Genomic DNA, 72089 nt, shown 5'->3' with positions numbered 1-72089 from the left:
TTCACGATCTGAGTTTGAGCAATCTCCACCACATCGGGACCCTCAGAGAAGAACTGACACTGGGATCCTCAGCAGCTCCTTTGCCCTACTCGCTGCCTTCTTGCTGTGTTCCACCGTTTGGGTCAGCTACAAATACCTGAAGGCCAGAACTCGCACAAGCCCAAGAACGGACAATGAGGTGGAACCAGCGGGTCCCCGGGACGTCGACCACTTGAAGGAGGAAGGAGTTAACACAGGCAGTTCTCACGGAATTGCAGGCCATATCCGGTGGCCTGCACGCGCATCGAGGAAATAGCTGACCGCGCGCTCCGAGTGCAAATGCCCGGAACCAGACTGGAGCACTCGAGGAGCGAGTGATCGCCACGGGCCGAGACAAAAACGCTGACCCGGCACCTTGGCAACAGCGCTGCAGGAAGACAAAGGCCTCGAGCTGCAGCTGGAAAGGAGTTTAAGATTAGTCGTAATTGGTACTCCAGAGCGATAGCTCTGTTTAAACATAAAAATAAAACCTATGCCCTAACGGACGTACGGTAAAATAACGAAACAAAAATAAATTAACAACGATTCTTATAATTTATATAAACCAATTATAACATCTCCCAAAACCCAGGATCCGGAGCGTCGAGATCTCATCGCCCCGGATTAAAAGGAGGGTAAGTTTATCGGAACACGGTTCCTTTCTTATAAATACATATATATGTATATCCGTGCACCATGATCACTTCAGAAGCTTTGGCAAAGACTATAGACAATGATCCACAATTTAACGTACGAATTCTATAATTGTTATCAAAAGCAACTCTACCAATAACTGTGCATGAATTAGAGTATCTATATATTGAGACCTTCCGTCTAGATTTTTCACCACTTGCCCACTGTAACAAGACCGAAAAGGCAATCATTATCTCTACCGTTCCAAAGGTCATTGTCCTTTCCCGTTAAGATAAGAATTTATTTTTGGGCAATGTTAATACCTTCCTAGTTAAAACCAAGAATTAATCTGTTAGGAATATCCATATACAAATTATTTCATATATATAATCATTTAGATATACTTTCCTCTTTTTATACATTTTACATTTTTATATATAATAATTAAATGTTAATTTTCAGCGGCGAGTATCAGCCTTGTAATTGTATGACAATTGCAAGTGCCCTCTGTGCGACGTTTGTAGTCGTGAATTTCAGCATTTTGCTGATGTGTGCACCTTCACAGGTGGTAAATTCGATACTCTCCGCTAACAAAAGTAATTGTCAATTAATTTAATTTCCATATGAATTAGCCGACGATATGTTACTCATCCACGGCGTACGCCGATATAAATATTACCCAATAAATTTGTAATGTAAAAGAATATCAAAACATGAAGTGCTAAAGCTTTATTAAGGGGGTGTGCTGACGCGAGAAGTGGAGTAGGTCAAGAACAATGACATATCTTTTGACGGAAAACCTTGACAATAGGGGATCGTACTGCGCGGCCCGCGACGATCCATTGGCACACGAATGTGTGAAGGGGATCCCAAATGGCCAAAACACAGCCCGATCGTATTGCGATCAAGCGACAGCTAAGCTTGTTGGGCAGTGTGGACTGATGATTGACGAACTTAATGACTAATATTATTTTCCAGGCACTTTTAATATTTATTCTCGTTATGTTGGAGATGACAGAGGCTTACCAAGATCCCACGACCCGAATACGACGTAGCTTATGCCGGCAAATGGTGCCAGAATATCGGACGCCTCTCCCTCGGCCCAAGTCCCTGTCAGGACTCGGGCACTAATATGCCCACGTAACAGAATTGTTGCCCAACGATAGGATTTTTCATATTCCTTAAGGAATTTTACCAGGGTCCACAGTCTCGGTACCTGCGGTATCGGAGTGGATATACCTAGGGATGGCATAACTTTAATCTTTATTTTCCATAAGTAATTTGACCATTTTATAGAGCAGGAAGATTAAATAATTTTAATTATGCGCATACTTGTTTATTTTTCTTTTAACTAGTAACTGTAAAGTCCCCAACTTTGTCGCAGAATAGAGGCCTGACTTTGAAAAGTCTTTAACCGTAGATATTCCCCGTTTTGTTCTTGGGCAAATTTACCAGAATTTCCTTAAATCAAGAACTATGAGTTATCCTTTTTATACCCGTTACTCGTAGAGTAAAAGGGTATACTAGATTCGTCGGAAAGTATGTAACAGGCAGAAGGAAGCGTTTCCGACCCCATAAAGTATATATATTCTTGATCAGGATCACTAGCCGAGTCGATCTAGCCATGTCCGTCTGTCCGTCTGTCCGGATGAACGCTGAGATCTCGGAAACTATGAGAGCTAGGCTATTGAGATTTGGCGTGCAGATTCCTGAGCTTCTTACGCAGCCCAAGTTTGTTTCAGTAGACTGCCACGCCCACTCTAACGCCCACAAACCGCCCAAAACTGTGGCTCCTACAGTTTTGATGGTAGATAGAAAATTTTAACTGAAATGTATTAGTCTTGTCAATACCTATCGATTGATCAAAAAAAATTTTGCTACGCCCACTCTAACGCCCACAAACCTCCAAAGAAAAAAGCTATGACGTCAGAGCCAGACAAATCGAAATGTTCTTACGCGTGTATGTGTGTGTATGTAAATAGTTGCCGGCCGAACTTAGCGGCAAAGAAAAAAGCCCTGCCGGCGCTTAGAGAGAGCAAAGTGCGCGGCAAAAACCTTTAAAGATCTGTACATCTTTATTTATCTCTTTCAAAGAATATGAATTAGCTTAATAAATACCTATAGATTGTCCCAAAAAAACTTTTCCGTTTTCAGTCCAATGCTTTCAAACCAAAGTAGTTACGACAAGCTTTGACACTAGAGCCAGAAAACGACATACATACATACATATGTATTTATGCATGTGTGTGGACGTAAAAAATTGCAATCTAATATCCGCGGCAAATAGAATTCTTTCAAACAAAGCTATTCAACCAAATATTTTGAAATACAGAATGTGCCTTAAAATTGTGTATGTTTAGCAAGCATACATAAATATAAATGTTTTTTGTCTATTTTATGTGTTGCTTTCTCATTCTTGGCGCTGGCTGAAACAAAACCAGAGCCGAGAAATGAGAGCAAGTAAGAGAGAAAACAAAGTGCGCGGCTAACTTGTTTTAAAGTTTGTTATCTGAGTAACGGGTATCTGATAGTCGAGGTACTCGACTATAGCGTTCTTCCTTGTTATAATACTATACTTACAAATACGTGCTGAACGACTATTTGTTGAAATTAGCGTAAATACAATTTATAGGTGCTTTCTGGCCGACGCCCCACGACGTACTAGGCATTTGTCAGGTCGTTTGGTTGGTTCAAGTCCAGAAAGAGAAGGAGCGCAAGCATTACGGCAACGCATTTAGCAGTTGCGGTGCGGGTCTACTGTTCGTTTGTCGATCCAGGACAGAATGGGGGTGGGAGAACTGACAGGAACCGCAAAGCCGATGCCCCACAACGTACTAGGCATTTGTCCGGTCGTTTGCTTGGTTCGAGTCTTTGCGGTTTCCCTTGAAATATTTGGGCGGTGGACGATCTTTAGTTTCTCTGGCCGACGCCCCACAACGAATTAGGCTAGTTGGTCAGGTCGTCGAGCCCGAGAATGATCGGTCAAATAACTTGTTTTCCGACGACTGGCGGGAGGGGGTTTTTGGACGGATCCTTTATCTAAACGAAGCCAGTTTCCGTTTGGAGCATTTATGCTGAATAGAAAGGGAAAGTAAGGGCATGTTAGCTTAGCGGAACCCCGTTGTGTAGAAGCGGCTAACACCCCTAGTTAGGGATATTTATTTTGTTTTATTTTTGGGGCCTAAATATCGGACGGTTCTTGACCGAAGAGAAACTTGAGAAGCAGTTTAAAAACTTTTTTATTGTCGACTTATTCAGCGGTTACGTCGCTGACCGGGTGCTTTAAAAGAATCACGTGAACTTTTTATATTAAACGAAAAAAAAAGGTGAAGACAAATTTTAGTGCGTGTATTAATCAGCACAAAGTGACAATTTATAAAAGAAAGCGGAGGCCTTTAAAGAAGGCCTAATCATGTAAATGCAGGGGGCCAAGAATAAGGTCCTATTCCAACCCAGCACCGGAAGAGTGACCCGAGCAACAACGCGCGGTCAAAATCACCAACCCCCGAGTGCGAGCGCGCCAAGGCTAGGAAATTCACCTGAAAGAGAGCCATGTGAGCTCACACAGAATCAGCCAGAACAGGTAGATACCCTGTCTGAAGAAAACACTCCCGAACAGTATACGGAAATGAAAGGAGCCGCCGGTGGCGAGAATCTACCCCTATGACCACCGAAGGGGAGATCAAGCATGCTTCCCCAATTTCAGAGGCACGAGGAGGACAACTTAGAGGCTGTCGAGCGGCGGGAACAAAGATTGATGGAGCTCTTGAGGCAGAGCAACGAAATGCAGCGTGGTATGAGCGCCCAGATAGAAGCTCTGAAATCACAAGTAACGGAGTTGCAGTCTCCGACATCCAGGATACCCGAACAGAAGGGACTGCTTTCGCCGCCCCGAACAGTTCCGAATCCAGCAGACAGCTTCTTGCGATATCAAGAGACTCCGCCTCTGGGACCGGTTACCCAGGACATGCTCAATAGCCAGATACACCGATTAAGAACACCCAGGCGGGTTGATACTCCGTCGCACAGGCAATCCAGAACAAGCGAGAGGGAGTCGAGTCACCAACTGCATCCAGAGATCGATCGGAACTCATAATTTCAGGGACCAAGACCAAAAGATGTCAGACTAGACAGGTGGAATCTAAAGTTCGATGGAAGCGGACGCGGCATGACAGTTGAGAATTTCCTGTTCCGCGTGGACCGATTGCAAGAATTGTATGACCTCACCCGTCAACAAGTCTTTCGTGAATTCCATCTTCTGTTGGCAGGTGCAGCCACGAAATGGTATTGGCAGTTAATGGAGGACAAGGCAGAAGATTACGATTTTGACTACTACTCATTGACCCAAGAAATGAGACGGGCATTTTCCACTACCGGAAGTGACCTTATGGCAAGGGCCACACGAAACCTTTAGCGATTATGTCTCGGACATGCATAACTTGCATTTCAAGCTCAAGCACAAAATCGGTGAAGATGAATTCGTTGAGCTCTTAAAGGACAACATGAACTCCCGGATGGGGGGATTGCTGCTAACATCCCCAATAACCTCATTAGCGGAGCTCAAAAGAGAGGGTCTCAGAGTTGATCGCTGGTTGAGAAACACTGGAAGAAACACGCGCAGCCGAGCGGCGGTCAACGAAATAGGGGAATTTCAGACGCAGTCACGGTGAAAGAATTTAACCGGCAGCGGAAAGACACACGAGTGCGTTATGAGGATGGACAAGGATTCCGAGGCCCATTACACTGTGTGTCATAAGTGTGGCAAAGGAGCAGACTTCAAATTCCACGATGCCACCTGCAGGTTCTGCGAGAAAGTCGGGACGGATGCAGATGCTAACCAAGCGGCTTTTGCGCGGAATCCGTCAGGCAAGACCGGGATAGCCGGGTGGACCAGGACCAACCCTTTCCGGTAAAAGCACCGAAGCCCAACCAAATCTCCCCCCATAAGAGCCTAGAACAACGAGAGAGGGAGTACGAACTTGCTCGTGAACGTATCTTGAATGGCTCGGAAGATGCAGACAGCGAGACACGAACAACACGGAAAATACTAAGATTATATGATGCCCGAGCAGACTATCGCCGGCTCAAGCAAAAGTTGGTGGACACGGTGGTGAGCGTGCCGAATGACAACCGTTTCTTTGCCAAAACGAAGGTCGATGGAGAAGAGATACTCGCCTTACTTGACACAGGCGCCAGTGCGAACTGTATTGGCAGAGGAGCGCACGCTTTCTTAAAAAACCGGACGAGGCCGATAAGGAAGCTAAGTGAAGAATGTGTACGCACAGCCAGCGGTGGTGAAACCCAAGTAACCGGAGCCATAACGTTACCCGTGGAATGGGAAGGAGAAACCAAGGACCTAGAGTTTTTGATAGTGCCATGTCTGACACAACGATTTTATTTTGGAACTCATTTTTGGGATACGTTCGGCCTCATATTCCTCAGTAAAGGTAGACGCGAGGTTGCCGCCGTTGAAACAACGCCGGATTTCGACCTTATGACTGGCGACCTAGACATGAACAATACGCTCAAGCCCGAGACCGCCTATACCCCACATCAGCTTACCCCAGAACAACATTGTAAGCTGCAGCAAGTGATAGACACATATCCCTCTTGTCGAGAAAAAGGATTAGGAAAGACGAGCTTAGAACAACATGTAATGGAAGTGACCAACGAGGACCTACCAATCAAGCAGCGACATTACCCGATATCCCCAGCCAAACAGAAGCTGGTGTATGCCGAGCTAGATCGCATGTTAGGTCTAGGCGTGATCGAAGAGAGCAATAGTAGCTGGAGTTCACCAGTAACACTGGTGCAAAAAGGGCCGAAAAATCGACTTTGCCTCGATGCGCGTAAAGTAAATTCCCGGACGATCAAAGATGCGTATCCACTACCACATATTGAGGGTCTGTTGAGTCGACTACAGGAAACGTATTACATTTCCGCAATTGACTTAAAAGATGCCTTTTGGCAAATACCTCTCGAAACCAAAAGTAGAGAGAAAACCGCGTTCCCGGCAGGCCACTGTAACAGTTTACAGTCTTGTGCAATGCCGCGCAGCGAATGCGCCGACTAATGGATAAAGTTATACCAGGGGCGCTACGCGAGAATGTATTTGTGTATCTGGAGGACTTACTGGTCTGTTCACCTACATTTGAAGCACACATGGATATGTTGAGCCAGGTCAGTGCCTGCTTACAGCGGGCAGAGCTAACGATAAATGTAGACAAGAGCAAGTTTTGCTACAGCCAGGCAAGATATTTAGGATATGTAGTTGGGGGAGGATGCATCCGAACGGATGACGCGAAAATACAATCGATCCAGGAATTTCCCCAGCCTAGCTCCGCCAAACAGATGCGGAGGTTCCTGGGAATGACAGGCTGGTACAGGAGGTTCATCCAAAACTACGCCCAGACAGCGGCACCGCTTCAGGACTGTTTGAAGAAAGACCGCATAAAGAAATTTGAATTGTAAGATGAGGCAATAAAGGCGTTTGAACTTTTAAAAACCAGCATGGCAACAGCACTGGTACTCGTCACCCCGGATTTTGAGAAACGATTTACCATCCAATGTGATGCCTCGACCACTGGAGTGGGGGGAGTTTTGTTCCAAACCGATGACGAGGGCGGAGAACATCCAATCGCCTATATGTCAGCCAAATTGAACAAAGCACATCGGAATTACAGCATAACCGAGTTGGAATGCTATGCCGCTATCCTCAGCATTACCAAATTCCGTGCCTACGTATATGGGATGCCCTTCAAAGTGATCACTGACCACGCTAGTCTAAAATGGCCAATGAGTCAGAAAGACTTATCAGGCAGGCTTGCGCGATGGAGTCTGAAGCTACAAGCGTTTGACATCACCATAGAACACAGGAAAGGGTCACTAAATTTAGCCCCAGATGCTCTCTCACGAGTTCATATGGACGAGCTACAGAAAACTGGGGCGGAAGAACTGGACATACACATCAACCTCGATTCGACAGCGTTCCAGTCATCGGATTATGTCAACCTAGTGCAGGCGGTGGACGAAAATTTAGGTAAAAGTCCAGACCTTCAAACATCAGAGGGCTATGTATATAAACGGATGGGATTCTGCCTAAACGACGCTGTGGATGAAGCCCGAGCATGGATGCTCTGGATTCCCGCCAAGCTGCGTCCTGATTTAGTCTGGAGAGCACATCATGCCATAACCGCAGGGCATGGGGGGTTGCACAAATCACTAGCCAAATTGAGACAGTTTTACTATTGGCCAGGCATGGCTGTAGATGTCCAAAAAGTAGTGAAGAAATGCGAGGTCTGTAAGATCACCAAGACCGCCAACAAAAAAGACCGACCACCCATGAGAGAACAGCGGGATACGGAGCGGGCTGGCCAAAGGTTGTTCATCGACTTTATGGGACCATACCCGAGGACCAAAGCTGGGAACTCGGTGATTTTTGTATGCCTAGACCATTTCTCTAAGTTTGTCTGGCTGCAGCCGATGAGACATGCAGTAGCTGCAGAAGTCATCAAATTCCTTGAGACCAAAATTTTCCATCAATTTGGAGTCCCCGAGTTTATACACTCAGACAACGGCAAATAATTTGTGTCTCAAATTTTTTACGAGCTAATGACCCGCTACGGTATTCGACACGTAAAGACTGGACTTTACTCCCCGCAAGTGAACGCGGCTGAGAGGGTAAACCGATCTGTACTCCAAATTTTGCGAGCAACAATTGCCACTAATCAGCGAAATTGGGATACCCAACTAAGTCGAATAGAGTGTGCCCTTGGGAATGGCCTACACGAGTCAATAGGCATGGAACCATATTACGCCATGTTCGGACCGGGGATGGCTACCCATGGAACAGCTTATCCGATTCTACGAAAACTGGGGGGAATACAGGCAGGAGATCCACAGATAAGTCTCCCAGACAAGATGAAACTTTTCCGACAAAAAGTGACCCAAGGATTAAACCGATCTCATGAACGCGCAAAAAAGGCATATAACACCCGTAGCAAGCTCGTAGAGTTTTCCGTAGGACAAGTTGTCTATAGGAAAAACTACAAGCAGAGTAACAAAGCTGACGGATATAATGCCAAGCTTGGCCCGAATCGTATTCGCTGTGTTGTACTCCAGCGTAAGGGCAAAGCGCTAAATGAGCTCGGCAATGCAGTTGGGAAAAGTGTCGGGGTATTCCATGCTAAACACCTGTATGTCGCCTAAACCTCTGAACGTAATCCGACGACTCCAAAAGGCGACAAACTCAGAACTGCGGGATTGCACTAACTGATAGAAGCTCCCGATCACATGATGGGTATAACAGTCATCAGAACTACCCCGGTTCTGCTATAAAAGCCACAACCAGGGACCGACCAGTCACCAGACATGATGCAGTCCTCAAACACTTACAACCAAGCCATTCGAGCTGCCCGCCGGCTTCGTCGGCTACAGGTTAGGTACGGGGACCAGGCATCATATCTGGCGCTCCTCGTCGAGTGGATGAACGGGCTTTGCCATAGCATCCACTTGAACGAGGACCATATCCAGCAATGCTGGATACACAGATACCAGACAGAAGAAGAAGAACTGGCAGCTGAACTCGAGCGAAAGACCCGGCACCGGAGTCCAGATAAGGAGGAGGACCAGAACCAGTTGCTCCGGGTCCAGGAGCAACTACAAAGGAGCCAAACACACATCGCCCGGATACAACGGGAATCATGGAAAATGAGCCGGCGCATGAACCGCGCGGTCAGAAGACTTTACCTTCGAAGCCCTCAACTTGGTATACTTGGAGATTGTTGTGTTTATCTTACCACAACTGACGAAAAACTAACCGTCGGAATCCATAGATGAAGGACCTCGTATTCCGAGCACGGTAGTGTTGGCGGATCCGGAGTACGGTCAACCCGGAAGCATAGATTACTTCTGGGAGCCAAGGAGTACTCTCGATTGATAAGACCCGGACTTATCGATTTGGGGGATGATCAGCCAACTCTACAAGAAACCTCTCTTGGGTGGATTGTGTCCGGCGCAGTGAGGCGACGAGTGCCAGCAGCCATAGCAGGAAAGGTCATGACAATAACCTACAAAAATGTTGGAAGCTAGATACGTTTAACACCGAGGTACCAGCAATGACAGTCCAAGGGAGGCTTTGTGAACAACATTTTCTATCAAACGTCGAATTCTGCCCGGATCAACGATTAATGGTAAGGCTGCCGTTCGCAGAAAATCCAACGGAACTAGGAAAAACATTAGCTTTGGCTCAACGGAGATTTTCCAGCATAGAACGTCGGTTAGAACGGGATCCAGCAGTGCTAGAAGGATACGTGAGTTTTATGGATGAGTATGAACGTTTGAATCACATGATGGAGTTACAGCCTTCCAGTGTACCAAGGAATCATTACTTCATTCCCTACCATTGCGTCATAGAACCAGACAGGTCCACCACAAAATTAAGAGTGGTCTTTGACGCTTTGGCGCCTAGCTCAACAGGAAGGAGCCTTAACAACATCCTAGGGTCGGGCCGACTGTTCAGAGTGATTTGCTATCAATTTTTTTACGGTTCGGGCTTACCGGTTCGTGTTCACAGCAGACGTGAAAAAAATGTATCGACAAATCTGGGTTCATCCTCAAGACAAGGGTTATCAACTCATAGTATGGCGACGAAACTCACTAGAAAAAATGCGTTACTTCCAAGAAGAAGATAAACTCCAAGGACGCGCGATGCCATACGACAAGGGACAGTCACAAAACGAGTTCTGTGCTCTGAATTAAAAAAAATATTTGATCCACTAGGGTTACTATGTCCTATAACGACAGCAGCAAAAATATTTATGCTGCGACTATGGCAAACATCGTTAGACTGGGAAGATACAATCCATTGGCAGGCGTTTCGAAATGATAGTCAGGTATTGGCTACCATTGAGCTCGCCTGGCATCCGCTTCCACAGGCAGACCCAGCAGCCATTCAACTGCATATATTTTCTGATGCGTCAGAATTCGCTTATGGGACGTCTGCTTATCTTCGTACGATCACATCCGCCGGTACACTAGTAAGTAGGCTGCTATGCGCAAAATCACAAGTGGCACCCTTGGCAAAACAAACATTGCCTAGACTAGAATTATGTGCAGCTGTGCTAGGAGCTGAGCTATCAGAAAGAATCAAAAGATATCTACGGATAAGGATCGATAACGTCCAATATTGGACGGACTCTACAATAGTGTTAGCATGGATATACGCAACAGCATCATCATTTCACACTTTCGTGGCAAACCGAATCAAATCCGGAGCAATGGGTTCATGTGGCCATCAGAAGACAACCCAGCAGACCTTGCGTCAAGAGGGTGTTCAGCAACACAGCTTAAACGAAACGAGTTGTGGTTTAATGGTCCGCCATTTCTGACAACGAACCAAGAAGCCTGGAAACAATAGACTAAGCATGTGCTGAGCACGAAGGACCCAGAACAATGGACTATAACCAATCACGTCCTGAGTCTAATCAAAATCGATGATTGGACCACGGAAATCAGTCACCACGGGTCATTTGACACGCTGGTAGGAATAACAGCCTGGATGTTGCGTTTTGGAAACAATTGTCGACCAGACAATCACAGAGAAGCAGGACCAATAACTCCGGAACAACGAGCAAAGGCATTACAACGAATAGTGCGACAGATACAAGGAATAGCATTCCAGCCCACTGTAGTACGCATGTATCATTGTAGCGAGTACCCTCTGTACCGACACCAACATTGTGTTACAGTGTACTTAAACTAATACAAAAGTGCCGGCCGCTAAACTTTTGCGGCCAGCCGAAATATGAATACGCCTCAGAGCCCAACTTATGGGAAGTGCTAGTGTCAGCATATTCCCATGGCCTGAGTGCAGACACATACAAGGCATGCATGTACAACTTCTCTCGCTATATATATGACGGCCGCTGCCAATGTTTGCAGGCAGCGCAGCCGCAAATAGCTAGCTATAATTTATTCATATCCACATCCATTTGTGTGAAAGAGTACGAGCGAAAATGTTTACGTGAAACAACGTGTGTCCCTAGTATGACAGAAACGAGATATTCTATCTAATGAGACGAGTACAAACAAAAGTGGAGACCAAAAAGAGGAAGAGCAAGCGCCCACTATTTAAATGAAAGCAATCACCGCCTGTGCGAGGACCAGCACCAGCGCCGCCTAAAACCACAGGCCAAGGACTACAAAAGGATAAGAAGTGTGGGAGGAATGGCTAATCCTCCTACACCTACGATGGAAAACAAACAAGTATAAACGACGACCTACACCACCGAACTTACACTGGAGAAGGAGAAGCCTGTGCAGCCAGCCGGCTCCGTTCGGCGCTCCAAGCCGGACCCTGGAGAAGTGAACCGACAGCGCTTCCAAGAGCGCACATCTTAAATTTTTTGTATTATATTTTTTAACTTATAATTAACAAGAATTGTACAGACCAGGCAGTTTCTAGCTGCGGGTCTTAATTTTTTTTACCTAGGTAGGAATACATGTAAAATTTTATACATATATATAAAAAAAAAAAAAAAATTTATTTAATTAATTAAATAAACATAAATCCCCAAGACCAAAAAAAAATAATAAGAGAAAAAGGAGAGGAGGTCAGAAGAACTTTCTGAATTTAAAAATAGAAGAATTAAATAGGCAGCTATATGCTGAAAAATCTACCCCAGTATCCTGGGATGAAAATGTAGAAATTAAGAATTAGATTTAGGGAATTAGATGCCTACAAAAATAAAAATGATATGAAGGAGGCTAGAAAACCAAAGTGCCCTGCAGATTGTAAAGGGCCTTTCGAAAATACAGCTTGCGAGTATACGTGTCATAAGAAAAATTAAAAGATATATAAATAAAAAGAAAATATATAAATATGAATGAACATTTTTTTAATGAAAAGTAACGCAATATTTAAAACAGATTTTGAATGCGTTATAGAAATAATACCCAAAATGGGTTTAATTGAAACTAAAACAGTGGACTGCACTGCAAACGCAATTAATAAAATCGAATCAGAAACTATTGATACCCATTTAACAAACATATTATTATCAATAATTGTTTTTATAATGAGTGCATACATTTTGTATAAAGCCTATATGTACCACAATAAGTGTGTATCAAAAAGAGCTATAAATAAAAGCCAGGCCAACGATCTGGATAAGATTTAAATTAATAGAGCACAAACAATTATTATAAAAATATGGTTCAAAATAAAAATTAAAATCCAATATTTGTAAATGTATGCAATGACATACCAAAATAAGAGAATTAAAATTTTGAAATAAAATAGAAAAAAAATATATTAACAAACAACATGAATACCACAGATTGCATAAGAATTATTCAAGCCAATCAACCAAATTTTGAGAATAGGGTATTAGCCATACTTAGAAACAGAGCAGAGCCTCTATCAATTTCAGATTTTGAAGAAGAATATATGAATAGGTACGACCTAGCTTTTTCCCCGCTTATTCATTGCAGCGGTACGCAAAAAGCAATAGTACTGCCTACAGTAAGAAAATGTAAAGTATTTTCGGAAGAAGACATACACTAGGACATATAAATGTGCTAAAAATTATGCGCAACTAATACACAAAAACAAAATAAATCCTTAGTACGGAATGGGAACAATTAACTCTCCACATACGAGAATTAAAGGACACATTTGACAAGTCATAGAAATGTATAAGCCAAAATAGGCCAATACATAAAGACACTATTAATAAACATGCTAAGATTCTTGTATATTCTTTCAATACTGCAAGAACTTTAGTACATGAAAATAGGGCAGCGATAAATAAAACGAATTGGTCAAAATTATCAAAATTACTGATCAAATTACGTACAAATCTAATAACTGTCAAAGATAGGTATAATTTAAATATATCGATACCGACAATTTTAAATACACCTTTGACAATAGATCAAGACATAGACCTTACAGAAAAGGAAGATTCCGATTCGAGCGAAGGAATCGAAATAAAAGAAAAAGATCTACATGATCTAACAATTTCTGCAGTTAAAACAGTAATAGAAGCAGAAGAAGAAGAAGGTATAGAATCAGATGTAAGCGTGCTAGACATAAAAGAAAACATAATGGCAGATCCAGCAGCCCAAAGGACATATAAGCTAATTTCCAAATAATTAAAACTTCAAAAATTGGATTAAGATGTCTTATTTATTCGAGATACAAATCGGAGCTGCCCTACTCTACATAGCGATCCCTATTTAAAGCTGTGGGTTGGGGCAGCGACGTTGGATTCGGCGGCAGCGGCGCTTGCGGCGGCGTTGGTAGCGTTGACAAAATTGCTTGGTTGCAGAATCTGCAGGGTCTGCAGAATTCGTATTCCGTACTTAGTTGCGGCTGACCGGATGCTCGTGTTTATGTTATTGAACTTTATGTTATTGAACTTTATGTTATTGAACTTTATGTTATTGAACTTGGGCTGCAACTTTGTGCTTGACAATGTTGCAATATTTTTGGAGAAAAATATGCGGAAATATTGCTGTTGTTAACTCTCCCTCCTCAAAATCCTTCTTGTCCTCAAGAGGAGTTAAAGATATGGAATGTTATTGAATTCAGGTATTATTGTTTTAGTGGTTGATACTCGGCTGAGGAACTTGTGAGATGGTTCCAAAGTCGCCTAGCTGGGACAACCGAGCGGGTCGCAGGTTGCGGATAGCGGACGACCTCTCTCGAGGTCAACTGTGAATAAGCTGGTGGGTTAAGTCAAACACGGTACCGTGGACGGAAACCCCAGTAAATAAACAGTCCCGGACAGCCAGCGGGTATTTTGCAACGAAGCAATACCGACGATGCGAGTTGTTCAGCCGCATCTAAATAGTTGCTTTACACAAACCCACTCCCAACACAACACCTACCCAACTCCCCTCCCAAACAACATCTCACTCCGGGCCGGACTACGGTGTAATACGGACCGTGCCAAGAGTCAGCCTGGCTGGGGACCCGGATCAAAAATAGCCCAGTCTCAAACGGTGTGCTCAGGGACATGGCGACCCCCTGTTCTTACTATCGCCTTACCCGGGCATCGCGGATCTCTGCCCGTGCGGACTTTTCCCCTTCTCCGCAACTCGTGGGACCTAATTATGGATCAAAAAACAGAAGAAAAAAAGACAAAAAACATAGAGACGGGTACTCTTAAAAAACCCATGGATAAGACGAACACTGGTTCCACCTTCCATACCAGCACGGCCCAGAAAGGGCCGCATCCCAAACTGGGGATGATGGATGGCAGAAAGCCAACCGCAAACGCCTCCGCGACGTGCGCATCTGCGCCGAAAGCAACGGTAGGCAATGCCAAGGCGCTCGGGCCACCCGCTGGTGCAAAATATACATACGCAGAAAGGCGGACTGCCGCCCAGACTCTGCGCTCACACACCAGGAGCACCGTTGCCACGCCTTCGCCTGAATGGCTAAAGAAGGTAGAGTGGGCAAGGAAGGTGCTCCCAAACTACGGGCAGGGAAAGCCCACTCAAGAGGCGACTCCGGCGAAAAGGCAGCGATCCCTCGAACTACCCGGGCCATCGGCGAAGAGATCAAAGACCCAGCCATCGGTCTCTTTCGCCGAAATCACGAAGAATCGTGTATTACTCGGCCTGATTGACAGGGGAAATCCGGAGGGCAGGATCCCCAGGAACAAGTGGAAGGCAGTGGAGTCCCACCTTTCCCTCATTTGCCTGCGCATGGTACGAGAGAAGCCAGGCACCTCGCCCTGCTGCATGGACGCGGGCTGGTACCAGGGCAGCGTCAAGGTGGTAGCATGCGACAGTCAGCGGTCGGCTGATATGTACAAAGAGGCGACAAGCAAGCTCGGCGAGGTTTACGTGCGATGTCCCCAGTAGACCCCGAGCCAGGATCTGGCTTCCAGCAGCGATCAAGACGCCGGAGGACATCCTCTTCATGTTGCAAGAATGCAACCCGCACCTCCCCACGAAGGACTGGAAAGTCGTCAAGGTGGAGGAGCATGAAGGGGATGTCAACCAGGCGGTTTTGGTCCTGAACAAGGAGTCAGTAGCTCCGATCGAGACTGCTCGTGGAGTGCTGAACTTCGGGTTCAGTGCGATACACATCAAAGTGTATAAGGGCGACTCCAACGCCGCTAGCAGCTCTGCCGGCAACCCAGCCGAGCAGGTGCTTGCTGAGGAGTTGGAGGCACCTGGTGGGCCGGAGGACGGCTACTCTACCGATTCGTCGCTGAGCAGAGAGATGCGTGCGCTCGGACCGGCAATCGAGGACGTGGACCTCAGCGACACAGAGGAGGCCGACGTCACTGTGGTGGAGGTTGAAGCTGTAGATGTCACTAAGACTTCTACAAATAAACCTTCACCACAGTAAAGCAGCGTCTGCTGCACTTCTGCTTCGCCTGACAGAAGGCGGAGCCGACCTAGTCCTCGTACAGGAACCTTGGGTGGTAGGAGGCAAGGTTGCTGGACTAGGAACAAAGGAATACAAGCTTATGCTTGACCCCAAAGAAGGTAAAATTCGAACCTGCATATTAGCCAAAAGGCATCTTAGTATATTTCTACTTCGCAATTACAGCAACGGAGACAACACCGCAGTAAGCCTGGAGCTGCAGAGTGGCTCTATAAGGGTTCTATCGGCCTATTTGGCCTTTGAGAAGGAAAACCCCCCAGATGCGCTGGTCAGAGGACTAGCAGAGGAATGCGAAAAGCTCAAGTACGGATTGGTAATAGGCTGTGACGCCAACGCCCATCACACCCAGTGGGGTTGCCCAAACAACAACGACAGAGGTGAGTCTCTTTTTGATTTTATTCTAAATTCGAACCTATTCCTATGCAATAGGGGCAATGCCCCTACTTTCATAACTAAAGCTTGCCAAACGATCATAGATCTAACTTTGGTATCAGATTCACTCGTAGGCGCAGTCAAAAACTGGGCAGTCTCTGACGAGCACTCCTTCTCGGACCATAGATTCATAGAAACCGTATTGTCCCTTGATTCGCCTCTGCCGGTCAGCTTCGCCAACCCCAGACGAGCAGACTGGCACAGGTACAAAGAAGTTCTGACAAATATCCTCCTCATGGAACCGTCAGAAAGCATCACAAACCCACATGAGCTGGACGAAACAGTATACAAGTTCACAGAGGCATGCAACACTGCCTTTAAAGTGGCATGCCCCACAGAGAAACCAAGAGGAAGGAAAAAACCCCCCTGGTGGACCCAACAACTATCTATCCTCAGAACCAACTGCAGATGCCTGTTTAACAGAGCAAAAGCGGGAAATGAGGACACCAATTGGCTGAACTACAAGTTTGAACTAGCCTCTTACAAAAAGGCCATTAGAAGAGCAAAACGAACGGCATGGCAGACCTATTACTCTGACATAGAAAAAACAACTAATGCCGCAAGGCTCAGGAAAATACTCTCTAAGACAGCCGCGCCTTTGGGCTATCTTCAAAAAGCAGATAGATCATGGTCAGACTCCAGTAAAGAGTCCTTGGACCTGCTCCTAGACGCTCACTTCCCGGGGAGCCAACAAGCAGGTCATCCACCTGAAAGAGGAACAGGAGAGGGAATCGAAATAGATCCACTCCTATCAGACCGCAACATGAAATGGTCCATTCATAGTTTCAAACCATACAAATCGCCGGGACCGGACGGGATAACACCGGCTCACATCCAGCAAGCAGGACAAATAGCCATAAACTGGTTGAAAAAAATCTTCCAATCCATCCTTGCGGTAGGAGAACTACCAACAGCATGGCAAGAAACAAAGGTGCTTTTCATTCCCAAGGCAGGGAAGGCCACTCACACCACAGCAAAGGATTTTAGGTCAATAAGCCTAACATCATTCCTGCTTAAGAGCTTTGAAAGAATGATAAGCCTACACATAAGGGCCACCGTAGACCCGACACAAATATCAGAAGCACAACACGCTTACACCAAAGGTAAGTCAACCGAATCGGCGCTACACTTGGTGGTAAACAGCATCGAGAAATCACTCAACATCAAGGAATACACACTGATCGCCTTCCTGGATATAGAGGGAGCCTTCAATAACGTGCTTCCCACCGCTATAACAGAATCTCTCACAGAACTAGGGGTTGAGCCGCCAATGGTGAGGCTAATCCATAAATTGCTGATAAGCAGAATGGTCACAGCCACACTAGGGACCTCAACCCAGACTAGACTAGTGAACAGAGGCACCCCGCAAGGAGGTGTACTATCACCCCTCTTGTGGAATATCGCAGTAAATAAACTACTGCGGATTCTGGAGGGAGGAGGTTGTAAGGTCGTGGCATACGCAGACGACGTCGCCATCATCTTTAATGGAAAATATCCACAAACACTTTGCGATCTTATGACCGCTAAACTTAAAATGCTATCGGAATGGACGATAGCGAACGGACTCGGGGTAAATCCCTCGAAAACAGAACTTGTTCTATTTACGAATAGGTACAAAATTCCTCAACTTAACCCACCCATTTTAAAGAATTGTAATCTCTCCTTTAGCGATCACGCCAGGTACTTGGGGTTAGTACTAGATAAACGCCTCAAATGGGGCTTAAACAACCAAGAGAGAACCAAAAAAGCGACCATTGCACTTTACTCCTGTAAAAAAGCAATCGGGCTAAGATGGGGCATGTCCCCAAGAATAGTTAACTGGATATACACAGCGGTAGTCAAGCCAATCCTACTGTACGGAGTGGCTCTGTGGTGGACCGCCTTACACAAACAATGCATACTGACTCCTCTAAACAAAGTACAGCGAATGGCGGCTTTGTGTATTAGTGGAGCCCTTCGAACCACCCCGAATGGAGCGCTGAATGCGATCTTGAACCTCCCTAGCCTGGACTTAGCAGGCATGGAAAGGGCCAAATCGGCAGCTATTCGACTGAGGGACACAGGGCAGTGGAAAGCTAAAATTCTCCAGCATGATAAATCGATTCCAAAAATCACGGATCTATGCAAATCTATTGAATATAGTCACACACCCTTTGAGGCCCTGATTCCTGATAGAGAGGAATGGGAACAGGGCCGACCGGGCACGACGGACGCAATCTGTTTCTATACAGATGGCTCCAAATTAGAAGGACAAGCCGGCGGAGGTGTATACTCCGAACAATTAGATATCAGGAAGTCATTCAGGCTCCCGAACCACTGTAGCGTCTTTCAGGCGGAGGTCCACGCTATAAAAGAAGCACTTACCTGTTTAGGGAACCTTAGCCTCCAGAGAGGACACCTAAACATATATAGTGACAGCCAAGCGGCTATTAAGTCGATCTACTCGACAAACACCAACTCTCGTACAATAGCAGACTGTCGCAGATCTCTCCACGAGATGGCAAATCAGTTTACTATCAGCCTAATATGGGTTCCGGGTCACCGGGACATCGTAGGCAACTGCATAGCGGACGAATTAGCCAGGCAGGGCACCACCAAGCCTCTCCTACCAGGAGAGGAAAGTGTCGGTATGCCCATGGCTACTTGCAAGCTAAACATAAAAAACCACTTCAACACACTAGCCAACACCCATTGGCAAAACGCACCACAGTGTCGCATCTCTCACCAGACATGGCCTGTGATAAACAACAAGAAAACCTCGGAGCTACTCAAGCTCAGCCGCACAGAGTGTGGCATGTTGATCCGAGCTCTTACAGGCCACTGGCTTGTTGGCGCGCATGCCGGCAAGCTAAAAGCCCCGCAAAATGATTTCTGCAGAAGCTGTAGGGATGAGGAAGAAGTGGAAACGGTAGAACACCTTCTCTGCTTCTGCCCAGCCCTATGCAGGCTCAGACTGAAACACTTAGGAAGCCCCTTCATCGACGATCTTACCGAAATATCGGAGATTAATCTCAAAAACATAAGTGCCTTTATTAAATCTTCCGGGTGGAAGACATGCTGATCAGCTTGACACAAGCTGAAACTACTAGAAACGGGACCCTAGAGAAGGAAGAAACGAGATCATGCGGTATCACAACGGACCCACTGAGGTCTAAGTGTGTCGGACTATAGTCCGACAGCCGCCCAAACCTAACCTAACCTAACCTAGTGGTTGATATGGTGTTGGTCTTGTTATTTAGAACTTTTGGAAGTGTTCCCTGAACTTGCAAAAATTACTTTTTCTTTTCTTTGGAAACAGGTTCTAAATGTGATTAAAACAAGAACAATGACACATGCTAAAGTGATAATTGTGATTCGGTTTAGGGTGCCTTTTAGGTTGAGAGTAGTGTTGTCTGCTATTACATTTCCGTCAAAGTCGTTGAGAAGTATTACGCCATCGTCTAGTTCTTCTATTGGCTCTATGTAGTCCGAGTTAATATAGTCACACATCGATTCCTTTCCCTGAACTAATTTAGAAATACATTTCGATTCTCTTAGGTCTATTGTGTTTTCTTGCTTACAAATTTTTATGAGGTTGTATGCCTTACAATTTTTGGGTAAGGCTAATATTTTATTGTTTGATACAAAAATTTCGTTAATATCTGAATGTATTGGTTCTTAATAACAGGTTTAATTACAACATTTTCGAAGTTGCATGGTTCAAGTTCAGGAATTTTGATCATCAAAAATTTCGTTAATATCTAAATGTACTACTGATTGGTTCTTAATAACAGGTTTAATTACAACATTTTCGTAGTTGCATGGTTCAAGTTCGGGAATTTTGATCATGTAAATAATAGTTGTTTTATTTTGTAAGACAGACACATCAACAAATTCTAACATTTCTTCAACGGAAAAGGAGGAGATATTATTTCTTTGGAATATCTTGTTTATTTCAATTAACTCGAATTCATTTAATAAAAGGGTATTTATTACATTAATTTTGGCCCATTGTATTGCGAATTTAATGTTTCCTATTTCTTCTTTTATTAGTCTAACTTGATTTTGAAAACTTGATGCAATTTCATTACTAAAACGATTGTCATTCTGAATAGTGTTTGCTAACATGTTCAAAATTGTGGTTAAGTTATTAATTCTGTCCTGAAGTTGGTTATTAGTTATTATTTGCTCATTGTTATTTATTGCTAGGTTGTTTAAACTTTCTTCTATCATTACTAAATCTTCATGATCTGGACTACCTGCGATGTATTTCCAGGCTGAGCCGATCAGATTTATTGATCTGGTTTGGCGTTTTTTTGGTTCTATTGTAAGTGTACTAAGTGCTGTGAGTGATTGTATTATTTCGTGTGTTAGAGTATGGTAGTGATAGCTATTTTTTAATCTGGTTTGTGTGTGTTCCCTTATTTGAAGTAATTCATTTTCGAGGTGGCTTAGATTAATTAAATGGATAAGTTTTATTGATGATATTTGTAGTTTCCCTATTCCTTTGTAGATTGTTATGGTACGAGCGTCAGTATAGTTTGTTATGTCGGTGGTCGCGGTTACCAATGGTAATAATATTGTTAGGAACAACATCCTGTAATAAAAAAAAATTTCCAGTAAACATCGGTTTTTTTTAGGGTTATGGGCCGATCCCTCACGAACGGACTAATAACCCCAAGCGGACAACATCTTTAGAGTTATGGGTAATGGGGTTTATTTTTTTTTTTTAATTTCGGACAAAGATGGACAAAAAATTTCCCTACGGAGTGTCGGACCTAATCTTCACTTTTGTGAACAATCCTTCCCGCTTCAGTAACTACGGTTGTATTTCTATTTTCTTTGACCATTTCTTTTTTAAAGCGTGGAGATAGTTTTGATCCTAATCTTGTATTTTGTTTAACAAAAATTTCTTGCCCTGGTAAATAAGTTTTTATTTCTTTTCTTTTTTTGTTGTGGTTTTCGAGGTCAATTTTTTGTTTTTGTTCGAGGTTTTCTATATTATCGCGTCTGCTTTTTTCATATTGTTCTGGATCAGTAGTAACGTTTCTTCCAAAAAATATTTCTAACGGTCGTTTTTTTGTAACGGAGTGGATTGTGTAATTATATTCGTAAACGGCTCTATTTAATAGTTCTTCAAAAGTATTGTAAATTTGTTTTGTCTTAATGCATCGCATTATTTCAGAAAGAGTGGAATGAAACCTTTCTATCTGACCGTTAACTGAACTTTTATAAGGTGGGGCTCTAAAAATGGTAATATTTAATTGATCTTTCATCATAAAATTAATGGTTGCTGAGTTAAAAGATTTTTCATTATCCATTACAACGTATTTCGGTACACCGTAGTAAAATAGAATATCGTGTAGCTGTTTCTTAATGTCTTCTGTTGATTTAGATTTGATAATTTTTGCCTGTGCTAATTTTGAAAATTCATCTATTGCGGTCAAAACAAATTTTCTTTCTGTGGAAAAAATGTCAATGTGAATTACATGTCCTGTGTATTCAGGAATTGGAGTTTCTGTAATTTTTGGGTTAGGTGGGTGTCTATCGTATTTTCCTTCTTTACACACTTTGCATTGTTTAACTAAATTTGTTACTTTTTGTTTCATTTTAGGAAAGTAATATTTTTCTGCAAGCTGAAATTTATTTTCTTCTGAATTTCTGTGGGCTCTGTTATGGGTTTCTTATATGATTTCTTCTTGGTCACTTTCGTTTGTTACGCCTTCTACTTTATTCTGTGTGAATCTGATTTTAAAAGATCTAAAATGTTCCGGATAAATTCTTTGTATTTCTCCCATTATTTCTTCTGTTGTAAATATTCCATTTATGACTGAAGGATTTAGATTTTTTTTTAGTAATTCTATAAGAGTGTTTTTTTGAAGGTTTGGTTGAGGGATAATGTGCCGATGAAATGTTGGGAATGGAATAGTGAATTTATAGTTAAGGGAATTTTCTTTATGAACGAATAATTGATTTTTAAATGCATTTATGGGTGCTTCTACGTTGTAAATAAGATTGTGGCCTGAATTCTGAGCGCTATGTTGTGTTATGGTTAATGAATTAATTTCGTTGGTTTTTGGGATTCTGGATAAGGCATCAGCCACTACGTTTTCTTTTCCGGGCTTGAAAAGTAATTCTTTGTTGTATTCGTCAAGGTATGATTTCCATCTCTTTATTGCGATTCCTCCTTTCCAGTTACAATCGTGTGTAAGTGGTTCGTGATCGGTGTAAATTTTAACTCTGGTTCCATAAAGGTATCTTCTAAGCGATTTTACTGCCCAAGAGATGGCTAACATTTCTTTTTTAGCTGTTTCGTAGTTTTCTTCTGTTTGTGATAGGGTTCTGGATATGAAAGCTATTGGTCTGTCCTTTTGTGAAAGTACTGCTCCTATTGCGTGGTCGGAAGCGTCTGTTGTTAGTACGAATTCCTCATTAAAGTTAGGGTATTGTAATATTACGTCCTTTGATAGTAGGGTGCTTTTAAGTTTATCAAAAGCTTGCATAGCTTCATCGTTGAGGTGGATGGTTTTCCTCGATGAAGCCTTTTTTGAAATACGCCCGTCCTCGCCTCTAAGTAAAGTCGTGAGGGGTTTTGCTAGTGTGGCGTATCCCATAATAAATCTCCTATAATATCCAGACAGTCCAAGGAATGCTCTTAATTCTTTTACAGTTTTGGGACAAGGGTAGTTGGCGATCGCTTCTACCTTTTTGGGATTTGTCTCTATTCCTTTATCTGATATTACAAAACCTAAGAATTCAACTTTACTTTTATAGAATTCGCACTTGTCTAGTTGGCATTTGATATTGGCATTATTTAAGGTCTCAAATATTTTTTCTAAGTTTTTGGAATGGGTTTCAGCGTCCGGACTAAATACAATTATATCGTCGATATAAATGTAACAGATTTTACCTATGTGTTCCCTAAGAATGTCGTTTAATGCTCTTTGAAATATGGATGGCGCGTTTATTAGCCCAAATGGAAGTCTTGTGAACTCATATTGTCCGTTGTTCACGGAAAAGGCACTTTTTTCCACATCACTTTCTTTTAAAGGAATTTGATGGAACCCGCTCTTGAGATCTAACACAGAAAACATTTTATTATTTCCTAATTGTGCTAAAACTCCATTAATATCTGGTATGGGGTATCTGTCTGCTATTGTTACACTATTTAATTTCCTGTAGTCTATTACCATTCTGTATTTTTTTATGTTGGAACTATCTGGTTTTTTTGGAACTATCCAGACTGGTGAGTTGTAAGGTGATCTTGAGGGTCGTATTATATTGTTTTCTAAAAGTTCTTCTATCTGTCGGTCTATTTCGTCTTTAAGTGCCATAGGATATTGGTAAAATTTTGAGTAAACTGGAGTGTCAGTGTTTGTACGAATTTCAGCTTTCACATTTGTGGTGTAGGTCGCAAAGAGTTTTGGGTATTTTCGGAGGAGTTGGTTTAGTTCTATTTTTTGCGTCTTTTTAAGATGGTCTGTCCGAGGAATAATTAGGTTGACTGTTTCTATTTTTTCTTCTTTTATGGCTATGACTCTGCCGGATTTTAATGACATGGTTTTATTGTTGGTATCGATTATTGCTCCTAACTCTTTTAAACTGTCATTTCCCAATATGGCATTAAATGTATTTAATGTTGGTAACAAAAAGAATTTGATTTTCGTATCGGTGTCGTCAAATAGGTTTGCTATTTTATGGTGTGTGACTTTGATTTTTCCGCCAACCGATATGGCATCGAATGAGGATATGTTTTTTACTGGATTTTTTATGAATTTAGGTAGGATGTAATTTTTATTTGAACCGGTATCAATAAGAATTTTTAGTGTTTCTCCACTCCTCAATTTACTTTCAAAATATGGTAATGAGGAGTTGGTTATTCTAAAAAATTAAGGTATGTGTAGTCATATGGGTATTCCTGGTCTGCCTGCTCTATTGTGTCACAATAATCGGAAAGAGTTTCATGGTATTCGGTCGGGGTTCCTCTTGAGTTTTTAGAGTTTAGTCGTAATCTTCGAGTGATGGTGATTCTTCTTTTACTTCCGTGGAAGTACCCGTAGCTGATTGAATATTAAAGTTCCTTGATTTTTTTGCTGTCTCGTTAATTAGATTTGGTGGTCTTTTGCCAGTGTCAAAGCGTCCTGGTTTATTGTATTGTTTGTAGAGTCCTGTCTATGTCCATTGGTTCAGGTCGTGGTTGTGGCTTTGCGGCCAAAGGTCGAGGGGGTGGTTGGCTTCCTGAAGGCCGGGCCGTTACATATGGGGCCACTTGTAAGTTCTGGTTGCCATTGAATGGTTGTCGGTGTAGATTATAATGTTGTCTATTTGAGTTGGGTTGTGCAAAGGAAGTCTGGAACTGGGCGTTCCCTGTAGAGATTGACCATTGTGGCCAAATTGGTACAGCTGGTTGCATTTGTGGCACGAACCGTGAAGGTGCATTCTTGAAGGACGATTGTTGCCCTCTGTTGGTAGCATGGTTAGCGCGGAATGCCTGATTCTCAAGCTTTAAACATAGGTGCAATGCTGCCGGAAGTTCAGCAGGTTCTTTCATACCAAGTATGCGAGATAAGTCGCCACGAAGTCTGCTTACAAAAGTGTCTAAGGCTTTGTCCCTATACATTTTGGTCATCAGTTGTTCTTCAGGTCCTAATTCCATACAGCCAATTTTATTAAGTATCAGGGACAGATGCTTGTAGACCGCCTGATGGAACTCTTCTACAGTCTGGTTAGTGCCCTGGCTAATCGTCGTCATTTGGTACTCAAGGGTTCCTATATCCCGTTTATCTGCGTAATGGAGGGTTAGACATTTCGAGATAGCATTCCAATTTAATGGAATGTTGTAGGATTCCAATGCAGTGTCTGCATTTCCCGTTATTTTGTTACAAATAGTGTGTAAAATACCAAAATATTTAGCCGTTCCTACAGTGTTTTCATATGTTTGTAGCACTCTATCGACTCCTTTTTTCCAAGAACTAAATTCCGCTGGATTTCCTGAAAATTCTCGCAGACTTTTTACTATGTCTGGTACCCTGTCTAGACCTTCGAGATTACCTCTATTTTCTAGAAAAATTTCTTGATTTGGGGCACATGCGAAATCAATCCCTGGATTTTGTGCTTGTCTTAATAAAACTGGTAATTGCTCTGCAAGTATTTGCCTGACGGCTGCCTGTAATTCTTCTGCTGCCATGTTGTTCCTGTGTTGTTGTTGTTGAATTTCTAGTCTCTGAAGTTGCTGAACTAAATGAATTTGGTTTGGATTTACTTGCTGTTTTAAAACTGCGTTGGGTTCTTCTGGATTATTTGGTCCTGCTGGCTGTTGTTGTTCAAAATTGATAATGGGGGGTCTTATGAGATTTCGCTGATTGGCCATTTGTTTTTTTAAAGAAGGGGAATATTCATGGGTGTGTCTTACGCATTAAAGTAGTTTTCATTTCAAATATAATAATATTAATGTGAAATTAAATGGTAAAGGTAAAATTGTTGGGGGAAAAAATTTTCCAAATTCTTAATTTCATATATTGTAGTTAAAAATTTGAATGTTTTTTTTTTTAATTTTAATTTGGGGCAATATTATTTAATTTTAATTTTGTGCAATATTATTTATGTTTGATTTTATTTGTATTTCAATTTTTTATTTTTTTTTTTTAATTTAATAATTCGAGTTTGATAACTTTTAGATTCAAATTTTAATTTAAACTTTACGTCTTTTATTGATTTGTAATTGGTTGCAAAAATTTTTAATTTAGATTTTTGATTTAGTTTGGTTTCTTATTTGTTTCACTTAATCACTATTTTCACTTAACTTAACTTTGATGTGGCTACTTCTCCTGGTTCGGATGTCTTCCTGTTTGTTGCCTACTGAGGATCCTGCAACGCACACGAATAGAGAATGTCCTGCGGGCCTGCCTGGCAGTACTTGTAGTCCACCGATGGATCAGCAATTATTTTGCCGACCGGTTGTCGTCCTCAGCTTCAATTTTATTATGAAGGAATTCCTCTGATTCTGACCTGAGTGGGCCAGCGGAGTTGCACTTAATAATTTTCCGCACGGATCGAACTTAATAAGATGTCCCCGCGTTGCACTTTAAAGTCAACGGAGTTGCACGGATTTATTAGCACTGATCGAACTTAATCGGATTTACTCGCGCTGGTCCCTGTTCGGGCGCCAGTTAATTTCCAAATAATTAAAACTTCAAAAATTGGACTAAGATGTCTTATTTATTCGAGATACAAATCGGAACTGCCCTACTCTACATAGCGATCCCTATTTAAAGCTGTGGGTTGGGGCAGCGACGTTGGCTTCGGCGGCAGCGGCGCTTGCGGCGGCGTTGGTAGCGTTGACAAAATTGCTTGGTTGCAGAATCTGCAGGGTCTGCAGAATTTGTATTCCGTACTTAGTTGCGGCTGATCGGATGCTCGTGTTTATGTTATTGAACTTTATGTTATTGAACTTGGGCTGCAACTTTGTGCTTGACAATGTTGCAATATTTTCGGAGAAAAGTATGCGCAAATATTGCTGTTGTTCACTTATATAAACGATATCTCGAATGCCATCCCGGAATTTAACGGGCAAAAGATACATCTTCAAAGATTCATAACAGCCTTGAAGTTGGTTAACTTGACTAAAGGCACATTCGAAGATTTGGCTGTAGGAGTCATTAAATCCAAAATTATAGGATCTACACTATACAAAGTACAGAATGAAACAACAATAAATTCAATCATAAAGAAATTGCAAGACACTATTGTCGGCGAAACTTCCGATGTAGTCAAAGCCAAAATGGCGAAAACAACCCAGGCAAAACGGCCGAGATATTTACATCAGAAATAGACAACTTACGAAAGCTCCTTGAAGCTTCGTATATGGACGAAGGCCTACCAGCCAAACACGCTGACAAATTCAGCACAAAAAAGCAATCACCACAAGGGTTAACAATTGTGAGCATGGCCGCCTAAAAACAAATTTAGAGGCAGGCAACTTCAAAATTATGAATGAAGCCGTCATTAACTACATACAATGCAGTACTGAAATGACAGGCAATGCAAATTCAATACTGTACACACAAAGAGGAAACAACTATAACGGTAACAACTTCAGAAATAATTACTGCGGTAGTGGCAATAACCGAGGTAATTATTGGAATAAAGGATATTACCAATATTTTGCCTATGACCAAAATAACGGTTATAGCCGAATCTATAATAATCAGACCAACAACAATTATAGAGGTCGTGGTTATTATAGAGGAAACAACAGACGGAATAATAATAATGTCTGACAGGTACAAACTACGTCGGAAAACCAATAAAGACCCTTAAGATAAAAAACCAAGTAGAGAATACGGTTCATACTATCAATCTTAATTTCAATCTTTTCGTTTCTCTCAAAAATGAATGCACAAAAAAATTATATACATTACTAGTTGATACAGGTGCAGACATATCTTTAATAAAAGAAACTTCGTACTCGTTTAAAAACGTTGATTATACAAATATTACCCAAATATCAGATGTTGGTGAAGGAACAAACAACTCAAAGGGATTAGTATCAATAGAACTTCTTTCAAGCAACTATGCTATACCACATACTTTTCATTTAGTAACATAAAATTTTCCTATTCCATGTGATGGAATTATAGGCATAGATTTTATGAAAAAATACAATTGTCAAATAGATTTAAAACCAGAAAATGATTGGCTTATACTGAGACCAGATAGCCTCTATAATCCGATTCATATTCCAATAAACCCTACACTCGAAAATAATTTGACAATTCTACCAGCAAGATCGGAAGTAGTCAGAAAAATTGCTACAAATTCAGCAATCAGGTATATATTAATACCAAACCAAGAAATCCAAAATGGTGAATTCATCGGAAATTCCATTGCAGATTCTAAAAACACTTTTGTCAGAATTTTGAATACAACTAATAACACTGCAATTATTCAATTAAATACACTGAAAGTTTAACCATTGGATGATTACGACATGATTAAATCTAACAAAAATAAAAACAAAAGAGAAAAATTAAACAAACTGAACAAAAATTGTTCACCTCAGTTCAAGGAAATACTTAACAAATTATGCACGAATTACACAGATATTTTCGGAATAGAATCAGAATCGATATCAACTAATAATTTTTATAAACAAAAAAATAAGAATGAAAGATGATGAACCAGTATACATAAAGAACTATAGAATTCCCCACAGTCAAAAAGACGAAGTACAAAAATATGTAGACAAATTAATTAAAGACAAAACAGTAGAACCTTCAGTTTTTGAATACAACAGTCCATTATTAATCGTCCCGAAAAAATCATTACCAAATTGCGATGCTAAAAGAAAGCGTATAGTAATCGATTACCGCCAAATTTATAAAAAAATGTTATCAGATAAATTTCCACTACCAAGAATAGACGATATTCTTGACCAATTAGGTAGACCTAAATACTTTTCATGCTTAGATCTGATGTCAGGATTTCATCAAATAGAACTCGAAGAAACGTCTAGAAATATAACGTCCTTTTCCACAAGCAATGGCTCCAATCGCTTAACGCGATTACCATATGGTTTAAAAACAGCGCCATATTCTTTCCAAAGAATGATGACAACTGCATTTTCTGGTATCGAACCTTCACAGGCATTCTTGTATATGGATGACCTAATTGTCATCGGTTGTTCAGAAAAGCACATGATTAAAAATCTTACAAACGTTGTTGATTTATGCAGGAAGCATAACCTTAAATTGCACCCAGATAAGTGCACATTTTTCAGGCACGAAGTGACCTTCCTTGGACACAAGTGTACTGACAAAGGTATTTTGCCAGACAGTAAGAAATACGATGTAATAGAAAAATAACCAGTCCCAATGGACGCAGACAGCGGTAGAAGATTCGTTGTATTTTGTAATTACTACAGACGTTTTATTAAAAAATTTTCCGATTACTCACGACGCATAACTAGACTATGTAAAAATAATGTTAAATTTGAATGGACAGATGAATGTCAAAACGCATTCGAATACCTTTAAACTCAATTGATGAAACCTACACTACTGCAATATCCAGATTTTAATAAAGAATTTTGTATAACAACAGATGAAAGAAAACAAGCGTGTGGAGCTGTTCTTACTCAAGATTACATATCATTACAGCATTAATATTATTACATATACATTGTAGCATTAATATTATTACATATACATTGTAGCACTTGGCCACAATAAGTAAGCCACAAATAAGCCAAAATGTACCAAGCAGTTCTTCAAGTGCCCGGTAATATGATCGCCGTTTAGTGCACTGAGACTGGGCTGGGACTGGACAGTGCTGAGTCTGCATATTTGACATGCGCGACCGCTCTGTCACCAAGTGAACGTAAGACCTCCCCTCCGCCGCGGCGACTCTTTGCCAGCGGCTACTACTACATACACCTATACCTAAGCATTGAACGCTGCTCTGCCGGCGTCTCTGGCGGCGCAGCTACACTCTCAGTAGCTGTACAAAGAATTATAATAGAGTTAAGAATTCATTGAATAAAGAGAACTCTAACTAAAAGGTTGGCGTACAATCTTAATTGGGACAACATATTACAATTGGGACAATAACCATCACATGGCGACCGTGACAGGACACCAGAAGATCGCAGGACGAAGGACAACCCAGTAAATTAAAGAAAAATTATCTGGAGGCCACTGAAAAAAACTGAGTGAGTAGAGATGGAGTTATGGCTAAACGCGAGGGCGTGAAGCATAAAATAAACAAAAGAATAGTGCACGTAAAGTGGCTATTATTTAAGAAAACAAACAACAAGATATAAATACAAAAATAACACCAATAACACCACCGAAGCCTCTCCCCAAAAGAGAGAAAACGGTCCCGAAGGACTGCCCTGGACCGCTTGAAAGCCCCCACTGCGAAATGACCTGCGGAGAAAAGCTAAAAGAAAAAAACTGTGCGACGACGGGAACCGGTGAGCCTGATCCCAGAGGCCCGGACAGCAGCAGCAGAAGCTACAAGTGTGGGGGGCAGGCCAACACCCTTACGCCGTCGATGGAGCATCAGCGTGCCTACCCCGGCGACGCCCAGCTGATGCAATAGAGGGTCTGAAGAAAAGCGGATTAAAAAAAAACAAGGAAGAACGGTATAGTCGAGTAAGGAAAAATTTTATGATCGTGAATTTTTTACTGTGGCTGAATTATATTTTACACACAGTTGGAATTGAAAATGTATTTGAATATTTGAATAGTAGCACTGAAATATCTTCTGAAATTGTTTAAGGTTTACAATAGAGTGTATATTAGATTGTATACTAGATTCGTCGGAAAGTATGAAACAGGTAGAAAGAAACGATTGTCCGTCGGTCTGTCTGTCCGTATAAAGACTGAGATCTCGGAAACTATAAAAGCTAGAAAGTTAGGATTCGGATCATGTAAGTTAGAGCGGTAATAAAATTTATCGTGATCATATAACAAAACCAGGAAGAACGCTATAATCGAGTACCTCGACTATCAGATACCCGTTACTCAGCTAAATAGAGATATGCGAGTAGCAAAGCTAGATTAAAATGCGATATCTACCGGCGGTATACAGATTAAAGCGTTATGGGCGTTAGAGTGGGCGTGGCAAATTTTTTTTGAAGCAATCGATAGGTATTGTCGAGACCAATACATTTCAGCTACAATTTTTTATCTAGCATACGAATTGTGGGCGTCACAGGTTTTCGCGGTTTGTGGGCGTTAGAGTGGGCGTGACATATTCGCGTAACAAACTTGCGCTGCGTATAAAGCTACGGAATCTAAATCTGAAATCCCAATTCTCCGTCTTTGATAGTTTCCGAGATATCCACCTTCACATTTACGATTTTTTGAAGTTTGTGGGCGGTTTATGGGCGTTAGGGTGGGCGTGGCAAACTTTTTTTTGGGTCAACCGATAGGTATTGATGAGAATATTACATTTCAGTTAAAATTTTTATTCTAGCATCAAAACTGTAGGAGCCACAGTTTTGGGCCGTTTGTGGGCGTTAGAGTGGGCATGGCACTCTACAGAAACAAATTTGCGCTGCGTAAGAAGCTCAGGAATCTGCACGCCAAATCTCAATAGCCTAGCTCCCATAGTTTCCGAGATCTCAGCGTTCATCCGGACAGACAGACGGACGTGGCTAGATCGACTCGGCTAGTGATCCTGAACAAGAATATATATACTTTATGGGGTCGGAAACGCTTCCTTCTGCCTGTTACATACTTTCCGACGAATCTAGTATACCCTTTTACTCTACGAATAACGGGTATAACAAGGAAGAACGCTATAATCGAGTACCTCGACTATCAGATACCCGTTACTCAGCTAAATAGAGATATGCAAGTAGCAAAGCGAGATTAAAATGCGCCATCTACCGGCGGTATACAGATTTAAGCGTTATGGGCGTTAGAGTGGGCGTGGCAAATTTTTTTTGGACCAATCGATAGGTATTGACGAGACCAATTCATTTCAGTTAAAGTTTTTTATCTAGCATAAAAATTGTGGGCGTCACAGGTTTTCGCGGTTTGTGGGCGTTAGAGTGGGCGTGGCATATTCGCGTAACAAACTTGCGCTGCGTATAAAGCTACGGAATCTAAATCTGAAATCCCAATTCTCTATCTTTGAGTCGGTCCGTCAAGGGGATCAAACTCGTATGCAGAACTACGATGAGGTTGAACGAAAGTCAACCCTTGTGACAAACAAAATCGTCATGACACATGACACAGAAAGAGCCACACTGCTCAATACTGAGGTCAGTTGTGACGCCCTGCATGTATTTATTTCGGGTCTAAAGAAGTCTTTAAGGGCGGTCGTATTTCCAGCACAGCTCAGAGATCTGCCAGCAGCACTGGCACTAGCTAGGGAGGCAGTGGCCAGTATTGAACGATGTACATTCGCGGTCATATATGCCAAGGCTGTCGAGCAGAGAAATCAGAATACTGACTTCCACAAGGGCCAACAGCGAGTGCCCGAGAAACAAGGGAAATATTTAGGAAACGATCGCGGCCAGAAAAAAGTCCTAATTTTTTTAAAAAACATTATAAAAAAATCAAAACAATGATTATGGTGCAGACAGGACAACTGGACGGATCGGGGTAAACCAGAGCAGGCCCTAGAGCCCATGGATGTAGATCCATCTGTTCGTACCCAAAGGTACTCAACATGACCACACCCAACAAATCAAGCAGTAGCCAAGTTGGGAACAGTACCAGGCGCTCAGTAGCACCCACTGCATATGAGAATGGCTGATCAGCATATTATATGTCTCACTAACTCACCGTCTCACCGACTCACGCACACTGACCCCCCAATGCAGTCAGCACATTTTGCAGTGTCAGCCAACTACGCAAGGTCAACTACGCAAACTGCTACCATAATCATAATTCCATGACCTACTTTAGAATATAGCCTACTTCACTAATCATTACACAAACTTCCGTGGTCCAAGTAGTATATAAACATGTACCAAATGAAGAATAAATCAGTTATCAACACACCTCTTAATTCCGCGGTTCTACTTCCTACATCTGGGAATAGAGCTCGTAATACACTATCTCAACTAACAGCTAACCACGTTAGCTTACCCTCAGCGCAGCTCCAGCATCGCCTGTGGTCCGGCATCGCAGTAACCATCGTTACCATTGCCGCGACGCGATCGTCCTGCCAGCAAAGCGTCCCCGTGCCAGCGACAAGTGCTCATTACCCCCTTGTCCCACGGTGTGACCCGGAAGTGTCTACTTCGGTTAGGCACAAACATTGGTGACCCCGACGTGATCCTTTAACAACAAAGGATCACACTCAAGCAACCCCCTTCCCACTAAAGGACTCACAGCTTTATCCAGCTTCATAGGATACGCTTCTTCTTCCAGCGTCACAGGAACTTCAGCTTAATCCAGCTTCACAGGATACGTTTCTTCTTCCAGCGTCACAGGAACTTCAGCTTCATCCAGCTTCACAGGATACGCTTCTTCTTCCAGCGTCACAGGAACTTCAGCTTAATCCAGCTTCACATGATACGCTTCTTCTTCCAGCGTCACAGGAACTTCAGCTTAATCCAGCTTCACAGGATTCGCTTCTTCTTCCAGCGTCACAGGAACTTCAGCTTCATCCAGCTTCACAGGATTCGCTTCTTCTTCCAGCGTCACAGGAACTTCAGCTTCATCCAGCTTCACAGGATTCGCTTCTTCTTCCAGCGTCACAGGAACTTCAGCTTAATCCAGCTTCACAGGATTCGCTTCTTCGTCCAGCGTCACAGGAACTTCAGCTTCATCCAGCTTCACAGGATACTCAGCTTCATCCAGCTCCACAAGATTCTTTGTTTCCAAGACACACAATATGTCTACTTCATTAATTGAGGAAACAAGTCACACAAGAATCGATTTACACAATCGATTACTAGACACACAAAACGAGCTGCAAGGGAAAATCCAACAGCTCATTAAGAATTATGGCAAGGATTCTGCCGACCGACGCCACCGAGACGGCTATTATTCTGGTAAGCTAAATCAGTTAAACGATCTCTGGCGGCAGTTTTGCGACCTAGATGAAGAAGTCCAGCAAGCGGCACTACCCACTGGAAGTGAGTACTCTTCACGACTAGTAGCACTTAAAGAGCTGGTCGAAAAATATCAGAATATCTTTCTGGACAACATGCCGACTGGAAGCGGGCTTCCAAAGGCCCCCAGACGAACTTCGGCCAACATCAAGCTCACAACAAAAGATCAAGTCAAAGGAGATTCCGCAATTGACACGGTGATCCGACAGTTGCAGAGAAGATGCAACGAATTGGAGTCATCATTAACATTAGCCTCGAACGCCCCAACTGTCACCCCAGCCTTACAAAGGCACCTGGATCTCCATTGGGCGTTACTGAGGCAAACCCACGACGAATTGGATAGCACACCTGGGGCCGCAGCTCTGGCAGAAGCAGAGCTAGCCCAATTCCACACATTATACGAGGAATACGAAATGAACCTGCTACGAGAAAACGACGCGCCAATGAGCCTAAACTTGGCACTTCCGCCAACTAGCATTCCGGAGTTCAACGGCGAGTATCTAGACTGGCCACGGTTCCATGATCTCTTTGTGGAATTGGTACATAACAAACCATATTCGGCCAGTCAAAAACTACATATTCTACAGAGTTCGCTTCGTGGTGAAGCGAGGAACGTCTTGACAGACACAGCCTTCTCACAGGGTGGCTATGACGACACCTGGTTGCGGTTGAAGGCCAGGTACCAGAACGGCAAAATACTAGTATTCGCCGCCATAGCAAAAATTATTGACCATACGCCTATAGATGGTTCCTCGCGCCAACTAAGGGCCTTACATGACACTATAAAAAACTCAATGCGTACTCTTCAAAACCTGGATATCAGCACAAAATCCTGGGATCCAATCCTGTGTTTTCTTATCAGAAGAAAACTAGACCAGCAGTCTCTAACTGCCCTAGAAAATTCAGCGGATGCACCAACGGAAATTCCAACGTTATGGAGTGTACTGACGTTTATTGAGCGGCGCGCTTGCATGCTGGAGACGATAAGCGCTCAACCTACAGCAACACTCCGCCATCAGTCAGTTCACAACGAAGAGACCTGTAAGATTTGTCACCTAGGACAACATAATCTTAGAGCATGTAGCCGGATCCAGCAAATGGACCCCAAAGCACGGCGCCAAGCCATTATTCAAGTAGGAGCATGCACAAATTGTTTGTCTACAGCTCATAAGGTTGAAAACTGTGGATCACCGACCGCTTGTCGAGTCTGCCAGCAACGGCATCATTCACTGTTACACCAAGGACCGACTAGCAATCCAGTGGCCGGCGCAGTAACCATTGCAGGCTACGACGACGTAGGAGGATATACTCTGCTCGCGTCCGCCAAGGTCTCATTACAAGGGCCAAACGGTCAATTACAAACATGTCGCGCTGTTATAGATGGTGGATCACAGGTGAATCTTACCTCAAGGAGAATGGCAGATCTGCTATCTCTTAAGGAAAGGTCACCGATTGAAATATCTGGAATCGGAGGAAAAATATCAACAGCAATTAGATCAACACTAAAGCTCTCATCAGTTACATCAGGGTTTGAAAGACTAATAGAGGTATTTATTATTCCCACAGTCATTCCAGACCAACCGTCAGTATCGATTGATAACGATCTTAATATTCCCGGGGGACTGCCATTAGCAGATCCTGACTTTCGGCAACCTGGACCCATTGACCTAACCCTAGGGTCTGAGGTGTATTCTCGTGTAATAACCGGTGAACTTCTTGAACTAGGACCTAATAAACCTTTGGCACAAGGCACTAGGCTTGGTTATGTAATCACAGGTTATCTCAATAAAGAAACCTCATCTGATACGGAAATCAACCCTATTCTGGTAGAAGGCAGAGGTGATTTTGCAGGACCGAACGCTGCTTATGAGCCAACAAAAGATAAAAATCCGATGAATATAGAACCGACTTCTCATCAATTTAAAACCTACAAGAAGGCTGACTTTGGTTCAACATTTCTAGACCTAACCAAGAAATATCTTAGTTTTGTTGCAGAATGTCCACATACCATAGACGTGCCAAATGATCAAGTTCTACGAGAGCACAATTTCAGTTCCCACGATAATGTCAATTTTATCGCAAAGGGGAGTGTTAAGCAGCATCAAGAAGATGTGAAAGACCTGAATCACAAACATGAACCGCAGTTGAAGGAAAGATCCACCTTGGTCAATGATTTGTTAGGTGCTTCCTATACAATTCGGTCAAGGGCTGACCGACATCACGACTTAATTGAGGGTACCCCTCAATGGGGGGGAGAATGTTCGTACCCAAAGGTACTCAACATGACCACACCCAACAAATCAAGCAGTAGCCAAGTTGGGAACAGTACCAGGCGCTCAGTAGCACCCACTGCATATGAGAATGGCTGATCAGCATATTATATGTCTCACTAACTCACCGTCTCACCGACTCAACGGCACACTGACCCCCCAATGCAGTCAGCACATTTTGCAGTGTCAGCCAACTACGCAAGGTCAACTACGCAAACTGCTACCATAATCATAATTCCCTGACCTACTTTAGAATATAGCCTACTTCACTAATCATTACACAAACTTCCGTGGTCCAAGTAGTATATAAACATGTACCAAATGAAGAATAAATCAGTTATCAACACACCTCTTAACTCCGCGGTTCTACTTCCTACATCTGGGAATAGAGCTCGTAATACACTATCTCAACTAGTAGCTAACCACGTTAGCTCACCCTCAGCGCAGCTCCAGCATCGCCTGTGGTCCGGAATCACAGTAACCATCGTTACCATTGCCGCGACGCGATCGTCCTGCCAGCATAGCGTCCCCGTGCCAGCGACAAGTGCTCATTACCCCCTTGTCCCACGGTGTGACCCGGAAGTGTCTACTTAGGTTAGGCACAAACACCATCATTTTCTAAGCTTAGACATCCGTCGAATTTAAAACCATCCCAGGGGAATAATACACAATCTCCCACTCCTCAAAACCCAAAAAGACCAAACCTTTCGGAAAGAATGACTGGTCAGAGGCGCCAACAGATAAACAACGTAGAGCAAGCTGCTGAGGAAGAACAGGATTATGAAGGCGGGGCCGCAGCCGCACTGAATGCAATTGAGCAGGACAACGACTCACTTGACTCGGGCGATCTTCTCAATTTTTTAGAGGAAGGTCCCGTTTACCGTTCATTGAGCGAAGGTTGGCGGGAAGAACTATGATAATTCTAATAGATACCGGAGCGGCAAAGAATTATGTGAAGCCCGTAAAGGAGCTAAAACACATAATGCCTGTCAACTCCCCATTCACTGTGAGTACCATACATGGCTCCAGTAAAATAAAAAACAAATGCCTAATGCATATATTTGGCCTAAAGGCCCCTTTCTTTTTGTTAGATACCCTGAGTACGTTTGATGCCATAATAGGTTTCGATCTGCTAACGCAGGCGGGAGCGGCATTAGACTTACGTAGCAGCAAAATTAGGTACGGAAACGTAACCGAACAGCTTAAATTCTTCGACTGCCCTAACGTGAACTTCACAAATGCCGATGAAATAGTAGTCCCAAACTCAGTGAAAGCTGACTTTAGAAAAATGATCCTTAAGAGGAGTAAAGTGTTGTGAACTTCACAAATTTCGATGAAATAGTAGTCCCAAACTTAGTGAAAGCTGACTTTAGAAAAATGATCCTAAAGAGGAGTAAAGTGTTTTCGAACTATAACGAGGCGCTTCCATTTAACACCTCGGTCATTGCCAGGACTCGTACGAAAAGTTACGAACCCGTTATTTCTAAACTATACCCGTATCCCATGGAAGCGGCTGAATTTGTTAATAAAGAAATCAATCAGCTGCTAAAAGACGGTATTATTCGCCCTTCTAGGTCGACATTCAACAGCCCAGCATCCCAATGATTCTAGGTTTGTGTCTAGGTGATTAGGGAAGGCAAAATTTTTCACTACCCTAGACCTAAAGTCGGGGTACCACCAGAATTACTTGGCCGAATGTGGCCGTGAAAAATTTCTTTCTGCATAAACGGAGGAAAATATGAGTTCTGCCGTCTATAAAAGAGAAAGGACTCAGAATGAAGTTGGACCACACGACCAGCTGGATATCGTAGGTTGCGCCAAACAAAACCAATCGGACTACGTATCCACAGTTGATTTCCTCGACGAAAGATGTTAGGACCATTTGGATAAAGAAGATGCAGTCCTTGTGGGAGACGAGTAGACTCCTCCGCACATGCGAACTGAAACACGAGATCCGTACAAGGAACGAGCAACATGTCGACAACTGACAAATAGTGGCTACTCTCCGCTTTTATTGACGAACCCGTCAATGGGGGGGGGAATGTTCGTAACCAAGGTCACTCGGATTGATCTAGCATGGGTACGAACCCGGGTCAAACGCACGCAACCCCCAAGACGACGGAGTTGCAAGTTGTCAGCGAGCAGAACATACGACCAATGCAACTTATACGAAACAGCGACCAGGCGCACAGTAGCAGCACAATATAGTGCCGACGCTGCAAGTATGGGACAGTCGGTCACGACTCAGTTCATCGATCGCCTGTGGTCCAGCACCATACTACTCTAGTTATCTGTGTCGCGACGCGATCGTCCTGTTCTATCTAGTGTCCCCGTGCCAGCGACAAGTGTGTCAGTATCCTCCTTGTCCCGCGGTGTGACCTCAACACACTGTTGATCCCCGGTTACACGAGCATTCGGTAACTCTACTCACACAGTCCATATCGCCTGTGGTCCGGCACCGTGATACCCATAGTCACCCGTGTCACGACGCGATCCGACTGCAATAAACAGCGTCCCCGTGCCAGCGACGAGCTTCTATACCCCTCCTCGTCCCACGGAGTGACCCGACCTTGTCCATCTAACTTAGGCAAGAACACTAACATCAACTAAACCCCAGAAAATTCACAAGGAAAAGATAAGAAGACTAATGGCCAGATTCGGCCATTGCAAGGAGACGAACCATTAGCACAAAATAATCCAGACACACAAAACACTCATACATATAGTAAGGCTACAAGAATATCAGGAAGCGATAGAGAACATAGAACAAACACTTAGAGATGTAGTAGAGGATACAGAGACAAAAGACCTCATTAAAGCACTACAGAGCAAGTTACAAATGATAAGAACAAGGTTTGAAGCGATATGTCCCAAGAGAAGGAAAGCAAGAGGGTTAATTAATGGTTTAGGTTCCGTTGTCAAGTCCATAACAGGAAACCTAGACGCAGATGCAGAAAGGTTAGAAGAAGAATTAAGGAAGATGCAAGAAGAAGAGAGGAGATTGAGAGAGGACATGAATTCACAGGAATGGACAGGCAGTAAGTTCAGCATAATGTTTAAGAATTTTACAAAATTTTTAAATGAGGAACAAAGCAGAGTAACCACGTTTATAAATAATTACAGGAATGGAATAAGCAAAACGTTTTTAGAAGAAGATAAGAGGATTTATAGGCTAGAGTACATCGACAGAATTTCAGTAACAACAGATATGCTCGGATTCAATTTAAACGATGTAGCTGAAAGTTTGTTATTGGCAATGATGGGATTAATCTCAAAATGTATATTTGACAAACAGGAAACAACTAAATGCGTACAAGAACTAGAAGAGCAGGGTATACAGACCTAGGCATTCTTACGGTAAAAGATGAAATAGACAAGCAAAAAGCTTACTACAATGAAAAACTCTCTGTGCACTCCAATCGCCTCGCAAGAGGCTTGACAACGCAACGAGTAGACGAGTAGACTCCTCCGCACATGCGAACTGAAACACAAGATCCGTATAAGGAACGAGCAACATGTAGACAACTGACAAATAGTGGCTACTCTCCGCTTTTATTGACGAACCCGTCAATGGGGGGGAGAATGTTCGTAACCAAGGTGACTCGGCTCAGTCTAGCATGGTTGCGAACACGGGTCAAACGCACGCAACCCCCAACACGACGGAGTTGCAAGTTGTCAGCGAGCAGAACATACGACCAATGGAACTTATACGAAACAGCGACCAGGCGCACAGTAGCAGCGCAATATAGTGCCTACGCTGCAAGTATGGAACAGTCGGTCAAGACTCAGCGGGTCAGCAGCAACAAGCTGACATTGCAGCGCAGACAACCAGTCAACGAACCAGAAGCTAAACTAGGTCAACACAAATGTAGGTGAAACCCCAACATGAGGCTTAACGTAGCAGATAATGTGTGCACCCAAACTTCCGGGTCATGATAGTATTTGAGCTCTGATCAACAGCACAATAAAGTCAGTTACAAATCTAAACACCCACAAGACTTATAGCTTCCATCACCTGGAGACTCTTGTCAACTCACCCTAGCACAGTTCTTCGATCGCCTGTGGTCCAGCACCATACTACTCTAGTTATCTGTGTCGCGACGCGATCGTCCTGTTCTATCTAGTGTCCCCGTGCCAGCGACAAGTGTGTCAGTATCCTCCTTGTCCCGCGGCGTGACCTCAACACACAGTCCATATCACCTGTGGTCCGGCACCGTGCTTCCCGTAGTCATCCGTGTCGCGACGCGATCATACTGTAATACACAGCGTCCCAGTGCCCGCGACGAGCGTCCATACCCCTCCTCGTCCCGCGGAGTGACCCGAACCTTGTCTAGCTTACTTAAGCAAGAACAGAAGTAATTATCAGAAAACCGGATATTACCAATATAATCGCTTTAACCAAAATAACTATAATAATCAGACCAACAACAATTATAGAGGTCGTGGTTATTATAGAGGAAACAACCATGGAGGAAACACCAATAACAACAGATATGATAACAGCAATACTAATACCACCAGACAGAACAATAATAGTGTCCGACAGGTACAAACCACGTCGGAAAACCAATAAAGACCCTTAAGATAAGAAACCCAGTAAAGAATACGGTTCATACTATCAATCTTAATTTCAATCTTTTCGTTTCACTTAGAAATGAACACACAAATAAATTATATACATTTTTAGTTGATACAGGTGCTGACATCTCCTTAACAAAAGAAACTTCGAACTTATTTAACAATGTTGTTTATAAAAATATTACCCAAATACCAGGTGTTGGTGAAGGAACAACCAACTCAAAGAGATTAATATCAATAGAATTTCTTTTAAGCAACTATGCTATACCGCATTCTTTTCATATAGTAAGATCAAATTTTCCTATTCCATGTGATGGAATTATAGGCATAGATTTTATGAAAAAATACAATTGTCAAATAGATTTAAAACAAGAAAATGATTGGATTCTACTGAGACCAGATAGCCTCTATAATCCCATTAATATTCCAATAAGCCATACACTCGAAAATTATTTGACAATTCTATCAGCGAGATCTGAAGTCGTCCGAAAAGTTTCTATAAATTCAGCAACCAGGTATATATTAATACCAAACCAAGAAATCCAAAATGAAGTATTCATTGGAAATTCCATTGCATATTCTAAAAATACTGTTGTCAGAATTTTGAATACAACAAATACAATCATTCAACTAAATACACAAAAAGTTGAACCAATGGATGATTATAACATAATTAAATCTAATAAAAATATAAACCAAGAAGAAATCTTAGACAAACTGAACAAAAATTGTCCACCTCATTTCAAAGAAATACTTAAAGAATTATGCACAAAATAAACAGATATTTTCGGAATAGAATCCGAATCGATATCAACTAATCATTTTTACAAACAAAAAATAAGAATGAAAGATGGTGAACCGGTATACATAAAGAATTATAGAAATCCCCACAGTCAAAAAAAGAAGTAGAAAAACAAGTAGAAAAAATTAATTAAAGACAAAACAGTAGAACCTTCAGTTTCTAAATACAATCCGGAACAATCATTACCAAATTGCGATACTAAAAGATGGCGTTTAGTAATCGATTACCGCCAAATTAACAAAAAAATATTATCAGATAAATTTCCACTACCAAGAATAGACGATGTTCTTGATTAATTAGGTAGAGCTTAATATTTTTCATGTCTAGATCTAATGTCAGGATTTCATCAAATAGAACTCGAAGAAACGTCTAGAAATATAACGTCCTTTTCCACGAGCAAAGGCTGCTATCGCTTCACGCGATTACCTTATGGTTTAAAAAAAGCGCCAAATTTTGTATAACAACAGATGCAAACAAGCTTTTGGAGCTGTTCTTACTCAAGATTACAATAACACCCAGCTACAAGTAGCATATGCATCAAGAGAAAGCAACAAAAATACAATCATTTTCGACCATACATTTATGCAAGACATTTCACAGTCAAAACAGACCATAGGCCATTAACTTTACTTAACTTAACTTACTTCAATGACAAACCCGAGCTTAAAACTAATGCGAATGAGATTAGACTTGGAAGAACATGATTTTACTGTGGAATATCTTAAGGGAAAAGACCACCATATAGCCGACGCGCTTAACTATAACAGACTTAAAAAATATTCAAACGAATAATAAAATTTCTGCGCAGGAACAGAAAAAGAATAAATAGATTTGCCTAGGCAAACTTTAAATAAAGCTTCTAAGCCCAACGTATATGAAGTCTTTGTAAATAAAGAGGTACAAAAAAGAGTGACCTTGCGAATGACAAATTCACTATGCTTACTAAAGCATGGAAAAAGAAGTTACAGCAAAAATTGATGTTAGCGAATTGCACACCAATGGAATTCTCGACTTAGGTCAGTTCTTTCAAAGGCTTGAAAAATAAGCCGGTATACTAAATATCAGCCAACTCAAATTGGCACCGAGCGAAAAGATCTTTGACACAATCTCAATGGAATCTTTTAAAATAATGGGCAATGCAAAATTACAATCCTTAAGAGTAGCGCTACTCAAGTCGGTGACCCTAATATCAAATAATGATAATCAAATAATGACGATCCAATACAAGGAGGTCATACAGGCATAGCTAGAACATTAGTAAAATTAAAAAGGCATTATTATTGGAAAAGTATGACCCGAGACATAAAAAATTATTTAAGAAAATGCCTAAAGTGCCAAAAATCAAAAACAACAAAACATACATAAACACATAATAAATATATTAGTAACAGTGCGTATTAAAATTTATTTCGCTCTATATTTTTTTCTCTGTGTAACGGCGCATCGCAATTTCGCCTTTCATTTCAGTGATTTAATTTTCTCTCACTGTGTACTCAATATAAGTTTTCTGCACAGTGCATACATTGTCACCCTGCAGACATTGTTTTTCTTTTTATTGCTCCGCTCATTGCAAGGAAATACGACCCCCAAAGCCTTTCGACTTTGTTTCAGCTGCCCATGAGTACTCCGTTTCTCACATATAGGAACAAGAATCAATACTCGAGCGACGCAGAGTCCGAGAGTGAAGAGAAGGTCCGAACCTCAACACCACTACGCAGGCCCCCAGTACATCCTACTGATATGGGTCCCGATCAGCTCCGAACCGTCATACAAGCCAACATTAGTAATGCCCTTGCAGAACAGACCGCCCAAAGCCAGCTCAGAGAGCAAGCGCTTAGGCTGCAAATTGAGGAATTGGCCGGGCGAGTAGCGGCAGTAAGCACTGCGTCAGCTCCAGCCCAGACCCCTCAGATAAAAACATATGAGGCTATAGAAATAAGAGAAGACATACAATGCAACGAGCCTTCAGATGCCGTTAAATGTCTGCCCGAATTTGCGGGAACGCAAGAATCGTACGTATCTTGGCGACAAGCAGCTGTAGCCGCTTAGCACATTTTCAGACGATATGATGGCAGCTCCCGCCACTATCAACCGGTCATTATTATTAGGAGTAAAGTCCGGGGTCCTGCTGATGTTGTGCTATCTTCGTTTGGGACTGTGTTGAGTTTTGACGCGATTATAAATCGCTTGGACTTCACATACAGTGACAAGCGACCGATGCATGTCATCGAGCAAGAGTTAGGCACTCTAAGACAGGGTGGTCTAACCTTGTTACAGTACTATGATGAGGTTGAGAAGAAACTCACCTTATTAACAAACAAGGTCAATATAAAGGGTGAGGCGGCCATGGCTAAGGTATTGTGTGATAAATTCACGCTTTGCGGGTGTTTATCTCCGGGCTAAAGCGCATCCTCACGGATGTGCTTTTCTCGGCAAAACCCAAAGACATGCCGACAGCTCTCGCCTTGGCGCAGGAAGTCGAGTCCAACCATGAGAGACACATCTTCGCAACAACGTTTGCCAGGAGCCAAGAGGATAGGGAGCGAGTTACCATACCGGTACTATTATGTAGCAATTAATAAGTATAAGATAAGCTTCTTTAACAACCAATGTTCAAAAGTTCATGAAACTTTTATTTGCGAGAGCGAAGAGTTGGGTGTTGATATAAAGGGAAAGGAGTGTTTGAGGAAGATTTTAATGAAGGGAGAGAAATGGTTTTGGCACCTGAGGATGGACACATATTCATTTTCAATGCCTTGGACTTACCTGTAAACAACACGTGTGGAGAAGATATGACAGTATCGGGGGCGATAGCAATCAAATATGCAAACTGTTCGATCGAAATAAATGGCATAAAGTATGATGGCCAAGTTATGGAACATAAAGAGGACCATATAGTACTTACCACTACAATAAGTAATCAGATACTTATAAATAACACCAAACAGGAATTAAACCTAGAAGTTTTACATCTCGAAGATATGAGAAACCTCAAAAAAGTAGTGTACATAGGAAAAGTCCAGGAAAGACATTTTTCCGTAATATACGGTATGTTGGTGCTTCTAACGATAACGGTACTGGCAACATGGAGAATTAAAAAAACAATCTTCACCCCCAATGCTTTTCTGCACAATGTCGCTCACAGATGTGGCCATCGCTCCATTCTCGGGTGGGAGGAGTTACATATACCGGTACCATCAACTACGCCACCGCCTAAACCTCTCCGTGCTACCCTTTTTTAATTGGACAGTGACCGAAAGCCAGCCGTTCGTTGTCCCACATAGGATCGACATTAGAAATGCAACATCAGCACAAGGCAGGATGTTGCTAAACGACACCCACATAGCAGAGCTCTAGAAAATACTTTGTTAGCATTTACACACCCACACATACATAATTGTAAACACATAAAATTCTTTGGCGGAGGTTTGGTTTGAATCTCAAGCCACAATAAAGATTATTCCATTTGGAACAACCGAACAGAAGACATCAAGTGTTTATATAAAATCTTATCACCATCAGGAGCAGTAATTATAAGTTACTATAACTGCCGCAAGCAATTCTTAAAAGCGCAGAGACGGCAACAAGCCCCTCGACAAACAAATTCTCAAATAGGTGCCGGGAAGAACCCGCATTTTACTAAGAAGACGGCTGCGTCTGGACGCTCGGGCCCTCACAAGAGGCAAAGAGTTAACCTCATTGCTCAGGGCGCAGATACTTCTGACAAGGTATACGCCGACGCAGCCTCCAGTGCAGCGGAAAAGGTAGACGATGACGCCATCTGCGAGTATGACTAATGGCATTAATTTTTTAGGGGAAAATCCCTGCTACTATTCACCAGACGAAGAGTAGCGGGGATCGACATAAGACTTCTCATGGATACGGGCGCGGCCAAGAATTTCACCCGACCATACAAAGGATTGAAAGGCGTCCGCCCGGTAGAAACTCCGTTTAAGCTTCATTCCATTCATAGCGTCACCACTATCACGAAGAAATGCTTCGTGTCAATTTTTAATTTAAAGGCCACATTCTTCATTTTACCTGACTTGTTATTGAAGTGGACTGCCCGGATGCACCACCTTTGGTCAGAAAAGCATTTTTGAAAATGCTCAGCAACAGGAAGAAAGCGTTCGCAGACCCTAATGAGGCCCTACCTTAGAACACGGTGGTAGCCACCATCAGAACTGTTGATGAGGGGCCCATATATGCCAAACTTTTCCCATATCCAATGGGAGCAGCCGATTTCGTCAATGGCGAAATTGAAGATCTGTTAAATAATGGCATAATCCAATACAATAACCCGATATGGGTAGTAGATAAAAAGAGCACCGCCGAAACTGGCAAGCGGAAAATGCGTTTGGTGTTGGACTTTCGCAAGCTGAACGAGAGAACAATACCCGAACGATACCCCATGCCGAACATCTCGATGATATTAGGAAACTTAGGCAAGGCCAAGTATTTCACAACACTGGACTTGAAGTCCGGTTATCAACAAATCACACTGACTCATCGCGACCGTGAAAAACTTCCTTTTCCGTTAACGGAGGAAAATACGAGTTTCGCAGATTGCCATTTGCATCTTCCAAAGAACAATTGACGATATACTGCGAGAGCAGATCGGCAAATTTTTTTATGTATATGTCTATGTTGATAATGTTATCGTTTTCTCGGAGGACGAAAACTTCCACATCCGGCACATAAATTGGGTTCTTAAGAGCCTGCACGATGCCAACATAAGGGTATCAGCGCAAAAATCAATTTTTTTCAAGAAAAGCGTTAGCTTTTTAGGGTTCATAGTCACCAACAACGGGGCCACTACAGACCCGGAAAAAATCCAAGCCATTCAGGAATTCCCGGAGCCTAGGAACATATTTGAGGTCAGATCATTCCTGGGCTTGGTTAGCTATTATAGATGCTTTATTTATGATTTTGCGTCAATAGCTAGGCCCATTTCGGACATTCTGAAAGGGGAACATGGAAGTGTCAGTAGACACAGATCCAAAAATATGCAGGTACAAAAGCTGCGTAACATTCTGGCTTCTGAGAATGTCGTCCTCAAATACCCCGACTACAAAAAGGCATTTGATCTAACTACAGAAGCCTCAGCGCACGGCATTGGCGCGGTGCTATCCCAAGAGGGGAGAAGTTAACTACGCTACCAACGGAAGGGAGCTGTTAGCCATAGTATGCAGATAAAGATATAAATATCCTTACTGATCACCAACCGTTGACCTTCGCAGTGTCGGAATCCACTCCGAATGCGAAAATCAAAAGGTGGAAAGCTCGCATCGACGAGTCCACCGCTAAAATTTTTACAAGCCCGGCACAAAAAAAACCTCATTGCGGATGCCCTTTCAAGACAACAACATAACGTTGTTAAGAAGCTTTTTCAAGCGCGGCCACAATTCACAGTGAGCTGTCACTGACGCACACGATTCAGACTGCGGACAAACCTTTGAATTGCTTTCAAAACCAGAAACTCTGGAGAAAGCACGCTTTCCGTCAAAACGCAGCTTCGTACTCATCGGAAACAAAAGACGGCATAACATTGACTTCACATGCAAGGAGTCATTGCTTGAGGAGCTCGCGGACATTATTGTTCCTAAAGGCGTAAACGGCATTCATTGCGATTTGCACACGCTAGCGATGATACAGGACGAATTGGTTCGGCAATTCCCTGCCACCAAATTTTGACATTGCAAAAACCGCGTAACGGATATTTTTGCAGTCGCTGAGAGGCGCGAAGTTCTCACTGTCGAGCACAACAGGGCTCACAGATCACTTCAAGAAAATGTGAAGCAGGTACTCTCAGAGTACTACTTCCCGAAAATGGCCAGACTAGCGAGTGAGATCGTCGCTAATTGCAAAACCTGCGCGAGGGCCAAATATGATAGGCATCCAAAGAAACAGAATACCGGTTATAACACATTCGCAAGTTGGTAGGTACCCTTTAAGGACAGGCAGCCTACTAATATTAGTTTGATAGCAATATTAGAAATATCTAGTATAAGTGATTTTCAAAATTCCGATATCTTTCTTTTTCTTATTAAGTCCCCTAATCCAAATCTTGTATGTAATAAGATAAAGGTCTGTCCGGTCCAGCACCACAACAAGATCCTGGACTTCGAAAACGGAAACCTAGTCCCTGAGTGCCCAGGACGACACCTCAACATAGGGCACTGCAAGACGTCGGTTGGTACCACCTTCTGCAGGGAACTCCAAAATGGCACTTGCGCACAGCAATTAGTTTCCGGAGCTATTGCGCACTGCTCCACACTCCCAGTCCATCTTGATACGGTTACTGTAGTAGATCACGGCTCCCTTATAGTGAATGAGGCCAACATGATCATAATCGATGACCAAGGACGAGACCAAAAATATCTGCAACCTACCTGGTAACATATTCCGACAAAATAAGCCTCAACGGGACTTGGTTCGTAAATCAGCTGGGAAGTTCGATGAAAAAACCTGCGGTGTCAGCCATAACCGTGGTCAACATCACGACCCACCAAAGCCGACTAAGTCTTCCATTTCTTCACGAGCTGAGTCTAAGCAACCTCCACCACACTGGGACACTTAGAGAAGAACTTACCTTGGCTTCCTTCCTTAGCTTCTCCTTCGCCCTACTCGCCTCCTTCCTATTGTGCTCTACAGTTTGGCTCGACTACCACGTTCTAAGGACCAGAAGACACGGCAAGCCAGGAACTAACGGTGACGTAGAATGAGCAGGTCACCGAGACGGTGACCACGGTTCCCATGAGGAGAAATTGTCGAGGTGCAGGCCAGCACGCGCAGTAAGGAAACTGCCGACTCTACACACTGGAGACCACCGCCCGAAATCCGGACACAAACACTCACGCAGCAAGTGATCGTCGCTGCCCAGATACTAGGTGCTGACCCGGCGCTTTAGCAGTAGCGCTGGGAACACTTGCTCAATGAATGATCGCCGAATACCAAGTGCTGACCCTGCACTTTGACGTCAGCGCTGCGACCAGGCAAAGGCCTCTAGCTGTGGTCGGATCAGACCTTTCAGTTAGTTTAAAATTGTACTCCGCAGCTATAGCCATAGCTTAAACAAATATTTGTAATTTATCCCTATACTAGCCTTTGCCTTAACAGGCTTAGGAGAAATAAATAAATGAATAACTTATCCTCTTATTGAACTGTGCCTAAACAGGCTTGAAGAAATAAATAAATACGTCCCAAAATAAAAAAAAATTAAACATGGCAAGTCCACCAGCATTAGCGCAATTGTCTGAGATTCATCTGAATCAACTAAGCGGACAAATCAAGGAGCTACCTTATTTTGATGGAAATCCATCAGAATTAAGTCGCTAGATTGCCAAGTAGAGTATTTACTCCAACTATACCTCACCCAAGATGCTCGACAAATCCACATCATCTATGGAGCTATTGAGGGGACCATCGATGATTCAGCCGAAGCAGTCATCGAGGAGGAGAAACCAAACACATGGGGAACAACAAAAGTGGCCATAATCAAAGCTTTGAAAGATCACAGGCCATACGAAGTGATTATACAACGCGTACGTGACACCCCATACCAAAGAAGCGAACCCAACAGACAGATTAATTTATACAAGCTCTTAAAACAAAACAATTAGGGATTGTATCGAAATAAAACTTCCTGATAGATTGTCCAAGACAGAACAACACTTGCCAACTCAAAGGAAGCAGCAATGTTTTAAAGTCATTGGGATGAATACACTTTTGATAATGATAAATTTAAATGCCACGATAGTCGAAGGAATTCGGAAACTACTCATCAAAACTCTTTCAATTTCCAAGCATCAACTTCAAATAACTCTCCGAATGCACATGTTAATAGACAAAGAGAGAATGACAGTGCAAGGAATTGAATGGACGTTAATTTTCAGCAAACTGCCTCGGATATAGAAAGTGTTGCCCATATGTCAGAGTAGTGATTCAAGGAAAACTTCTTAGAGCCATGATACATACAGGGTCATCTATCAATTTAATGACGATAAATTTTGGAGAAAATGAAGAACAAGATGAAAAATGAAGTTTCAATAAATGGATCAATGGATTTAAATACAAGTATAACATTGAATTCTTGCAAAATCTACGCTGTTAAACAAAAATTTTATTTACATAAATTTCCTGAAAATTATGACATTTTAATGGGTAGAGATTATTAAACGGAAAGGAAGACGAAAATAAATTATAAAAAATAAACAGTGACATTAGGACACGCACTACTTTACATAAAATAAGGTGAAAATTATATTGGAAAAAATTAAAAGACCACAGTAAAATGCCTTAGTCTACCATCATTTGAAAAAAATTGAAGAGAATAAGACCTCCTTAGAATGCCTTAATCCGCCCTTATCAAAGGATCAATCAGAATTGAACTAAAAGAATGCAATGAATACATATTTGAACTTTTGAATGAAGAAGAAAAACAAGGAAGAACGCTATAGTCGAGTACCTCGACTATCAGATACCCGTTACTCAAAGGGAAATGGAGATATGCCAGCAGCAAAGCGAAATTAAAATGCGCCACCTACCGGCGGTAGACAGATTTAAGCGTTATGGGCGTTAGAGTGTGCGTGGCAAATTTATTTTTGGATCAATCGATAGGTATTGACGACACCAATACATTTCAGTTAAAATTTTTTATCTAGCATGCAAATTGTGGGCGTCACAGGTTTTCGCGGTTTGTGGGCGTTTAAATGGGCGTGGCAAACTTTTTTTTAAGTCAATCGATAATTATTGATGAGAACAATACATTTCAGTTAAAATTTTCTGTCTAGCATCAAAACTGTAGGAGTTACAGTTTTGGGCGGTTTGTGGGCGTTAGGGTGGGCGTGGCAGTCTACTGAAACAAACTTGCGCTGCGTAAGAAGCTCAGGAATGTGTACGCCAAATTTTAATAGCCTAGCTCTCATAGTTTTCGAGATCTCAGCGTTCATCCGGACAGACAGACGGACAGACGGACAGACGGTCAGACGGACAGACGGACAGACGGACAGACGGACATGGCTAGATCGGCTCGGCTAGTGATCCTGATCAAGAATATATATACTTTATGGGGTCGGAAACGCTTCCTTCTGCCTGTTACATACTTTCCGACGAATCTAGTATACCCTTTTACTCTACGAGTAACGGGTATAATAAAATTTAAAGAAGGTTTTATTTGAATATAATGACATTCAGTACAAGGAAGGTGAATATTAAACATTCAATACAAACAAAACATAAAGACCCAGTATACAGGAAACCATATTGTTCGGTCAAACTACGTTTTTCCCTGTATATTAACATTTGATAGAGTCCGTGCCCTCTGTTATCTAACATGGAAACCAATTATGATCACTCAGCTGAATCTGCCAATAAATCAGTACAAAAAGATAGCGAAACGGAGAACATCTTTTCTTGACAAGCTACCAAATTTCACACAGCCCAGACCTTAGTTTCATGTCGCTACAATAACGCTTGTCGATGCAACATTTTGGCGCCCAACGTGGGGCACGTGTGTTATTGTTTAAATGAAATAATAAATATTTATTTAAACGTGCAAAAAACCGTGCCTTTCTCGCTCGCTCCGTCTGCACACAGCTGCACACATACCAACGCAAGTGCAGTCCAGTGTCGCTAACCAACGGGACTAATCTTCGTTTTCGCTTTGTTCTCGCAATTCTTGATCTGCTCACTCAGAATTTGAAACGAAACGTTTCGTTTCGAAAATCTTAAATTCCTGAGTTGCATCGATAAATTCTCAAAATTTGGCAAACTTTTCCCTATAGAATCAAAGTCGGCAGTCCATCTCCGCGAGAAGCTGACCGAAGTCGTGCATTATTCCACAGCACCAGAAACAATAGACTCAGACAACGAAAGGGGTCTACTCTGCCCCACAGTGCTCAACTACTTACAATCCCTCGGAATAACCGTTTAGTACACACCCTCTCAGAAGAGTGAAGTGAACGGCCAGGTTGAAAGATTCCACTCAACCTTCCTTAAAATATACAGGTGTCTGAAAAACGACAACCTTAACCTGAAGTTGGTTTTTATTGCCGTGGACAGATATAACAACTCTATCGGTTACGAACCGCAAACCAGTCGATATCTTCCTCAATAGAACTTCCAGAATAAATTATCAGGGACTTACCAATTTTAAAGAGCAGACGCAGGAAGAAAGAAGGGGGTTACTCCTGCATAATCAGAAAATGTCAACCGATAGGCTCAATAAAAACAGAAATAGGCCGATACAGTATAATCAGGGGGACACTGTTTATGTCTCCAATAAGCAGATCAAGAGCAAAGATAAACATCGATTCAAACCAGAGGAGGTAGAAGGTAATGGTAGAGTCACGGTCAAAACTAAATCAGGAAAAATCTGAAAACGTTTCACAAATCCTTTAAAAGAACAAATATAGAAACAAGAATAAAAAAAAGAGAAACAACAACAATCAAAAACAATTAACAAAAAATAGTAATATATTAAAAAAACAAACAAACAAAAAAATACGCCAGTCGTGCCACTTCAACAAGGTGTGGTATGGCGCGTTAATGGAGTGTTCAAGCTCGCCCATGTAATTGACCTAAAACAAATACAAAATATAATTGACAAGACCACCGAAGAAACATCAGTGGTCACCGACACCAGAGTCGCATCGCTGATATGCCATTACCTGGAAAAAGCTACCAATGGCATTACAAGAATGACGTCGGCACACCGCGAGCCTCGGTCCATAGACTGGCTAGGGTCGGCATGGAAATGGGTTGCCGGGTCACCCGACGAATCGGATTCGAACAACGTAATCCAGGCTCCTAAAAGGAGGACACGCTCTCTGCGATCACCTGAGAAACGACCAAGAGATAGTGGAGTTGTTTGACGAGGGCACACTGTTCCTGACGAACTTCAACGGAACGGTCGTATCGGACTCAGGGAAACGCCATCTAACAAGCTAACCATTTTTTATTTTCAATCCTAACAGAAGCAGTGATGACCCTCGTTGTCGCCATATTACTATACATCGTATGGAGAAAAAACAACATCCACCAAGGGCATTCCAACCCATCGAGGTATCGTCGAAGTGGAGGCGCACACCATCAGTGCGGCTCCCGCGAAGAGTTGCTGATATGCAGAACGCAGATTTTCTTAGGGGGAAGAGTTAAAAACAGAGGGCTGACCGCCCGACTAGTAAACAGAAGAGGGCTGACCGGCCGACTTTACCTTCCCCGCCGGCCTGGCACGGGAACGCTGACCGCTCACCGTGCAAGTGGAGCATGGTGAGAACTGCAAGGTCGGCAAAACTTCAGCCGGCCGCTGACGCTGACGCCGACGTTGACGCCGTCGAAGGGCACAAATAATTGGACCGGCGAACGAGCCAAACGGATAGCTTAATTTTATTGAATAAAAATACACTTTATAACGTAAAATCAAAGTCCGAAGAATTACTTGGGAAGAACCAGCTCTGAATTACTAAAAGGAGAACACTCCAAGAGGCCTCGACCATATTGTAGTATGCACTTATATTGAATATCTACTGTACCAAGAGTACTTGGTCAAAAACCTATGTGGCCGAAACATGAGTCGATTGGCGGCGTACACAGAAAGTGCAAGTGTCGGCATTCTGTTGCACGCGCAGGCCGCTTAACCTAATTCAAGTACATGCATATACCCTCCCGCTCCAGCTTAAGAGAGCATAATTAAACACATATAATATATATAAGATATACATAGCCGTCTCTCTGCTGTCCAACTGAAGACAGCGCATCTACGAGACTTAGGCTTACTTACCTAAGGAAAATTGTAAACTCAGAAACAACTGGACGTTGGTAGCGGCACTAATGCTGCTCCAGATTTAAAATAAAGAATACTTAAAATAATATAAAAGATGTCTTTACACTACATGGCGACCGTGACAAGTGATCACATGTAATCCAAAACAACAACAAAAATCAATTCAAGGATTATACCACGGAACCAACGGAAATGAGGAAAAATTTCATAAGTAGTTGCGTCAAGCAGCCTACGTGTACGAAGGGCAGTCCGCCAATTGTACCAACGCTGGAATAAATCAGCAAACATTCAAAGAAATGTAGAGGACGTCTTTCTCCGAATAATCAACAAGTGGGACAATCAACCAGAGAAGCAATCCGCCTTTTACGCCAACACGGGAAACTGGAAAGGATATTCAAAAATCGAAAGTCTGAGTGAGTAGAGTGCGAGTAATGGGCAAACGCGGAGGCCAGAAAAATAAGATCACTAAAAGAATAGCTCACATTAAGTGGCTATTATATACAAATACGCCGCCCAACAGCGGCAACAGCAGAAAAATTTACTGCTGAGCTTGATTTTCTAAAAGAAGGCCTCCACCAACGAAAGCCAAACGAAACGAAACAGTAACTAATAAACCACCACCTCCAAAGCCTTTGCCGAAGAAACCTGACGTCTGCCCGAACGACTGCCCTGAACCACTAGAAGCTGTAGCATGCAAACACACATGCAAGTTATACAGCTCATGATCCCAGCCTCTCTACCCAATTTATAAACAAACTCTTCATATACAATTCTTAGCTGAGAACGCTTTCCAGCTCGAGCGCCCAGCCGCCTTACCCAAGTCGTAAACAATTTCTTATAAACAATTCTTACTAAGCGTTCCCACAGAATCCCAATTAGCTCCCCCACTTCAATCGAAGTTTATTATTAAGATTCAATTGCGCCGCGGTCCTCCTTACATAAACTAAGCTGGGTCCAGCTAATGTAAACACAGGCATCCGGTCAACACCCGGCGAGCCCCAAAACTGCAGCGTAATCCGTTTGGCAATTGAGCAGAGAATTTGATCATCCGATTTCCCGATTACCCTTGTCCAACTCTTAATGAGTTCCCCAATTCTCTTAAACCGAGGTTTGTTTATCAGATAATCGGGCCTTGGCCAGTCAGTCCGTTTTTGCATCCGAGAAGATCGGTTGAATAAGAAAATAATTGTGAACCGTTGAATAAAAGTCGATACTAAGGAAATGTTGTGAATTTGTAACTTACTGAATAAAAAATAAAAAATAAATTTTTTTTAAATAAATCACGATTTAAATTATTTATTTGCATGAAGAAGACCAGTGCGAAGACCGACACCGGCCCCGCCTGAACCAATAGGCCCCGGACATCAGTAGCAGCCAACAGCGCGAGGGACTCCCCGTCCCTTTCGCCTACGAAGGAGCGTTAGCGTAGCCAAACCGGCGACGACACAGCTGACACGGAAGACATCTGATGCAGAAATTGAAGTAATTCCAATATACTCGTACATATATTTGATAAGACTTGTAAAATTGAGCGGAACCTTTCCGCCCAATTAGAAGTGTAGCCCGTAAAGCTATACAAAACAATAGGTAGAAAACTTGTAAAAATAGATGCAAAGTAATGCAATAAGTAAATTTTCTGCAGAAACAGATTATTATAATTATAATTTAAAAGTATATACGCCGAAAATGGCTATAGTAGACGTTAAGTCAGTGGACTCCACTGCAAATGTTATTAATAAAGTAGAGTAAAATAACAATGACTTAGAATTAATCCATACATTGTTAATAATAATTGTTGTTATAATGTGCGAAAATTGTTTCTATACACTTTATAAATTGCATAATAAATGTCTTAAAAAGAAATATATAAGCCAAGCAAATGATCTGGACAAAATTAAATAAAAATACAGCACAAACAACATTAATAGAAAAATAGTTTTGTAATCAAATTTTAAAATTTAGGAAAATGGAATAAAATAAAAATAACTAAATAAAAATATATTAACTAAAAATGGCTACACTAAAGACAATTAGAGACACATATGATAGGGACATTCATTTTAAAAATGAATTCTGCAATTAGTTTCAGCAACTTCAGTAAGCATTTATGATTTAGAAAATGTATATATTGAAACATTTCATTTAGATACTTCTCCACTAATACATTGCACAAGCACCCAAAAGGGAATTGTATTATCCACCATTCCAGGTGTACAAGTTAGATCAGTAGTAGACGAACACCCAATACTAGGGAGAGCAATGGTAATGAGGGTCCTTAAGAAATAATTCATCTCCATAATATAATGGAATGGAATAAATTATATATGCTAATAAATAACATAAAAGTTTACTTTGATAAATCATATAAGTTACTTACTCAAAACAGGCCAGTTCAAAAAAATACTATTAAAAAACATGAGGAAATTCTAGGAAAATGCTTTAATGAAGCACGAAAACTAATACATGGCCAGAGGAAAAAAATAATCATCGGTCCCAAGTATCAAATTTATTGATCAGATTATATTTAATATCAATTAAAAATTTCAATTTAGATATATCAGTACCGAACATACTTAACACTTCTCTAACAGTTGAAACTGGTGATAAACCGGAATCAACAGAACAAACTGACATTGACCAAATAGAATCAAATTTATTTCAGGAATTTGATTCTACAGTATCAACGTTATTGCCACTTTATTATAGACTGCGAGCTAACTCTATGTATGCAATTGAAACGTCATTTAAGCGTACGTATATCGATTTTAAGCGCACTGATTATGGACTATTGTCTAAGGGTTCGGTTTCGTATAGTTTATATCGTGCAGAATCAATTAATGATCCAAATGCGCTGCGAATTTCAACATCATCAATTTGGAGACTTTATGGTCATGCGTAGAGCGGGTTTTAATAGTGAAAGTGTTGCGTATAAGCACACGGAGGAGAATATAGTAGTCCCCAATGAAGCAGCGTCATTAGCGCGCGCATTCGTGATTAATAAAAGCTTAGAAAGGGCTTTAGTTCCAGTAGGTCTAGTTGCGACTATTTTTTCTGATCTGATTATGCCAGATGTTATTGATAAGAAAAGGATACGTGATTTAATTAAGAAGAAAAATATACCACAGTCAACTTTGACGTCATTATGTAATAGTTTAGCTACGTCATTAGGAGGTGATACAAAAGAACTATGAATTGTATATCGTACATCGAACGGCGCAGCGACAGTATCACCAGTTTGTCTTAATCCCCGCGTGCAGGGATTATCTCTTTATGATCGATTACCTTTATCATTTGATGAAAATGTTGACAGTAACTATATTAGTGGTATCATTAATGTATTATCACCAGTAGTTCAAGAGCGTATGCGTGTTGGATTAGCAATGATTTTACGTAATCCTTTTTTCAAGATCAGTGTTGGTTTACGTTTGAAAAGGATGAACTCAATGAATAGATCACCTAATAATAGGCCACCAATTGATAGTGACGCTCACAGAGTTAATTACGATCCTTCATGCAGTATTCAGTAGTATGCATGTATCATTGTAGCGAGTACCCACTGTACCGACACCAACATTGTGTTACAGTGTACTTAAACAAATACAAAAGTGCCGGCCGCTAAACTTTTGCGGCCAGCCGAAATATGAATATGATCTGCCCATGGCAGTTGAAAAAAATTACAAATCTTTCAATTAAAATATCATAATGGCAAACATAATTTGAAACACAACAACATATGTCAATTCTTTCAAAGGCTTGAAAAGCAGGCCGGTATTCACAAAGTCAGCCAACTCAAAGTGGCACCGTGGGAAAATATCTGTGAACATGTTTCAATTGATAACTTTAAAATGATGGGCAATAACATATTGAAATCATTGAGAGTAGCGCTACTCAACCCGGTGACCGTAATCAAAAATAATAAAGAAAAAGAAGCTATATTGTCTACATTCCATGATGATCCAATACAAGGTGGTCATACAGGCATTACAAAAACTTTGGCCAAGGTCCAGAGACACTATTACTGGAAAAATATGTCCAAAGACATAAAAGAGTACATAAAGAAATGTCCTAAATGCCAAAAGTCGAAAACGACTAAACATACTAAGACCCCACTAACTATAACCGAAACTCCACAAAGAGCTTTTGATATAGTAATTGTAGATACTATTGGTCCACTTCCAAAATCTAATAATGGAAACGAATACGCAGTAACACTCATCTGCGATTTAACTAAATACCTAGTAGCTATACCTATACCAAATAAAAGTGCAAATACAGTAGCAAAAGCTATATTTGAAGATTTTATTCTAAGGTACTGTCCAATGAAGACGTTCATTACGGACATGGGAACAGAATATAAAAATTCAATTATTGAAGATCTATGTAAATACTTACATATTAAAAACATAACTTCAACTGCACACCACCACCAGACTGTAGGTACAGTGGAGCGAAGCCACAGAACACTCAATGAGTTCATTCGTTCATACATCTCAGTTGACAAAACAGATTGGGATGTATGGCTACGATACTTCGTCTATTGTAGTATGCACATACATTGAATACCCACTGTACCGAAAGTACTTAAAGGGTAAGCACTGTAACACTTTGTTGCAGTGTTTACATATTTTAAAGTCCCCTAAGTGGCCGAAATATGAACCGATCGCTATGGCTTAGCCCGCACACAGAAAGTGCTAGCGTCGGCATAATTGCAACGAACGGACAGCATATGCATACCCCTCGCGACTCCACTCGAGAGCGCATAGCAACATATATAAGTACATTCCTTTATACATAAGTATATAGGTACATAGCCGTCTCTCTGCCGCCGCCTGCGAGCAGCGCAGCTACGAGACTTAGCCTTAATTAGACTTAAAGAATATTGTAAAAATCAGAGACTCTTCGATCGTTGGAGCGGCACCATTGCTGCTCCAAATGAACCCTAAAATAAAACTAAATGAAAATAAAATACAAACTTGAAACAATCTTATTTCACTATTTTTTAATACAATCCCATCTATGGCACATGACTATGAGCTAGTTTTTGGTAAAACTTTAAACCTACCAAAACATTTTAATAGCATAGATAAAATAAAACCCCTTTATAATATAGAATATTATGCTAAGGAATCCAAATTTAGATTAGAACAGGCAATTAAGAGAGCTAGACTAATGCTAGAAACTCATAAGTTAAAACAGAAAATTAGTTACGACAAAACTAGTTTAGATTTCGATTTAAAAATAGGAGATCAGGTTTTATTGAAAAATGAAACAGGACATAAGTTAGATTTGAAATATACAGGTCCTTATAGGGTAGAACAAATAGGAGATAGAGATAACATAACTATAATAAATAATAAAAACAGAAAACAAATAGTACATGAAGATAGATTAAAACTCTTTATTTCATAATCATTTTTAATTAAAATAATATCAATTTTCTCAAAGTTTTCTCAAAGAAAATAACTCCATTATATTACGTTATTTTTCAAAAGGAGGGAGATGTAGTATGCACTTATATTGAATATCTACTGTACCAAGAGTACTTGAATCAAACACACTGTAACACTTTGTTGCAGTGTTTACATAAACAAAGGCTCGGTCAAAAACCTAAGTGGCCGAAACATGAGTCGATCGGCGGCGTACACAGAAAGTGCAAGTGTCAGCATTCTGTTGCACACGCCGGCCGCTCAGCCAAACTCAAGTACATGCATATACCTCCGCGCTCCAGACTAAGTGAGCATAGCTATATACTTAAGAATATATAGGCCGTCTATCCGCTGCCGCTGTTGGCAGCGCCGCTACGAGACTTAGACCTCCTTAGCTCCTAAGTAAATTAAGTTAGAGAAGAAACTCTTTTCAGCTCAGAGCGGCAACAACGGCTGCTCTGCTCCAAATGCAACTAAATAAAATCATTAATAAAGGATATCTAATAGAAACCAAATCGGACTTATATTTTTGGGCTTAACGAGAAATCTACACAAATTAAACTATTACATGGCGACCATGACACTGGTCCTGGAGGACCTAGGAAGGAACAACTGCGCGACAGGAAATTGATGACGACTTCATTAGCAGCAGACAACGAAAAAAAATAATATCGCAGTGAGTAGAGTGTGATGTGTGCTAAACGCAGTGGTGTGGTAAAAAGATTAAAAGCCAGAAGGGCTAATTTACTGAAGCTACTAAATAGCGGAAGTATATTAAATTGGAACAATTCGGTAAAATTACATGCCGAACTTGAAAACATAAAAATTTTACTAAGTGAAAGAAAAAATCAAACCACAGCCACACACACATCCATTTACCTTGCAATTAAAAGTCTCGCTAAAACTAATATCAAATTACCTCCGCCACAGAAGAAGGAAATACCCAAAATAACGAAGAAGTGCCCAAACGACTGCGAGGGACCACTGTGCTCGCCCCATTGCGAGAATACCTGTGCAGCCAGCACCGGTGCCCCAACATAGAAGACCGTCGAGGAAGTCCAGCCTGTGCAGCCAGCACCGGCCACGTTTTGCCAACCACGCGAGACCAAGGAGAAGTGAGCCGACAGCGCTTCATAGAGCGCATATTTTTTTTTACCATAATTTTACCATTTTTTTTCATAATTTTTTTTCATTGCACTGCGATGCATATTTTATTTTTTATATATTATATACAAAATTAATGTAAAATTGAGCGACATTAAAGTTGCCCATTTAGTTGGCCTGAAAACCATACAAAAACAAGGAAGAACGCTATAGTCGAGTACCTCGACTATCAGATACCCGTTACTCAAAGGGAAATGGAGATATGCCAGCAGCAAAGCGAAATTAAAATGCGCCACCTACCGGCGGTAGACAGATTTAAGCGTTATGGGCGTTAGAGTGGGCGTGGCAAATTTATTTTTGGATCAATCGATAGGTATTGACGACACCAATACATTTCAGTTAAAATTTTTTATCTAGCATGCAAATTGTGGGCGTCACAGGTTTTCGCGGTTTGTGGGCGTTTAAATGGGCGTGGCAAACTTTTTTTTAAGTCAATCGATAGGTATTGATGAGAACAATACATTTCAGTTAAAATTTTCTATCTAGCATCAAAACTGTAGGAGTTACAGTTTTGGGCGGTTTGTGGGCGTTAGGGTGGGCGTGGCAGTCTACTGAAACAAACTTGCGCTGCGTAAGAAGCTCAGGAATGTGTACGCCAAATTTTAATAGCCTAGCTCTCATAGTTTCCGAGATCTCAGCGTTCATCCGGACAGACAGACGGACAGACGGACAGACGGACAGACGGTCAGACGGACAGACGGACAGACGGACATGGCTAGATCGGCTCGGCTAGTGATCCTGATCAAGAATATATATACTTTATGGGGTCGGAAACGCTTCCTTCTGCCTGTTACATACTTTCCGACGAATCTAGTATACCCTTTTACTCTACGAGTAACGGGTATAACTAGGCAGGCTTTTCCATTGTTAAAAATAAATTTTTCTCAAAATTATACAGAGTGTTGAAACCAGATTAAAAAAAAAATCTACGGCCCAATAAGGCAAATTTTTAACTACATGAGCCAAACTAAATGGCAAATAAATTATAAATTAAACTACACACCTATAGCTATAGCAGGTCACAGAAAAACACCCAAAATGGGTTTAGTAGACGTAAAAGAAGTGGACTCCACAGCAAACGTCATAAATAAAATCGAGTCCAAAAATATTAATACAGATTTAACGAACATTTTATTATCAATCATTGTCTTTATTATGAGCGCATTTATTTTGTACAAGTCATATATGTTTCATAATAAATGTATATCAAAGAGAGCCATAAATAAAAGCCAGGCTAATGATCTGGACAAAATATAAAATACATAAAGAGCCAACAATAATTATAAAAAGATGTTTAAAAAAAAAAAAAAAAAAAAAAACAGCAAACCATCTAATATAAATATGTATGTCCATATATTGATATATTGAATATAGATGTTATTTCATCCAATAATCTTATCTAATGTACAATGAAAATACATAAATAAAAAAAAAATAATATATATAAAATATGAATACTACAGAGTGTATTAGAATTACTCTTGATCGGGAACCCAACTTTCAGAAGAGGGTATTATCAATAATTGGAAAAGGAGCTGAGCGTCTACTAATCAATGAATTCGAAATGAGTATTTGAATGGGTACAACTTAGGCTTTTTTCCCTCGATACATAGCTCAAGTACCCGGAAGACGATAGTATTGAGCACCGTCCCGACCCTACAAATTAAATCAGTTATTAACGATAACAAGTTACTTGGAAGACATCTTTCATTGATGGTTTCAAGAATCTAGAAAATATTCCATTAAATAATGGAATGGGACGAATTATATAAAGAACTAAATAATATAAAAATTGTTTTTGACAGATCTTAAAAGTCACTATCAAGACCCCGGCCAGCACAGCAAAACACTGTGAACAAGCATGCCGAAATATTAGTAACTTCAATACAGCGCGTATACTAATACACGATCAGAGAGACAGGCTAAACAAAGCCCATTGGTCTTAGGTATCAAAATATTTAAACAAATTACGGGATAACCTAATAGTTATAAAGCAAAGGTACGACTGAACAATTTCAGTACCAACTATCCTAAACACACCTTTGAATATAGAAGCTAGAGAAGAGTCAGAATCATCAGATCCACCAGTACAAGCTGAGGCTGACGACCCTATCTCTACAGATCCTGATATAGAAGAAAAAGATATAAACAACCTCACTATTCCGGCAGTCCTTATTCAATCTGAATTATCAGACCAGGAATCGACCGACACGGATTCTCACAACAGCATTGTAGAAATAAATCCAATCACAATGGCACAAACTAGTTTCGATGGTAAAGCTGAAAACTTAACAAGTTTTATTGATTAATTGATTATTGATTAGAACTAATAGAATCAATAAAAGGCGAGCACGAACAATTAGCATTTTCCATAATAAAAACAAAGCTAAAAAGTGTCGCCACAAATATAATCGGAAATGAAACAACAATAACTGAAGTCATTTCCGGATTAAACAAGGAAGAACGCTATAGTCGAGTACCTCGGCTATCAGATACCCGTTACTCAGCTATATGGAGATATGCAAGCAGCAAAGCGAGATTAAAATGCGCCACCTACCGGCGGTATACAGATTTAAGAGTTATGGTCGTTAGAGTGGGCGTGGCAAATTTTTTTTTGGATAAATCGATAGGTATCGACGAGACCAATACATTTCAGTTAAAATTTTTTATCTAGCATGAAAATTGTGGGCGTCACAGGTTTTCGCGGTTTGTGGGCGTTAAAGTGGGCGTGGCAAACTTTTTTTTGGGTCAATCGATAGGTATTGATGAGAACAATACATTTCAGTTAATTTTTATTCTAGCATCAAAACTGTAGGAGCCACAGTTTTGGGCGGTTTGTGGGCGTTAGAGTGGGCGTGGCACTGTGCTGAAACAAACTTGCGCTGCGTAAGAAGCTCAGGAATCTGCACGCCAAATCCCAATAGCCTAGCTCCCATAGTTTCCGAGATCTCAGCGTTCATCCGGACGGACAGACAGACGGACAGACGGACAGACGGACATGGCTAGATCGACTCGGCTTGTGATCCTGATCAAGAATATATATACTTTGTGGGGTCGGAAACGCTTCCTTCTGCCTGTTACATACTTTCCGACGAATCTAGTATACCCTTTTACTCTACGAGTAACGGGTATAAAAACAACGTCAAAGGCGAAACTGTAGAGTTGTTGTCAGCAAAACTGATGAACCTACAGCAACGCAATAAAACTGCTAACCAGTACACACAAGAGGTTGAGCAGATGACAAAATCTTAAGAAGGTGCATATATAACAGATGGCTTGTCCCTAGAGTTAGTCAGAAGTTATTCCACTCGGCATGCAGTCAAAGCAATGACTAAAAATTGCACAATCGATAAGGTTAAAATTATCATGCAAGCTGGTACCTTCAATACTATGAATGAGGCCATATCAAAATTTGTAAACAGTTGCACAGAAGAATCCGGACAGCCAAACACTGTCCTATATTACAAAAATTAAAAACGGTAACTTTCGTATTCGTAATAATAATTACAACAACAATAGTATCCATAACAATACTGGACAAGGCTAATATAGAGGAAACTATAGAGGCCGTGGTAACTCGAATCGAGGCCACAACAATAATAACCAAAATAATGTCCGAATAACTAATAGCCAAACCAATAGTACATCGGGAAACTCACAAAACCCTTTAGATATTCAACAGTAGAAAATGCAAGGGTTCATACCGTAAATCTCAGTCAGAACATATTTGTATCATTCAACCATGTGGCTACAGGAAATCTCCTTGTCTTTTTAGTAGACACATGTGCAGACATTTCAATAGTTAAAGAAAATTCTGATGTCTTTCATGACATACATGATAATTATATTATAGACATAAGAGGAATAAGTCAAGAGGTAACCAAATCCAAGGGGTTAACTTCTATTGAGATACAGACCACTAAGTACATATTCAAACACGATTTTCATATCGTGGATTTACATTTCTCTATCCCTTGTGATGGCATTTTAGGAATCGATTTTATAAAAAATACAACTGTCAATTAGACTTCAAGTCATCTGAAGATTGGCTTATAATTAGACCTAATAACTTAAAATTTCCAATTTATGTTCCAACAACATACAGTTCTGGCAACAACTCAATACTTCTGCCAGCAAGATCACAAGTTATTAGAAAAATTCAACTTAATTTAAAAGAAGACAGTGTATTGATTCCAAATCAAGAAATTGAGCATGGTATTTATATAGCAAGTACCATAGCAACATCTAAAAACGCTTTCAAGCTAAGAAGCAGGGAAAATGCCTCCCGGCAGAACAGAAGATTCAATGCCGGCGACAAAGTCCTAGTAAAATCCAACAGGAGACTAGGAAACAAGCTTTCGCCGTCATGCGAAGAAAAAACGGTGGAAGCGGACATGGGGACCACAATCCTCATTAAGGGGTGGATGGTCCACAAAGACAACCTTAGGTAGGCCAAGCATAACCATGTTATCGCTCGCCTGATAATTTTTCATTTTTCATTACTTTTATCCCTAGCCACTTGGCGTAAGCTTTTCATTACTATTATTTTTAATCATACTGCTTTTTCTGTGCTTTTGTGGTGGGTTAACCCGTCTTTAACAAACAATACAGTATATCCGAATTACAGGCTTACAATCATACCCCTGCTATTCTTCTTGACCGTAGCTTCGGCGCACATAACAGACTACTCAAAAGCCAAATACATTCCCATCGTTGATGGTCGAATTTTGGTATGGGAAGAGTTCGCATTTGTAAGACACTCAGCGAATCTCTCGGAGTATAGGCGCGTGGTGGAAGAGACAGACGGAATGACCAACAGGTTCCCACAATCGCATATGCAAAAACTTTTGAGCGTTGATACCGCTCACTTGCGTGACCTGCTCGAGTCATTAAGCATTCACCATAGAGTAGCCAGGAGTTTAGACTTAGGTAAAGCCTTGAAGGTAGTGGCGGGAACGCCGGACGTCGAGGATTTTGAAAAAATTAAATTCAACGAATTTCTACTCATTGATGCAAACAATAGGCAATTAAATATTAACACCAAAGTCAAAGACCAAATCAATAAAATATCCACTACTGTCAATCAACTTCTGAGGTCGGCTAAGGAATCCCAAATTGATACGGGACACCTATACGAGATGTTACTAACTCGTAATAGGATGATGGTAATGGAGCTGCAGAATTTGATGCTTGCAGTCGCCCTTGCGAAAATTAATGTCGTTAGCATACTAGATCATGCAGACCTAGAAAGTGTGTGAATGGAAGAGCCCACGGAGACCGCCATCAAAGATGTTTTGTCCGTAGCGTCCGTGAAAGTTTTACAATCCATTAACATCTTTCGTTATTAAATTTCCTAAAATTAAGTCAGCCTGCAACAAAATTACCGTTTTTCCTGTGTCACATCATGGCACTGTAGTATGCACTTATATCGAATATCTACTGTACCAAGAGTACTTGAAACAAACACACTGTAACACTTTGTTGCAGTGTTTATATAAACAAAAGGCTCGGTCAAAAACCCTAAGTGGCCGAAACATGAGTCGATCGGCGCGCTCAAAGAAAGTGCAAGTGTCAGCATTCTGTTGCACACGCCGGCCGCTCAGCCAAACTCAAGTACATACACATGCCCTCGCGCTCCAGCCAAAGAGAGCATAATTAAATACACTTTATATACATAAGGTATACATAGCCATCTCTCTGCCGCCCAACTGTAAGCAGCGCAGCTACGAGAATTAGGCTTACTTAGATCCTAAGGCAAATTGTAAAATCAGAAACAACTTGACGTTGGAAGCGGCATTAACGCTGCTCCTGCCAAGCAAACCAAATAAATAAAGAATATAACAAAACTACCAAAGAGATGCGTTATCAATAAAAATGGATAAAGATTATTAACATTTCCAACACAAGGAGTTTCACACAACATGGCGACCGTGACAGGACAACTTGACGTTGGAAGCGGCATTAACGCTGCTCCTGCCAAGCAAACTAAATAAATAAAGAATATAACAAAACTACCAAAGAGATGCGTTATCAATAAAAATGGATAAAGATTATTAACATTTCCAACACAAGGAGTTTCACACAACATGGCGACCGTGACATTGGTCCTAAAGGATCTGGACCTGGATCTGGACATGGATCGGGACTTCGAAAAATAAGAAGACAGCAACCAAGGCGACAGCAGCAATCAACAGCAACAAAGACGACAGCAACAACAAAGGCAACAACAGCAAAAACGGCAACAACAACAAGAACAAGAGAAGAAACGCAGTGAGTAGAGTGTGATGTGTGCCAAAAGAAGTGGCGTGGTCAAAAGATTAAAAGCCAGAAAGGCTCATCTACTGAAGCTGCTCAACAGCGGCAAAGCAATACAGTGGAACGACTCGGTAAAAATACATGCCGAAGTTGAATACCTTTAAAAATTTGCTATCAGAACGAAAAAATCAGACCACAGCTACAGCCACATCCACCTACCCTGTAATCCAAAATATTTCAAAAAATAAAAACACATTGCCTCCTCCAGATAAAGTTGCCATACCAAAACTAAAGAAGACGTGCCCAGATGACTGCGAGGGACCACTGTGCTCCCCGTTCTGCGAGTACACCTGTGTAGCCAGCACCGGTGCCCCAACATAAAGTACACCTGTGCAGCCAGCACCGGTACCAAGGAAGTGTGAACCGACAGCGCTACCAAGAGCGCATAATTTTTTTATCTTTGCACTGCGTTGCAAAAATTTTTTTAATTGCACTGCGATGCATATTTTTTCATTTATATTATAAAAACAATTGTAAAAATTGAGCGACATAAAAGTTGCCCGATTAGAGTATGGCTTGAAAACCATACACAAAATAGGCAGGAAATTATATGTTAAATATGATAATAATTGGTCAAAAAGTAAAAGTAAAGTAAAATCAAAATTAATAATATTAAACTAGTTGTTTATGAATAACATTAACAACATTTACGAATTGATTCAAAAATCCAAAGAATTTGACAGACCAAGATATATATTAAGAATACCAACCACAAAGATGGGTTTAATAGATACAAAAACAGTGGATTCCACTGCAAATGTTATTAATAAGGTAGAATCAAACATACATTGCTTATAATAATTGTTGTAATAATGTGCGCAAACTGTTTTTATAAACTTTATAAATTGCACAATAAATGTCTTAAGAAAAAATATATGAGCCAGGCAAATGATCTGGACAAAATTTAAACATTTTGGCACAAACAACATTATTATAAAAATATTGCTGTATTTAAATTTAAAAAAAAAAAGTTAAAGAAAATGGAATAAAAAAAAAAAACAAATAAATAAATAAAAACAAATTAATTAAAAATGGCTACGCTAAAAGCAATTGCAAACACATTTGATAGGGACACCTATTTTAGAGAAAGAATTCTGCAATTAGTTGCACCAACTTCAGTAAGCATTTACGAGTTAGAAAACTTATATATTGAAACATTTAATTTAGATGCCTCTCCACTTATTCATTGCACAAGCACCCAAAAGGCAATTGTCCTATCAACCATCCCAGGGGTACAGGTTAGATCAGTAGTAGACGAACACCCAATACTAGGTAAAACAATAGTAATGATGGTCTCCAAGAAATAATTCATCTCCACAATATAATGGAATGGAATGAATTATATAAGCAGCTAAATAATATAAAAGTTGACTTTGACAAATCATATAAGTCACTTACTCAAAACAGGCCAATTCAAAAGAATACCATTAAAAAACATGTGGAAATTCTAGTAAAATGCTTTAATGAAGCACGAATACTAGTATATGGCCAGAAGGAAAAATTAAATCAAGATCATTGGTCCCAAGTATCAAAATTTTTGATCAGACTACGATCTAATTTAATATCAATTAAACAAAAGTTTAAGTTGGACATATCGGTACCAACTATACTTAACACCTCCCTAGCAGTTGAAACTGGTGATGAATCGGAATCAACAAAACAAACTGACAGTGACCAAATAGAATCAGAAGACCTTACAGAAACAAATCCTAAAATAGAAGAGCAAGATTTAAATAATCTTACTATTCCAGCTGTTTTAATGTCAGATCTAGATAATTCTACAGATTCTGATGATAATTCCATAATAGAAAATAAAATAAGAAACAATATCACAATGGCACAATCTAATATTGATTTCATTAACACAGCATCCAAGCTTATACCAGTTTTCGATGGTAAATCTGAAAACTTAACAAGTTTTATGGATGCATTAGAAATAGTAGAATCAATAAAAGGCGAACACGAACAATTAGCAGTTTCAATTATAAAAACAAAGCTAAAAGGTGTCGCCAGAAATCTAATCGGAGATGAAACAACAATAGCTGAAGTCATTTCCAGATTAAAAAACAACGTCAAAGGCGAATCTGTAGAAGTGTTGTCAGCAAAACTGATGAGCCTACAACAACGCAATAAGACTGCCAACCAGTACACACAAGAGGTTGAGCAGATGACGAAATTCTTAGAAGGTGCATTTATAACAGATGGCTTATCCCTAGAGTTAGCCAGACGTTATTCCACTCAACATGCAGTGAAAGCAATGACTAAAAATTGCCAAATAGATAAGGTAAAAACTATAATGCAAGCCGGTACCTTCAATACAATGAATGAAGCCATATCCAAATTTGTAAGCAGTTGCACAGAAGCAACCGGACAGCCAAACACTGTCCTATATTACAAAAATTACCCGCAGCGCGGTGGAAATCGCGGCCGAGGTAATAATCGAGGTAATAATCGAGGTAATTATAACAATACCAGATATTATCAAAATAACGGATATAATCAAAACAATGGTTATAACAGAAATAACCAAAATAACAATTATAACAGAAATAACAACCGTGGTGGAAACACCAGCGGCGGAAACAGCCGTGGGGGAAACAACAACCACAATAACAATGTTAGAGTGGCACAAACAAATTCGGGAAACTCCCAAACACCTTTAGATACACGACAGTAAACAACATCAAAATTCACACTTTAAATCTCAGTCAAAATACATTTGTCACTTTCACGAACGTAGCAACAGGAAAAGAATTAGTTCTCTTACTAGACACAGGTGCGGAAATATCCTTATTGAAGGAAAATTCTGATAATTTTCAAAACATTCAAGATAATTACATCATAAACATACAGGGTATAAGTCAGGAAGTTACCAAATCAAAAGGCTTAACTTCTATTGAAATTCAAACTTCTAAGTACATAACTCAACATGATTTCCATATCGTAAATATGCAATTCGCTATTCCATGTGATGGAATACTAGGAATCGATTTTATCAAAAGATACAACTGTCAATTAGACTTCAAGCCGTCTGAGGACTGGCTTATAATAAGACCAAATAACCTAAAATATCCAATTTATGTTCCAATAGCATACAGTTCTGGCAACAACTCCCTAATTCTGCCAGCAAGATCCCAAGTCGTCCGAAAAATCGAAATAAATTCAGAAGAAGACAGTGTATTAATTCCGAATCAAGAAATTCAGCATGGTATCTATATCGCAAATACCATAGCAACAGTCCAAAATGCATATATAAGATTACTAAATACTACAAACACAGATCAAGTAGTCTATATCAAAAACATTCATCATGAACCACTTTCAAACTACGACATAGTAAAAACGGACTTAGAAGACAGACAAAAAATTGTATTATCCCAACTTGCAAAAAACTTCCCGCCTCAATTCAATAAACAACTTACAGCATTATGCACCCAGTATAGTGATGTGTTCGGACTAGAAACCGAATCGATCACTACCAATAATTTTTATAAACAAAAGCTGAGATTAATTGATGATGAGCCCGTATATATAAAAAATTATAGAAATCCTCATAGTCAACAAGACGAAATTCAAAAACAAGTCCAAAAACTCATCAATGATGAAATAGTGGAACCCTCTGTATCACCTTATAATAGCCCACTTCTGTTAGTACCAAAAAAGTCACTTCCAAATACGGAAAATAAAAAATGGCGATTAGTAATTGACTATCGTCAAATTAATAAAAAACTCTTGTCTGATAAATTTCCACTGCCTAGAATCGATGATATTTTAGATCAACTAGGTAGAGCAAAATACTTCTCATGCCTTGACTTAATGTCAGGTTTCCATCAAATTGAACTGGAAAAAAGTTCACGGGATATAACATCTTTTTCAACAAACAATGGTTCGTACCGCTTCACGCGATTACCATTCGGTTTAAAAATAGCGCCAAACTCTTTTCAAAGAATGATGACTATAGCTTTCTCTGGATTAGAACCTTCGCAAGCATTTCTTTATATGGATGACTTAATAGTCATAGGTTGTTCCGAAAAACATATGCTCAAGAACTTAACTAATGTTTTCGAGAAATGTAGGAAACACAACCTGAAGTTACATCCTGAAAAATGTTCATTTTTCATGCATGAAGTCACTTTCTTAGGACATAAATGCACAGATAAAGGAATCTTGCCCGACGACAAAAAATACGACGTCATTCAAAATTATCCAGTCCCACATGATGCGGACGGCGCTAGAAGATTCGTTGCATTTTGCAATTATTACCGACGTTTTATAAAGAATTTTGCTGAATACTCCCGTCACATAACAAGATTATGTAAGAAAGATGTAAAATTCGAATGGACAACACAATGTCAAAACGCCTTCGAACATCTTAAATCAGCATTAATAAATCCTACTCTGTTGCAATATCCGGATTTTAGCAAAGAATTTTGCATAATCACAGATGCTAGCAAATACGCTTGTGGAGCAGTCCTAACTTAAAACAAAAATGGACTACAGCTTCCAGTGGCATACGCATCAAGATCCTTTACGAAAGGTGAAAGCAACAAGAGCACCACAGAACAAGAACTAGCAGCCATTCATTGGGCAATAACACACTTCAGACCATATATTTATGGTAGACACTTCACTGTCAAAACAGACCATAGAGCACTGACATACTTATTTTCAATGGTAAATCCAAGTTCCAAACTAACACGAATGAGACTTGAATTAGAGGAATATAATTTTACGGTGGAGTATCTAAAGGGTAAAGACAACTATGTAGCCGATGCGCTCTCCAGAATAACAATCACAGACCTAACAAATATACAAACAAGTAATAAAATTCTGAAAGTCACTACCAGAAACCAAAGTAGACAGAAATCCTGCGCAGGAAAAGATCAAATAGAATTGCATAAGCAACCTATAGAAAAAGCTTCAAAGCCCAACGTATATGAAGTCATAAACAATGATGAAGTACGTAAAGTAGTGACCTTGCATGTAAATAATAAAATGTGTTTATTTAAGCACGGAAAGAAAATTACAGCAAGTTATGATGTAAGCGATTTGTATACTAATGGAACCATTGACTTAGGTCAATTCTTTAAAAGGCTTGAAAAGCAGGCCGGTATTCACAAAGTCAGCCAACTCAAAGTGGCACCGTGGGAAAATATCTTTGAACTTGTTTCAATTGATAATTTTAAAATTATGGGCAATAAAATATTGAAATCATTGAGAGTAGCGCTACTCAACCCGGTGACCGTAATAAAACATAATAAAGAAAAAGAAGCTATATTGTCTACATTCCATGATGATCCAATACAAGGTGGTCATACAGGCATTACAAAAACCTTGGCCAAGGTCCAGAGACACTATTACTGGAAAAATATGTCCAAAGACATAAAAGAGTACATAAAGAAATGTCCTAAATGCCAAAAGTCGAAAACGACTAAACATACTAAGACCCCACTAACTATAACCGAAACTCCACAACGAGCTTTTGATAGAGTAATTGTAGATACTATTGGTCCACTTCCAAAATCGAATAATGGAAACGAATACGCAGTAACACTCATCTGCGATTTAACTAAATACCTAGTAGCTATACCTATACCAAATAAAAGCGCAAATACAGTAGCAAAAGCTATATTTGAAGATTTTATTCTAAAGTACGGTCCAATGAAGACGTTCATTACGGACATGGGAACAGAATATAAAAATTCA

Source organism: Drosophila suzukii, chromosome X (assembly GCF_043229965.1).
Source record: "Drosophila suzukii chromosome X, CBGP_Dsuzu_IsoJpt1.0, whole genome shotgun sequence".
NCBI classification, from domain to species: Eukaryota; Metazoa; Arthropoda; class Insecta; order Diptera; family Drosophilidae; genus Drosophila; species Drosophila suzukii.
This window is presented reverse-complemented; position numbering follows the sequence as displayed.